General features: G+C 48.8%; 2 protein-coding genes across 19 annotated transcripts in view; both read left to right on the top strand.

Moving 5' to 3' along the window:
* The window catches only part of Tfrc (transferrin receptor), a 22039-nt gene extending 8193 nt beyond the window's left edge, over window positions 1-13846 (top strand). For both annotated transcript variants that reach the window (XM_057764802.1, XM_057764801.1), the window contains exons 7-19: window positions 535-648; window positions 1004-1102; window positions 1561-1700; window positions 2605-2762; window positions 3751-3870; window positions 5058-5143; window positions 5252-5315; window positions 6423-6490; window positions 7275-7333; window positions 7466-7547; window positions 8121-8342; window positions 9983-10123; window positions 11180-13846. In XM_057764802.1, the coding sequence (XP_057620785.1) occupies window positions 535-648; window positions 1004-1102; window positions 1561-1700; window positions 2605-2762; window positions 3751-3870; window positions 5058-5143; window positions 5252-5315; window positions 6423-6490; window positions 7275-7333; window positions 7466-7547; window positions 8121-8342; window positions 9983-10123; window positions 11180-11422 (1596 nt within the window). In that variant the 3' untranslated portion in view covers window positions 11423-13846. The remainder of the gene's footprint in view (window positions 1-534; window positions 649-1003; window positions 1103-1560; window positions 1701-2604; window positions 2763-3750; window positions 3871-5057; window positions 5144-5251; window positions 5316-6422; window positions 6491-7274; window positions 7334-7465; window positions 7548-8120; window positions 8343-9982; window positions 10124-11179) is intronic.
* Window positions 13847-26593: 12747 nt separating this feature from the next.
* Window positions 26594-64398, top strand: Tnk2 (tyrosine kinase non receptor 2). Of its 17 annotated transcripts, none has more exons than XM_057763795.1 (16): window positions 26594-27404; window positions 47536-47716; window positions 49386-49456; window positions 51224-51445; window positions 52004-52156; window positions 52588-52865; window positions 53397-53523; window positions 53893-54039; window positions 54132-54226; window positions 57842-58036; window positions 60214-60305; window positions 60887-61006; window positions 61592-62940; window positions 63033-63128; window positions 63287-63414; window positions 63636-64398. In XM_057763795.1, exons 2-16 carry the CDS (start codon window positions 47554-47556, stop codon window positions 63640-63642), a joined length of 3243 nt encoding a protein of 1080 aa, XP_057619778.1. In that variant the 5' UTR covers window positions 26594-27404; window positions 47536-47553; the 3' UTR covers window positions 63643-64398. The 17 variants fall into 17 exon arrangements, with proteins under 17 accessions (XP_057619778.1, XP_057619777.1, XP_057619767.1 ...); XM_057763794.1 differs by having other exon boundaries at window positions 26595-27395; XM_057763783.1 differs by lacking the exon at window positions 26594-27404 and adding an exon at window positions 41745-41878 and having other exon boundaries at window positions 47538-47716.
* Window positions 64399-69362: the final 4964 nt, after the last annotated feature.

Here is a 69362-nt window from a genome sequence, read left to right as displayed (position 1 = left end):
AAAGTCTAAAGCATAAGGCTAGAAATGTTGAGTTTTTACTTCTAATAATGCTATTTAGGTTTTGCTTTAAGCCGTCAGTTTGGGCTGGGCGGTGGTGGCATATGCCTTTAATTCCAGCACTTGGGAGGCAGAGACAAGAGAGTCTCTGTGAGTTCAAGCACAGCCTGGTCTGTACACTGAGTTCCAGGACAGGCTCCAAAGCTGCAAACAAACCATGTCTCAGGGGGGAAAAAAGAAAGAAAAGAAAAACCTGTCAGTTGGGAATTTGATTTCTGTCCCCTTTTTGTTTTTAATTTCTTTCTCTTTTTGTTTTTTTGTTTGTTTGGTGTTTTTGAAGCAGGGCTCCTCTGTAGCCCTGACTGCCCTGGAACTCTGTACACAGCTGGCCTCAAGTTTAGACCTCCGCTTGCATTTGCCTCCTGAGTGCTGAAATTAATGCACACCCTCGCTTGATTTCTTATCTTAGGATTTGTCTGTCAGATTATACTGATATTGATACATTGATCCTCACTATACCTAATGTCTTTATTTTAGGGTAAACTGGTCCATGCTAATTTTGGCACTAAAAAGGACTTTGAAGGTTTAAATTATGCTGTGAATGGATCTTTAGTGATTGTTAGAGCAGGGGGAATCACTTTTGCAGAAAAGGTAAGTATGGGTTTTAAATATACTGATCTTGCTATTCTTGTGGATTATTTCCCCCTTCCATTTCATCCCTTCAAACCTACCTATATGCCTTTCCATGTTCTTTATTCATGGCCTTTTATATAAATGTGTGTGTGTGTGTGTGTGTGTGTGTGTACCTAAATAGAGAAATACAGCTTACTCAGTCAGTATAATTGCTGTATGTACGTTTGCAGCTGACTGTTTAACATTGTATTACTGTGCTCTTCCCTGGTGAAGATTCCTCTCTAATAGCTTGCCTTTTAGCATAAATTCTAGTATGTGTGATTTTCATTTTGTATGAGCAGACTTTCATGTCCCACTTTTCTCTGTTTCTTAGGTTGCGAATGCCCAGAGCTTTAATGCGATTGGTGTCCTGATCTACATGGACCAGACTAAGTTCCCCGTTGTGGAGGCAGACCTCCCACTGTTTGGACATGTGAGTTGTCCCTGCATTGCATTTGCTGTGCTTTCTTAGATCCTCTCTGGAGACTTAGCAGGAAGAAGATAATTACTGAATATGTTATTAATAGTTCCTCAAATTGTAAATTTTTTTTAAAATATTTATTTATTATGTATATAATATTCTGTCTGTGTGTATGCCTTCAGGCCAGAAGAGGGCGCCAGACCTCTTTACAGATGGTTGTGAGCCACCATGTGGTTGCTGGGAATTGAACTCAGGACCTTTGGAAGAGCAGGCAATGCTCTTAACCACTGATCCATCTCTCCAGCCCCCTGTAAAATTTTTTTGATGCAGTATTTTTATACATTCTATAAAAATTCTTAGACTTTGAGGCTTTTGGTCAATAAATAGTTTGGGCTCTAACCTCAGACCATATCTGAGCCTTACAGGCAACTTGAGTAAGTGGATAGAACTAATTATTCTCTGTTCACTAGGCTCATCTAGGAACTGGTGACCCATATACACCTGGCTTTCCATCTTTCAACCATACTCAGTTTCCACCATCTCAATCATCAGGATTGCCTGGTATCCCTGTTCAGACGATCTCAAGAGAGGCTGCAGAAAAGCTGTTTCAGTAAGTGCATCTGAAAACTCAGTATGGTGAGGTTATAATTATGCAAGAATGCTAATAGCCCAAGTTGGTTAAATAAACCTAAAAAGAGTTGGCTATAAAAAGTTTACATTTGGAAGTTTGGGGATAGTTAACTATTATTGTGTATAGATGAAAAACAATTTCTTTAGTAAAGTGATCTTGATAAGGAACTCAGTTACTGTAGAAAATATGTTGGATCCTGTTGGACCTGACATCTAAATCCATGTGTAGCCATTCTGAATGTTCATTTGCTGCATACAATTATTCTAGTGAGTTTCCAGCTGCTTTATGGTAATACTTCTGGTTGTCCTCTCTAAAAATAGGTGTGCCTGGTGGTACACACTTTTAATCACACCACTCAAGGTGCAGAAGCAAGGGATTGCTGAGGTCAAGGCCAGCCAAATTTATATAGCAAGTTCCAGGCCAACCAGGACTCGACAAAATCCTTTCTCCAAGAATCATTACACTTTATCTTGACTTGGTAGACTTGTTACTTAAACCCATTTTCAAACTCTTGCTTATTGTATAACACGTTATGATAACCCCTCTATTCTTGTATCTTCAATTTAGTTGGAAAACTAAAATACATTTTAGTGAATAGAGTGGTCACAGATAAGCATTTTATTTATGTAAGTCAGACATGTACAGAACCTGTAATAAATGACATTGGCTAGGTACAGAGCCTTAAAATCAGCATCTGAGTATTTTGTAAGAATACAAAATACCTTTGTTAGTGGAAGGGTTGGATCCACCTTGGCATTTATTTTTAATGCAAAGTAACCATAGCTGTGTCCTTTAATGTAGAACCTTTCTGGACAAATTGCAGATTTCTAAATCAGAGAAAGAATCACTGACTCAAAATGCTAGTCCTTTTTTCTGTTTCTAGAAACATGGAAGGAAACTGTCCTACTAGTTGGAACATAGATTCTTCGTGTAAGCTGAAATTGTCACAGGATAAAAATGTGAAACTCAGTGTAAACAACGTACTGAAAGAAGCAAGAATACTTAACATCTTTGGAGTTATTAAAGGTTTTGAGGAACCAGGTACAGACCCTGCCTTGATCTTGGTGTTTTGCTTACTCTAGGTGCCTAGTGAAGGAAGGGGGCAAAAGAAAAAAAAAGAAAAAAGCTTGACTTGCTTTTATGAAGTACTAACTCTTGTTTGCCCTAAAGGGAATTTTGCATATATGTGTTTGTGTACTTATACCTATATGACCATGTATGCATACGCAGAGGGCCAGAGTTCAGCATCAGGTAACTTCCTCTGTGGATGTATGAGTGCCACACGGACGTCAGTGGACAGATTGCAGGAGTCGTATCTTTGTCGGTTCTGGGGATTGAGCTCACAGGGACTGAACTCAGGCTTGGCAGCAAACAGTTTTCTACTGTGCTGTCTTCCCCACTAGAGCTAATTATTTAGAATTAAAAGCATTGGAAGATAACAAAGCCTTGTGATATCATATTATTAAAACTAACCATTAATGGATAGGAGCTCTGCTTTATAAGTAAGCAATGTTTTCCTTTTTTCAGAAGAGTAATTTTTTTAAGGAATTGTGTACATGATCTATATCATGTATTTTGAACTCTGATCTGAAACTATCCAGTTCTGCCCATGTAGCATAAAAGCAGCGTAACTAGATTAGTGAACACGGTATAGTCTCTGGGGTAGACTGCATAAACAGTCACTTATTGAATAAGGGAAGTTCTTGGATTTTGGTTGTTAAGTGGCTGATGTGACTAAAGAGTAGTAGTAATTGTCCTGTAAGTTTTAATCCCCGGAATCCTAAGTCATGTGACATTAGGCTTTTATCCTTCGTACTTAGCATACTTATTTTAGATTTCATTAATAGAACCAGTTTGAAATTAAACAAAAACCACACACACAAAGCTGAACATGGTAGCACACCTATAATCCCAGTGCTAGAATGCGGGGGTGGGAGAATCATCAAAATTGGATGCCAGTCTGTGCTACTTGGTGAGGCCTTGTCTCAGAATAAAACAGTATAATTGTTTCCTTTTTCTGTCTTTTTAGACCGTTACATTGTAGTAGGCGCCCAGAGAGATGCCTGGGGTCCTGGTGCTGCAAAGTCCAGTGTGGGAACAGGCCTTCTGTTGAAACTTGCTCAAGTATTCTCAGATATGGTTTCAAGAGGTACAGTAGAAAAGTTTTGACCTTAAAATATTATGAGCTTCCCTGGGCAGTGGTGGTGCACACCTTTAATGCCAAAACTTGGGAGGCAGAGGCAGGAGGATCTGAGTTCAAGGCCAGCCTAGTCTAGTACAAGAGCTAGTTCCAGGATAGGCTCCAAAGACAGAGAAACCTTGCCCAAAAACTAACTAAATAAATGTGAGTTCCATGTCATTCTGCATTTAATCGCTGACTTTAGCCTGTGATCCAGACATGTTCAGGGTTGCATTATGTTTAGGGTGGTGCATACGACCGTAGACATCTTACGTTCTCCTACGGCAGTTTTCACTGACTCTTTATTTTAAATATTTCTCCAGGAAGTATCTTCCTTCATTGAACTAGCAATCATCTAGTTCTTTGAAATTGAAAAGTATTTAGTATAAGCCTTGATACTTAGTATTTAGTATAAGCTGTATTTAGTACTTATATTAGTATTTAGTATAAGCCATAATTCTTAGTCCAACATATACAGAAAAATAAACTAAATCTAACATGACTCATAAGGCGTTTACTTGAAAATAACCCATACCTTTATATAATGTGCTAAGGTTAACATCTTCATAATTCTACTTGTGATAGACATTCTCTTGTGTTGTGATACCTTTCTACACAGGCTTACAAGCAAGTATCTTACATTCTTAATTGAGGTCTAAAGTGGCGCTTTTATAGAGACTATATTAATAGGGTAGTTGGCAGACTGTGGAACATGGACTGCCTAAGGAGTTGTCACTTTTTGAAACTTACAGGTATAGTCTGGTGTGATGCCATCATAGTTCCAGTTAATTGGGAGCCTAAAGCAGGGGGTCACTTGTGAATTTAAAGTGAACAAGGTAGATAATCTGAGAATAAGGTAAATAATTCATATTTTAAGTGATTTGCTTCTAAGCAGATTGTCCTCAAAGAGGATACACACACATAACTCAACCCTGCAACTCAGAAACTTCAGAGGTTAAGGGACTAAAGACAAAGGGAGTAACCACTAATAATTTGCCATGCCATGTACTCAAAATGGTATAAAGTTGTTATCCTACAAAGATTATTTTTTTAAGATTTTTGTCCTTAATTGTGTTTTTAAATCTTGAATTTATCTTTAGTTACCCACCTGCCTGTAACCGCTCAAAAGGTGAACCTAAGTTTTTGTCCATTTCCAGGTGGGTTTAAACCCAGCAGAAGCATTATCTTCGCCAGCTGGAGTGCAGGAGACTTCGGAGCTGTTGGTGCCACCGAGTGGCTAGAGGTATTCCATAAGTAGTGGATCCTTACAGTAGCTATCTGTGATAGGTTAATGCTTATTAATGTGTACATAATGGGTATGAGTATATTAACATTGTCACTTCTCTTCTAGGGATACCTTTCATCTCTGCATTTAAAAGCTTTCACTTATATTAATCTGGATAAAGTTGTCCTCGGTAAGCATCTGTTCCTAGTTTTTTGGGTTTTTTTTTTATTGTGTATATTGTATTCTGCCTACATGTGTGCCTGCAGTCCAGAAGAGGGCACCAGATCTCATTATAGATAGTTGTAAGCCTTTAGACGAGCAGGCGGTGCTCTTAACCACTGAGCCATCTCCCCCACCCCCTTTTTCTAGTTTTTAGTTGGGTAAACTGCTTAGGGAACAGCAGACATGAGACAGTTTTTATGTGGAGTTCTGTTGGTCTTGGAACTCACTCTGTAGACCAGGCTGGGCTCGAACTCAGAGCTCCTCCTGCCTCTACCTGCTGAGTGCTGGGATTAAAGGCTTATACCACCACACCTGGGTTTTTGTTTTTAATTTAATTTTGGAGAGAGTGTGGATTTATTTTGTATTTGCGTGTGTGTGGACATCTAAGATAATTGACAGTTTGTTCTCTCCACCATGTGGGTCTCTGAAAACTCAGGTTTTCAGGCTTGGCCACAAATATCTTTATCCATTGAGCTATCTGTTAGGCCATACTGTCTCAGAAAATGGATGGGGATTCAATAAAAGTGTTAAGGTTAAGGCTATTTAAAATGCAGGTGTAAGTCAGGCATGGTGGTGCACGCCTTTAATTCCAGCACTCAGGAGGCAGAGGCAGGTGGATCTTCGAGTTTGAGGCCAACTGGGTCTATAAGGCGAGTTCCAGCAATTCAAACTACAGAGAAACCCTGTCTCAAAAACAAAAAAAAACTACTTATTGAGACTATCCTGAGATACGACTTCATAGTAGAGCATAAGGTACTGGGGTCAGACCCCGGTGCTGCCAAACAGAAAAAGAATCTCTTAACTTTACTTGACTCGTAAGTTTGTTTTGTTTTTGAGACAGAATTTCTTTGTGTAGCCCTGGCTGTCCTGGAACTCACTCTGTAGACCAGGCTGGCCTCAAAGATCTTCCTGCCTCTGCATCGTGAGTGTGCTGGGATTGGTATATGCTGCTACACTGACTCCTAACCTAAATTTCTACTATACTAATAGTTATTGTATAGGTCTTGTCCTTTAGAATTCTATCTGAAAATTGCTTGTGTAGACAGAGGAAAATATTAAAGTAATTTTTTTATAGGCACTAGCAACTTCAAGGTTTCTGCCAGCCCTCTATTATATACACTTATTGGGAAGACAATGCAGGACGTGAGTATACCTAGTTACAAAATTTTGTGACTTTTTATTAATTAAAAAAAAAGAAACCAAAAACATGATCAATAGCCAGTGATGGGAATTGCAAGTAAATTCTAAAGCAGTATTAATTAGTCATATTCTTGGCTTATTGATCCTCAGTCTACTGAATTGAGAGATGGAGTATATGAAAGATTCTCTGAATACATCTTTAGGATTATTGCCTTCAGGCCTGAACTGTTGTAGGCACTCATAAGAGATTCTAAGTCAGAATTCTAAGGAAGATTCAGAAGTACTTGAGAAATACCAGAGATAGTACCTACTGGGGAAGGGCAATTTGTCAGTTTTGAGTGAGGAAAGAATACATTGAAGAGAATATTTGCAGAGTAGTGGATCTCTGGTGCAATTGAAGAGAATGTTGGAGTGATTAAGGATGGAGTTAAGCAACTAATAGAGATTGGCTTTCCCCTATTGGATGTGTGGGTCGATTTAGGCTCCCAGACAAGATAGTATGCAAGCTGGTTAGCCTGGTATCCTAACATGTGCTACAGAGAAGTGAGCAGGAAGAAGGCATGTTTATGTAGGTTAGAGAGGGTTTAAAAAGTAGTTTATGCAGCCTAGAAGATGTAGTTAAGGACCATCACAAGAAAGAAAGCAGAAATTCGGGTGTTCAGGAGAGAATCTACCCTTCCTAAGGGACTGGTAGTGTAGCCTGGCAGGAGAACAGATTTTAAGTATTTGTAGAGGAAAGAAGTGTACAGAAAAATTAGGTTTTAATGGACTATTTCTCCTTTTACAGGTAAAGCATCCACTTGATGGGAGATCTCTATATCGAGACACCAATTGGATCAGCAAAGTGTAAGTTGAGAGAAGTAGATGGAGCTCTAAGCCACCCTACCCTGTAGGTGGAGCTTGGGTATCAGGGAAGTGGGTGTTGCCTGGTAGGTGTCCATTTCGGTATACTAAAGATGGCCCTTATTCTCCTCGCAGTGAGAAATTTTCCCTTGACAACGCTGCTCTCCCTTTCCTTGCGTATTCTGGGATCCCAGCAGTTTCTTTCTGGTTTTGTGAGGTAAGACTGAAGAACTTAACAGCATTTTCAGTAGATCCTGTAATAACTGAAACCAAATTTCTCATTATTTAAAATATTAATGTTATTCAACCTTGTAATTATTTTAGATACCTATTGAAAGTATTCTAGGTGTTGAGAAATGTTCTCTTAGCAACAACCAAACAAGTATAAGGTAAATATAAGACAGTGTTGAACTGATCACATTGTCTTCGTAAGAGCCAGTGAGAAGGCACTGAAGACCAACCAAGCAGAAAAACAAAATTATTAGCTACCAGTGGAGGCCAGAACCCAAGTGAACTTGAATCATTTTGGAAAGTCTAGGGATTAATGAAACACCTGATCTGGAGATTGACATGACTGGGATTTCTTTTACTCTTTTAAGAAACACAATTATTTTGTTTGTCGCATGTTTGGCCTGGTGTATATGGGGTCAGGACAACTGAGTTCTTGTTACCATTGGGTTCTGGGAATAGAACCTGAGAATGAGTCCATGCTCTGACTGATGGTAAACCTAGAGGGTAAGGCCTCCACTCTTAGCCCTCACCAGTACAAAGACCTTTCTTCCTCTTCTAGAATGAGGACTATCCTTACTTGGGCACTCCTTTGGATACTTATGAAAAATTGATTACGAAAATTCCTCAACTGAACAAAATGGTTCGTGCAGCAGCAGAAGTGGCCGGTCAGTTCATTATTAAACTCACCCATGAAATTGAACTGAACCTGGATTATGATATGTATAACAACAAAATACTGTCATTTGTGAAGGATCTGAACCAGTTCAGAGCAGATATCAAGGTAAGCTACTGTTATTTTTTAACTGGCTTATATTTTACTCTAATTTAGACCTTTACCCCTCTTGCTACTTCTACAGCTTCTGGTAACTCATTTGAGTGTGCGTGCCGTGCATGCAATTTTCTTATAGCTCATGCTGGCCTTGAACTTGGGATAATCCTCTGCCTCAACCTTCAGGTCTTGGAAAAACAGTCCAGCAACTTTTTGCTTTTCCTCTAGCATAGATTATAGTAACGCTTCCTCAGGACCGCCAGCCCACAAAAATGACATGGAGACCTTTTTTCTTTTTCTTTTTTTGGTGTGTGTGTGGGGGGTGTTTGGTTTTTTGAGACGGGGTTTCTCTGGCTTAGGAGCCTGTCCCGGAACTCCCTCTGTAGACCAGGCTGGCCTCAGTCCACTTGCTTCTGCCCCCTGAGTGCTGGGACTAAAGGCATAGGCCACTACTGCCTGGTTTACCTTGTATCCAGTTTAGTACACCCCTCATGGTACGCCTAGCTTCATCTTCTCTAACTTCTCTCTCTGCTCAGAAGTTCTGCTTAGCTATTGGCCAATCAGCTTTATTAGTATGGGTGTTTTGGCCCCATGTATGTGCAGAACTTTCATGTGGGGTGGAACTGGCTTTTCAGATTATGCTGAGCCACCCTATGGGTGCTGGGAATGGAACCCAGGTCTGCTGGAACAGCAGTCAGTGCTCTTAAACTGCGTCATCTCCCCCATTCAGCTTTTTATTCAACAGATCACAAAAGCACATCTTCACGGTGTACAGAAGATTACTCCACAACAGTAGATTCCATTATAGTACTTGACTAGATAAACTTTTTGGTTTTATGGACAGTGTCTCTTTGTACAGCTTGGCTGGCCTGGTTCTCACTGCTGACTAGACTGGCCTCGGGGATGCCTGCTTCTGCCTCTCCCAGGACTAGGGGTCAAACCCCTTCAAAACAATGACTGAATCTTAATTATGATGGCTTTCTTGAAATAAGCTGTTCAGAAAATGGAATTTACCAAATCAAAGTGTTAGAAGTTCCCCTTGTAGGGAAATGAAACTGGAAACTTTTTCTTAATTATTTTGAATTTCTTATTAGTTTCTTTATGAGGCTAGGAATATATAATTGAAACCAGGTGTTGGTGGCGCGCACCTTTAATCCCAGCACTTGGGAGGCAGAGATAGGCAGATTTCTGAGTTTGAGGCCAGTCTGGTCTACAGAGCAAGTTCCAGGACAGGCTCCAAAGCTACACAGAAAAACCCTGTCTCAAAACCCACCCTCCCAAAAAATAGATAATTGAATTAGCTTGTCTGGCTTAGAGATTAATTTATTGCTGTAGTTTATAGGGCCTCAGATTTCAAGGTGCTGAAGTATAGTGTTTGGGATCTTAAATTTACATGAATCGCTTCTTTTATAATTAATAATTGTCAAGCCTAATTGGGAAGATACATACAGTAACATCTTTAGAAATACAATTTCTGCAGTGGGTGAGATGGCTCATGTCTAATTCCAGTACTCGTGAAGCTGAGGTAGGAAGATTGCCTGGGGCTGTAGGGTCCGCCAGAGCAACCGTAGTGAGAGCTGGCTATTGAATATATGACCCCTGCCTTTAAAGAAGTATAACATCTAATGAACAATTTGACTTGTCTTTGACAGGCGATGGGTTTGAGTCTACAGTGGCTGTATTCTGCTCGTGGAGACTTCTTCCGTGCTACATCTAGACTAACGACTGATTTCCATAATGCTGAGAAAACAAACAGATTTTTCATGAGGGAGATCAATGACCGTATTATGAAAGTAAGTGTGCTCTTAGGAAAGAAGGAACTAAATTAAGTAGTTTTAGTTAGCAATGCTCTAAAAGTGGGGAGCACTGGGGGCCTAGCATCCTTAGTTGCTTTAGAATTGAACACAAATTTTAAATTATAAGATGATCAAAATCAAACCTAGAAATATAAGAGACATTTATCTTGTTTTATGCTTCAGAAACATCTAGGAACAGCAGAGCTCAGTGGTAATGAGTTTTATGTGCATGTTTTGCTTACTTGTGCATATATGTACAGCTGCATGGGCCTGGTATTGGAGAAGGCTAGAAGATGTTGCTAATAACCATGGAACTGGAGTTAGAGAGTTTGAAGCTACCATGTGGACTGAGGTCCTATAAGAGCAGCAAGTGCTCTTAACCCTCTAACCACTGAGCCATCTCTGCAGTCCAACCCTAGCAATTTTTCAGGTGAAATCTTTAATGAGTGTTGACCATGAGTAGAGCCTTACTAAGTATCCTAGTCAGTTTCAGAGAATGGATGTGTTACAAGACTTATGTGAATTAGGAATTAGGCTGGGCATAGTGGTGTATTGTTACAGTCTTAGCACTGAGGCATACATAATAAATTCCAGGTCAAGTATAACTATAATGTGAGACATTGTCTCAAACAACCTCCCCAAAAACAAAGGGACACCTCAGCAGGTAAAAGCAATTACTTTGCAAGCTTAGTTACCTAAGGTAGATCCTGAGAACTGTAAAGATCTCAGCAACTGTGACAGAGCTGACCCCACTGTGTGGCATGCATACGCAGGCATACAACACACACAGGGTCCCACTGTCGTTCTAGCTGTCGTGAAACTCACTCTAGACCACACAGTCCTGAGGTCCATCCTTTGCCTCCCAAGGCAGGTGGTTAGTGTGCCCTGCCTGGCTACATTAAATTTTTTAATTAAAAAAAAACCTCCATTCAAAATTGTCGTCAGACTTAGAAGGCAGTGATGTAGCTGAGATCCCAATAGTCTCATCCAGAGGGAGTTAGCGTTTGAAAGGAGAATGAGTCACAAGTCACAGCTGTTTTGTCTCTTTTCTAGGTGGAATATCACTTCCTGTCACCCTACGTGTCTCCCAGAGAGTCTCCTTTCCGACACATCTTCTGGGGCTCTGGCTCTCACACTCTCTCAGCTTTAGTGGAGAACTTGAAGCTTCGTCAGAGAAATATTAGTGCTTTTAATGAAACACTCTTCAGAAACCAGTTGGCCCTAGCTACATGGACTATTCAGGGAGCTGCAAATGCCCTCTCTGGTGACATTTGGGATATTGACAATGAATTTTAAGTGTAACATAAATAAGAACAGGGTAGTCTGTTTCTAGACATGTACTGGTTGTGCTAAATTTTCATTAGAGCTCAAATCTAATGTTACAATTCTACCCAATCATCTTGATACTAAATATCTTTAGGCAGCAGCTTTTAGTGCAGGGTTTGACCTACACTTGAAGTTACTACAGTGGATAACCCTTGATGTTCATGATATCGCCTCAGATTATCTTTAGAATTTTGAGTCCTTTGTAATAACTTCCAGTTTGTGTCATGGCCATGAAAATGGGAACCAGTTGTGAGAACATTGCCTTCTTCAGTCCTGAGGGTATTGGCTAGTATCTCTGGAGCTGGGAGGACAATGGATGTTGAGGGTCATTGTGGTAGCTGGGAGTGTTTGCTCCCCGCCTTCATCTGATCCTTATTGGGATTCTCCAGATAAGCTATGTGCTCTTGGGATTAGCTGGTTTCTGTTCCCTAAACTAGACAGTTACTTTCAAAAGAGGTAGGACTGCTTCTGCCAGCGGGGTTGACATAGGTCCTGCTGATAAAAGGAAGTTTGTCCGCTTACTGCAGGCATAGGCCTTACTGGTTAACCAGGAGCCAAAGATGTCATGTTCTCTCCACTGACATCTGCCCAGTAGTCTTTAGTTCTTTGTTTTTCTCAACATTTTCTAAAAAGGAACAAGTTTTAGACTCAGTTTGTCACACTTTAAAGAACACACTGCCAAATTTTGGCCAAAGTGTTAGTCTTTGGGGGAAACTCTATCATTTTGGCACTGAGATATTTATTTATTTATCAGTGACAGAGTTCACTATAAATAGTGTTTTTTTTTTTTTATAGAAGATAATTATCGGAAGCAGTGCCTTCCATAATTATGACAGTTATACTGTCGTTTTCTGTTAATAAAGCAGCATCTGCTAATAGGACCCAACAGATACTGGAAGTTTTGCACTAACATTAGGTCAGCACTTGCAGGTTTAGGAGAAAGTCACAAGCAACAGGTTAAGACCTAGAAGAGAATTGAAAGTAACAAGGGATTCATCATAATCCAGTTAGACTTTTACTATCCAGAAAAAGATAGTTCTCCTAGGTGCAGTGAGTTGTGGTCAAATTAAAAGATAAATGCCATTTAAAGGACTTACATCTGCAAAATTTTACAGCTCAGTTTATTCAAGATGTAACTCAAATTCAATTTTGCAAAATTTCCAGTACCTTTGTCACAAACTTATCTCACATTATCGGGAGCAGTGTCTTCCATAATGTATAAAGAACAAGGTAGTTTTTGCCTACCACAGTGTCTATATCGGAGACAGTGATCTCCATATGTTACACTAAGGGTGTACGTAATTATCGGGAACAGTGTTTCCCATAATTTTCTTCATGCAATGACATCTTCAAAGCTTGAAGATCGTTAGTATCTAACATGAATTCTCAACTTGTAACTCCTTAGTTTTAGTTGCAGAAACATTTGTGGTCATTGAACATTTGGTGGGAAATTCAACTGCTATACAATAAAATCACTACTTCAAGATTTTTTTTTTTTTTTTTTTTTCAATTTAATGTGGGTGTTTTGTTATCTCTGGTTTCTCAAGGTTTTCTGTCTTAGGGAGTAGAAGCATACATTTGTAATGTTTGCTGGTGATATATGGATGTAACTATCTCCCTTTATTTGCATGTTAATTCCTAAACATCGTTGAAGCAAATTTGAGTCCACTTTTGGTTTAAAGTAAGGGAATTTCGGAAGGTAGGGAGTAGGAATTAAAGGGTGTTGGGAAACAAAGCTTGCAAAAGGATCTTAATGTACCTGTCTGTCACTATGACGACTAAATTATGTAGATGAGAACAAGATTTAAGGTCACATTGACAAGGACTAGTTAGCCATCTGCATCTGATCAGATCAACTTTGCAAAGCTGCCCCTTGAGTCACTAGGGTCTCAAGGTTCTTGGCACCACTCACCCAAGTTACATTGCAGGTTTTTTACAGCCTCGCCAATCTCCTTTAATCTTCACAGTGTTTTTCTTGTAGTGATATTTGAGAATCATACGTAATCGTAATGGGATTTCAAGGCACATGAAGGGCATGGGTTTTGCCATGGTCTCTTTAATAAAAATAGCATTTACCATGATAAGGGTTGTTTCTAACCAAAGCAGTACATTGGTGAGGTGTAATCTTGAGTAAATGTTATCTGATGAGTAATGGCCTGTTACTCATCAGGTTATTTCTGGTTAAAACAGTAGATTTTGGTAAGAATAGAGTGAGCTTTGTCATGATTCACTGCTTTAGGATTTGCATGACCTTTACTGTGTTAGCTTTTGAATGTCCTTTGAAGTATGGGCTTGCCAACCTACGCTCAGCCATTTTTGTAGACACCGTTATAAATGTATGCAGCCGGTGTGTAACAATGTGAAGATTCTTTACCTGACTTAATAAAGTGCTTGGACATACCGAGTTGTCAGACTCTTTCATGACTGCCATATCCCTCCCCACTGTCAGCCTCACACCAGGGTTACACAGCATGATCACCCAAAGACCAGTTACATTATTGCTCTTTTGGTAGACACTCTGATTTAGTTCCTTGTCTTTAGTGTATTTAGGAAGATTCCAGAGCAACAAAGATTAGTTACAAGTACCTACGACTCCAGCCCTAGAGATCTGTTGCTCTGATGGCCTCCACAGGTACTGAGTACCTATGCATAGGCATATATGCAGGTAATATACATAAGATAGAAAAGTGTTCTAAGTCTATTCCATTAAAAACTTCAGCTCCATTCCTAAAGTGCTAAATTTTCACCACATTCTTAACTGCCATTGAGGCAATCTCATAAGGAAGAGAGGTGTGGTAGGAGCATAAGGTGATAATACTTCCTGTTAAGTGGAGGCCATTTAGGAGATGGTGGTGCATGCCTTTAATCCCAGTACTTGGGAGGCAGAGGCAGATGGATTTCCAAGTTTGTAGCCAGCCTGGTCTACAGAGTGAGTTCTAGGACAGCCGTGGCTACTCAGAGAAACCCTGTCTCAAAAAATGAGGGCTGGAGAGATGGCTCAGTGGTTAAGAGCACTGCCTGCTTATCCAAAGGTGCGGAGTTCAATTCCCAGCAACCACGTGGTGGCTCACAACCATCTGTTGAGTCTGGAGAGATGGCTCAGTGGTTAAGGGCACTTGTTGCTCTTGCAGAGGACCTGGGCTTGATTCCCAGCTCACAACCATCCATAACTTCAATTCCAGGGGATCAAATGCCTTCTAATCTTCGTAGGCAGCCAGACACATATGTGGTACTCAGATACGTGAAGGCAAAACACTCAGTTTACCACTGTATTTGTGGCATGAACCTGGGAGAAGGGTGCCTAACTAAAAGTGAGGTGGACTAAAGTCTCATGCAATTGTCAGTTGAACATCAGGCAGTGTATACTCTGAGGGTAGGAAGAACCCCCGGAGTGAGGTGTGCAATCACAAGGTCAAGCCACAAGTGGAAAAACATGTTTTTCGATAGAGACACATGACTAACAACCGACATAGACTCACCCCTTTCTGCTATACCTAGGAGGAGCACGAAAAAACACATTCCAAGACCAATTCTGTGTTCTGAAGACACCGAGGTCACAAGACCTGATGATTCCTTAGAGTTTCCTCACAAGTGCTCAGAATTCTCACAGGAGTCCATTCCTGGACTGTGTTCTGACAACTCATTAGCATAGAATAAACCTTTAAAAATTCTAAAAGAATATTTCTTGCTTTAAGCCTAGATTCAGTTTGTCTTTTTAAGGTGCCTTTATGGGGCAGGACTGAGGGTGTCCCTTAGTCGTTAGAGTGCTCACCTGACCTGTATAAAGTCCTGGGATCCAGCCCCAGTGATTCATGGCGTGTGAGGGCACGCCCAGCACTCCGGAGTTGGAGGTCAGAGGTTCAGAAGTTCAAGGTCATCCTCCACCACCAAGAGTTTAGCTGGCCTCGAAAAGACGACCTAGAAGGAAAGCCAAACCTGGCTCAGCGCAGCCTCTGAGGTGCCTCATGAGTGTTGCTTCTTCTTGACCATAAGTTGGGGTTCTCTAGAATCACAGAATTTAAGGGATGAATCTTACTATGTATATTTTTAAAGGGGATTCGTTGGAATGCTGTATGGGTTACAACTCAGCTAATCCAACAGTGGCTAGTTGTGAACAGAAAGTCCAGGAATCTAGCAGCTGCTCAGTCCCACGAGACTGGATGTCTCAGCTGGTCTTCTGCACATGCTGGAACCCTGAAGAAGTGGCTCCAGTGCCAGGAAAGGAACGGATGTGCCGGCAAGGGTGAGCATGCAAAGGGCGAAGGTTCCCTCCTTCTGTGTCCTTGTATAGACTTCCAACAGAAGGTGTGGCCCGTATTCCAGCTGTGTCTTCCTGCCTCAAGACCCAGATCAAAGTGTGTGTCTTTCTAGCTCCAAGGTCCAGACTAGAAGTGGATTCACTCACTTCAAACCAAGCAGAAAATCTCTCTCACGTGTTCCTGAGATTTCTGGATTGTAGTTCATTTCAGATGTAGTCAAGTTGAAACTAAGAATAACCATTATGACAAGCATAGGGAATATCTTTGCAAACTCCTTCAAGGGCCATTTGGCTACTGCAGAAATATAACAGCCTGTACAGACGGAAGCTGGCTAAAACAGTGACCACCATTCCGTCCCTGGAGGCCACTAACACAAATGTCATCTTCACTGTGTGGGATGCAGGTGACCACAGGACACGGGCCAGCCAATGTGGCACCACTACTTCCAGAACACTCCAGGTTGACAGTAATGGCAGAGGGTGTGTGAAAGAGATCCACGAGAAACTCATGAGAATGCTGGTCAAGGGGCTGAGAGCTGGCTCAGAGGCTACGAGCACTGGCCGCTCCTGGGTTCGGTTCCCAGCAACAATATGGTGGCTCACAGCCATCTAGGATGATCTGGTGTCCTCTCCTGGCGTGCAGGCATACATGCAGACATAACACTGTATACATAGTAAATCTTTTAAACAACAACAACAAAAAAAAAACCCAACAACAACAAAAAGAAAAAACAAAACAAAACAAAAAGAAAAGAGAATGCTGGGAAGGATGGGCTCTACGATGCTGTTCCCCTGGTGTTTGCCAACACGCAGGACCACAATGCCAAGAATGTAGCCAAAATCTCGAGCTGGGGTTGCACTCTTTGCACCACAGGGACAGGCACATTCAGGCCACCTGTGCCACCAGTATGACTGGGCTTTATAAAGGACTAGACCAGCTGTCTAATCAGCTCAAGATTGATCCAGTCCGCCACTCCCTCCTCATGCCCTCCTCTCTGTCTTCCACTTTCCTCTCAAGACTCTGTAGTCCATTGAGGCAGTTTCTGGTACCCTGTGCAATATTACTCAGCTTTTATTTCTTCAATCAGCTCATTCTTAGTCCAAGAAGGGATTTTGATGTCTGAGTGCCTGGACTCTGGGAGCTAATGAATTGAAGATTGGTATGAGAATCTGTTTGCTGGTTGTTTGTTGAACCAAACTCTGTGCATTTTAAAACATAATTAAAAATATAAGACAACCAGGGGCTGGAGAGATGGCTCAGTGGTCAAGAATGCTCATTGCTCCTAGCAGCCACGTCAGGCAGCTCACAACTTCCTGTTAACTCCAGCTCCAAAGGGGGGCCCAATTCTTCTTCTTCTTTTCCTTCTCCTTCTTCTTCTCCTCCTCATCCTTTTTCTCCTCCTCCTCCTCTTCATCCTCCTTCTTCTTCTCTTTCTTCTTCTTCTGTTTTTGAGACAGGGTTTCTCTGTGTAACAGCCCTAGTTGTCCTGGAGCTAGCTCTGTAGACCAGGCTGGCCTCGAACTCACAGAGATCCTCCTGCCTCTGCTTCCCAAGTGCTGGGATTAAAGCGTGTGCCACCACCACCTGGCAACAGTGCCCATTTCTGAGCTCTGTAGGCAAATACACACACACACACACACACACACACAAATGAGTGAAACAAACAAATCTGTAAAACGATGCTAAAAAAGCTCAGTGTGATGCAACATGTTTTTAATTCAACACTTGGGGGGCACAGGCAGGAAGGTCTCTGTGAGCTCATGGCCAGCCTGATCTACACACTGAGTTCCAGGAGAGCCAGGACTACAAAGAGAGAGATCCTGTCTCAAACAAATAAATGAGAATAAATAGATAAGTAAATAAAGCGATGCTAGATGTTGTGGGGTATTCGCCAGAGCAGACGGCTCCGGCACGGCCGGCTGGAGATTACAGTGGGCATTCTGGATCCTAGCGCAGCACTGAGCCTTTCTCAAGGTGAGCTTTTAAAACATAAGCACAAAAGGCATGTTCTGGGTTGATATACTCCAGTTAACAAGAGCAGTTGGCCAGAAGCAGAACTGTGGGAGCTAAAAAGCAAGGGTAGTACATTCGAGACTTTCCCAGAACCACATGCTTTGATGGATTAGGCCTTTGTTTTAGCTTTGGTGGGAGGTGCTGTCTCCATGCTGAGTGTTACAGTCGGAATGTTACCTCCATCATGGAGTCAGTTGTGCTAAACCTGTTACACCAGACAAGAAAACTTGAATATACAGAAGGGGAACTGTGCCAAAAATAGCTTTTGCCATATAGCCTGCAGCTAGTCCCTGGGATTGGCTGTCTCCCTGTGGGAATGGACACCATCCACAGCATGGTCACAACGGAGCCCTCAGGAGTTGTCTCTACCTTTGGGTCACCAGCACACTCTCTAGCATTGTGCTTCTAGTCATGCTCACCTGGCCAGCTAGGGGTGACCTGGAGAACTCTGTGGGGTGCAGGGCCCAGCCTTGTCTTTGATTAATGAATGATTGGGCAGAATTCCCAGCTGCTCTTAGACCCAGTTGGATGTGCTGCCAGGAGGCATGAGTCTCACCAACAAGGACACATGCAAGCTGGGAGGGTTGGTCCGCTCAGGATCAAATCTCTTAGCATGCTACCTCTACCTGTGAAGTAGATTCTTCCCTCAACCTGAAAGACTCCAATTTACTGGCTGTCTTAAAGTTCCTATTTCTGTGTAGAGACCATGACCTGGGTAACTCTTATAAAGGAAAACATTTCTTTGGAGTGACTTGCTTACAATTTCAGAGGTTTAGTCCTTTACCATCTTGGCGGGACAAGGCTGTGTGGAGGCCAATCTGGTGCTGGAGAAGGACCTGAGAGTTCTACATCTTGGTCCTCAGACAGCAGGAAAGAAACTCTATCACTGGAAGTGGCTTGAGCACATATGAGACCTCAAAGCCCACCCCCACAGTGACACACTTCCTCCAACAGGGCCATATCTACTCCAACAAAGTCATATGTCCTAATAGTGCCATTCCCTATGTGGGCCATTTTCTTCCAAAGCACCACGCAAACCAAAGATGACCTCTACTTTCTTCGTTTGTGACTGCTAAGCACTGAAGAAGCTGGAGCTATAATATTTATCATCCGGGAAACTGTAGGCAGGGTTTTCTGTTATACCAGCCTATTCCCAAATAACCACACAGAGACTTATTGTTAATTATAAATGCATGGCTGATAGCTTAGGCTTATTACTAACTAGCTCTTAAAACTTGACCCATATATCTTATCTATGCTCTACCACATGGTTGATACCTTTTGTCAGCACAGCATGTCCACCTCCTGCTTCCGCTGCATCTCCTGGCAGCATTGGTGTTGCCAGGAGTCTTTCTGCCCTCTTTTCATCCCAGAAGACCTGCCTAACCTCTACTTGCCTAGCTATTGGCCATTTAGTCCTTTATTAAACCAATCTGAGTGACAAATCTTCACTGTGTACAAAGTGATTATCCCACAGCAGGAAAACTCAGGTCTGCTTTACTTGGGCATCCTGGACCCTCCCACTGCTTTGAATAAACAGTGATCAACCAGTAAGCAGACAAAACACAGCACACCTTTGTAATCTTCTCCTCACTGTTCAGTAACCTAGAGGTGCCTCTGGGAACCTGTATTCATCTGTTTACCTTGAGGAGAGCCGTCTAAACCTGAGCATCTGTCCTGACTGCCCCAGCTAGCGCTCCTGTTGGTCTTTTTACCATGCGATCTTTTGAAGCCAATGATACTAAGTCACCTTAGATGGCTAAAGTGACATTTCCAGGAATTGGCTGTCTTGTTAGGGACATGCCTGATAGGTCAGCACCCTCACTTTTGCTGTTCACTGCCCTGATTTCTGACACACTGATCTTGTCTTCTGGAAGCACGATTTTCTAGAATGGTAACTCGCAGACCTGAGTTGGCTTCCGTTTTCACACTGCTGAGTCCTGGGTACCTAACTTCCCACTGTGTTGCTGTGATGAATCAATCCCCGTAGGTCTTAACCTGCTGTGATTTACCAGACACAGAGGGATTACCAGGGAGCAGCCATAAAGTTGTTAAGAGGGGGGAGTGATGAAATCAGGTTTTAGGAAGATTAACCTGCAGTTAACGAGGAGGCTCAGAGTCTGAAGTCAGCAAGGTCACCTAGAGGACACTCGTGGTAGTAATGATGCCGTTCAGGGGTGTAGATGTTGCCGTATTATCTCTTGTAATCCTGAAATCCCTCTGAGAGAGGATCTGAGAAGCACACCGTGAAAGCAAGCGTCTTCTCCACATCACGTCTGGCATGTCAAAGGTATGCGGCTACCACTTGAATGAAAACCGCCCAGGAGAAAGCCAGGGCTTGGGACCCAGGTTCTCTCTAGGTGTCCTGAAGTGAAGTAAGGCTGGAAGCCTGAGGAACTGAGGCGCTGCTATGGTGCTGAAGGAAGAAATGGCTAAAAGAAGCTGCTGAGAACCGGAGTCTGAACCAGGCAGTGGTGTCGCGCACCTTTGATCCCAGCACTGGGAATGCGGAGGCAGGCGGATCTCTGTGAGTTGGAAACTAGTCTGGACTACAGAGTATGACCGTGTCTCACAAACACACAGACAGAAACGAAGTCTGTTTTCTGGGTCATTGAGAGAGCCTGGGGTGGGGTGGAATACTGGACTTGTATTCGGGATGTTGCCGATTCCTCAGATCCACGTGACCAGCTAGAAATGCTTGTCAATCAGCTGAACATTGGTACCAGGAGGGAGCCAAGGATGCCGGGAGAGCTACATGTGTGAGCCCAATTACCTCAGATGTAGCAGGGTGGTGGGGTGGAAACGAGAAGAAACACGGCAAAGGACTGTGTAGTTTTTAATCGAGGAAAGCTGAGCAAAGAGGGGAGATGCAGAAGGGCACCCGATGAAAATCCCTCACCACTGCCACGCAGAGCAGTTGGGTCTGACTAGTCTGACTTTCCAGAAGTATTTTTGTTGTCGGTTCTGTTCTCGATCGTGTAGTTTGGTTTGAAATAGTGTTTCATGTAGTCCAGGTTGACCTCAGACTCTCTGTGTAGCAGAGGATGACCTTAAACTTATCCTCCTGCCTCTACCTCCCAAGTGCTAGGATTACAGCCAAGACTCACCACTCCGCGGGGGGCTATATGGGGAGGGGGCAAGCAACTAAAGCTACATCCCCAACCTCTTGATCACGACAATGCCTGACACTGCTGGACCACAACAGGACAGTTGGTGCAGCCCCATCATCCTAACTCTAGACGTCCACCAGGGGGCGTCGGAACCCAGGACTCCATGCTATTTCCTTTAGGAATACAGCCCATGTTGACCTCAGGGTTTAAGATCTTTTGACTTTTCAACCCCAGCTGGGCAGAGGAGGCAGGCATGTGGGAGAAGCTGGCGGCAAACCACTCCTCTCTATGCCCTAGTAAGGTTTTGAAAACTGAATTCCCCGGGGGCGTGTAAACAGGGCCTGTCGAACAGCTCCCAGGAGCTCTGACCTACTGATAGGTGAGGGCACGGTGTGTTCTTGGTTCTCAGAGGATACGGCCTGGGTTTGCAGATACTCCCGCGCCCATGGAATCGTCAGAATTCCTCCCTTCCCCTTCTTCTCATGGCCCCTTCCTGACTTCAAAATCCCCCCTCCTTTTTTTTTTTTTTTTTTTTTTTTTTTTGTCGAAATTGACTCTGATACCAGCATCTCACAGCCCAGGGACCTCCGTTCAGACTTGTTTCAGGCACAGGGTTCAAAGGCCAAAATATCTGGTCTCTCTACCTCCTTACCCAGTTCCAGCAAGCACTGTCCCTTTCTGGTCACATTCTGGAATCACCAGGGGAGCTCTAAAAAGCTATAGAAACAGGTAGTGAGATGGCTCTGGGAATAGAGGTATAGGTTATAAAGTTTGAGGAACCCATACACCCCTGAATCCACATGGAAAAGGGAGAGAACCAACTCCACATGTTGTCTTTTGACCCCCATGGATGTAAATTTGTGTACACACACACACACATGTGTAAAAAAAAGGAGCCAGAGACGCTGAATTCTATGCCAGAGATCACATAATTATGCTAAGGTATACAATATTGTTTACATGTTTTCATAGGCTGCAGAGAAGGCTCAGCAGTTAGGGGTATTTGTTGTTCCCAGCACCAAAATGGCAGTCACAAACATCTATAACTTCAGTTTCGGGGGATCCAATGCCCATTTTTTGATCTCCTCAGACATCAGGCACACAGGTGGTGCATATTCATACACAGAGACAAAACACTGCTGCCCCTAAAATAAATAAATCTAAAACAATTAAAAATAAAAACACATTTTGCCTCATGAACCAGTACCTGAAAGTTTGATGGTAGAAATATCAGGCCTCAGATTCTCTTTCCAACCTGCTGAATTCAAATCTGCATCTCTCAACAAGACGCCTAGGTGACTGAGAATCGCTGTTCTAGTTCATATACCACGTCCTCCATTCATAGCTACCAGATTATTCATGCCATAGCAGCAGCCGTCCAAAGTTCTTCACTGTGACCTACAGAAAGACACAGATTTTTACATCAAGATGCAGAATACACACACGTATGTATAATGAATCAAAAATGTCGTAAAAACAACATGCCCACTACCTATGATATATGCTCATCCATTCCACAAACATTCTTGGCATCCGTGTTGTGTTAGGCCTTATTCCAACAGTGTGTACACAGAACAAAAATTCATGTTGTGGTAGGGTTTATAGTCTGCTCGGGCAGGAAAGAGAGACAGTCAGGAAGTCACAAATAGCCCACGAGTATGAAAGGCACGCTGGCAGTGTAGTAAATCTCTTTATTAAGAAACATCTTGGGTAAGGCTGCCCTCAGGAGCTGGCTACATTCCAGGACCCTGATGTGAATGCCCTTTAGAAAGACACGAGCTTTTGAATTTCTCTGGATTCATTTTTGTACACTTTATATTTAAAATAAAAAGTCTAAACAGCTCTGTTTTGGTATTTTCTATTTTTAAAAATGATTTTTTTTTTTTTTTTTTTGGTTTTTCGAGACAGGGTTTCTCTGTGGTTTTGGAGCCTGTCCTGGAACTAGCTCTTGTAGACCAGGCTAGTCTCGAACTCACAGAGATCCACCTGCCTCTGCCTCCCAAGTGCTGGGATTAAAGGCGTGCGCCACCACCGCCCGGCTAAAAATGATTTTTGTGTGTGTATTGATGTTTGTTACAGACTTGTGCATGCTGGGAATCAAACCCTGGACCCCTGGAAGAGCAGTCAGCACTCTTGCCCACTGAGCCATCTCTTCAACCCTGGTATCTTCTATCTTATTGTCCTTTGATTAGAAAAGAAAAGCCAACCCAATATTCACTGGATTTAATTCACCTCCTGCTGGTAGTTTTACAACCTTGCTTTAGTCAGAAAAGTAGGGGGGTGGGGTGGGGTGGCAAAAAACAAAGTCTTGGTGCAATGATTCTGCAGCATCTTCCAAGTCTTGGCTGAGTGTCTGCAGGTGTGAGCCAGGGTGCCTGTCACCCCTGCTTTGCCTTCTTGTTCACCCCGCAGGGCAACTGTCTCACAGTGGAGATTCTTCAGGGAACCACCAACACGGCCCTGGTGCAGGCTGGCACACTGTGTTAGGAACTAGACCCGACAAGTCCTCCCCGCAGAGTCACTATGCCTTCGGCAGCTCTCTCAAAGTTCCAGGTCTGGGAAGAGTCTGGGTCAGGCACCTCCCAGGTCTCCTGAGCCTTTGGCTTCGAATCTGAAGCTCATTCCTCCATTAAGCCATCAGCTACCCTGGTGACACAGCAGTCTCCAGTTACTTGTACAGCCAGGCTAGGGTGATAGGGAGGCAGCCACGGCCTCAGAGCAACCTCCCAGTGCAGCTTCAGGGCGGGATGGAGGAAGCAGGAGACTTCCAGTACCCTCGGGTCTGAAGCTTCAGGTAGCCATGTGAGGGGCACAGATCTTGCGGGTGATTGGAGGAGAGACGGGAGAAGGGAATTTGAGCAGCCTTAAGAGAGTTAGTTACCTGTCAGGACCTTCTGATGGCGCTGCATTGACCCCTTGCTCTGTTTGATTTGGAGCCGGAGCATTTTGGCCAAATCAGTTGTTTGCATCTATAGACCATGAAAATCTAGTTATAGCCTGGATGTTTTTCTGCAGCACAGCTCCTGGGCTGACATTGTTTTATTGTGCTCCAGTAGTTCAGAGAACAGGCTATGAAGTCAAAGGCTGGATCAGATTTCTGGCTTTACTACCGTGGACCAGGCGAGTCTGAAAGTCACACAAGGCTTTGGTTCTATCACTATAAACCAAGAGTGGTAATATGTTCTCATTGCTGGGGGATGAGGGGGGAATGACGCAGAGGGCAAGACTATGCTCATGGGCTCTGTAAATCTTAGCCGCTGTCGTGACTGAGGCAGACAGTGTGAGAGAGGTTGGGGGACAGAATCCCTTGGCTTTCTTCCACCAAAGACATTGAATTCTTTTTCTCCCTGAGGCCAGGCATCTAGAGGGGAGACCCTAGCTGAGATACAGAATAGTCACCCCTCGGCTCCTGGGTAAGAGTCTCTACCAAATGAGCTGCGATTAAATGATTCAGCATGTTTCTCTGTCCACCTCATGGAGTGAGCCACTGTGACCCAAATCCACGCAGATTAGTTCTTGTCTAGCTTACTGGAACTCATCTCTTTTCTGGATGTCCTAACTATCCATCTCCTTGGCCACAGCCTTTGATCTCAATGCCAGACAAATAAGTACGGGAGCAGGACCAAGCCCACCTGCCCACTTCCTGAAAGCACAACCCTTAGGAGTCAAGGGCTGATGGGAAGGAAAACCCATCTTATTAAATTGCTTGCACTCTGATCAGATGAGTGGAACTATCGTACTGCTCAAATAATTAAGTGCACAAAAGAGCTATTATTATTATTATTATTATTATTATTATTATTATTATTATATTTTTTTGGTTTTTGGAGATAGGGTTTATCTGTATATCCCTGGCTGTCCTGGAACTCTCTCTGTAGACGAGGCTGGCCTCAAACTCAAAGATCCACCTGCCTCTGCCTCCCGAGTGCTGGGATTAAAGGCGTGTGCCACAGGACATAAAAGCTTTTATAAGGAAAGAAAAAAGGGGCAGGTCCTGGTCTGGTAAGGAGCAAGAAGAACTTGTCTTCATTCAGGGTCTGCTCTCTCCTCTCTCTCTCTCTCTCTCTCTCTCTGACCCTGACTGTTGACTGCCTGGGGTTAGTTCCTGTAATTCTTTAGACTTATTACTTTTCTGTAAGTTAAAACTCACAGCATTTTGCACGCCTTTTGTTAGGTGAAATACAGGATTTAGAATAAGGAGTGGCCTTACGCCGGGCGGTGGTGGCGCACGCCTTTAATCCCAGCACTCGGGAGGCAGAAGCAGGTGGATCTCTGGGAGTTCGAGGCCAGCCAGGTCTACAAGAGCTAGTTCCGGGACAGGCACCAAAGCTACAGAGAAACCCTGTCTCGAAACACCCAAAAAAAAAAAAAAAAAAAAAAAAAAGGAGTAGCCTTACACACTTAACTTTATCAGAGGTCACCAAATGTGGAATTTGTAAATCTAAAGTATGGTTATCTGTCAACATCTTAATCATTTAGGGTCAGCTTTCCTTGAGAATTTAGAATGCTGTAAAAGGAAGGAAAAGTCAAAGATGGACCCACACAAAGTGACAGCTGCCTACTCCTACTGAAATGGCTAACCCTTCATCCTTATTTTCTTATTACGCCTGCTTTATAGATGAGGTGGAGACAATCTTGGGGCTCAATGGTACTGCACCTGTAGGTTCTAGGTCTTACTGTATAGCCTGTGGGTTCTAGGTCTTACTGTATAGACCGGGTTCCATTTGGGTTAGGATTACATTGCACTGGCACTGGGAATCCCAGTCTGTTTTTTCTTTCTGGGGAGAGAAGTACGTGTACACAAGGAAAGAGAGGACCTAAGAGGAGTGGGGATGGAGGCAGTTTCTACCCAAGGCTCCAATAGGAAGACAAACTCTCTGGTTCTGGAATCCCTCCTTTGATTCCAGGGAAAGAACACAGGTAATGGTCCAGTTTGTTTCTGCTTGGCTGCTAGATTAAAGCAGGAGCAATTGAGAACAGGTAGAAGTGAGTTTTCACTCCTACAAGGTAAACTCGCAGGAGCTGAACCGCCACTTAGAATTTCAAACACTCAGGAGGCAGCGGCAAGGAGTTCGAAACCGGCTTGGGTAGCAGCATAAGACTGTCTTTTCACCTTCCCACCCACTCTTATTTTAGGACATCCCTCGCACTTGACTTTGTTAATCGATGGAACGTCCTCATTTTGAACTTCACCTTTCAGTTGTGTGTGTGTGTGTGTGTGTCTGTGCACGCCCGCAATACAGGGCCCGGACCCTTTAAGAGGGCGGAGCGACTCTAGTGGGCCCCACCCCCCGGGGCGGCGCAGGCGCGCGCGGGCTCTGGGAACCCGGCTGGAGGGCCTCCGGCTCGCGGGGCCGCAGCACCTGCGGCGCGGCGCCCGGGTGGCCGAGGTTGACTGCCGGAGGCGGGGGCGGGACGCCGGGCCCCCACTGCCCTCTCGGGGCCGAGGCGGAAGCCGCGGTGCGGGGACGCGCAGGGCAGCACCATCTGGAGGGGCGGGAGCGCGCGGCCTCTGGGGGGCAGGCGCGTGCGCGGCGCGGCGGGTTCAGGGGGTCGCCGGCGCGGGGCGCAGGAGGAGCGCGGCGGAGTGAGCCCCGCGTTGCCGGAGCAGCAGCCGGCGCGCGTCGGGCGGCTCAGCTGGGGCCCGCAGCTTCTCCGCGGGCTGAAGCTCGGCGTGGAGGAGCAGGGCGGGGTGGGTCCGGCCGTGCAGGAGGAGGGCGGCGTGGGGCTGGGGGTGCAGGAGCGGGGCGGCCGCGCTCAGGAGCCCAGCCTGGGGGTGGTGTGGGAGCCGCCCGCCGCCACGGACTGGAGGCGCCCGGCCCTCTGGACGGCCTTGGCCGGCGGGCCCGTAGCTCAGGAGGAGGGCCTGGGGCCCCGCAGGCAACAGCAGGAGAAGGGGGGAGGTGGACCCGCAGTGCAGGAGCGCGGCGAGGCCCGTGCCGGGGTGCAGGAGCGCGGGGAGGGCAGCCCACGCAGGCTTCTGCGGCATCCCGAGGAGCTGCCCGAGTTGACGGACGGTTCCTTCCTGCACACGGAGGAGCTCGAAAGTTCGGACGAGCGCAGCTGGGAGATCTGCGGGCACCTGGGCAGGGAGGCGGTGGTCCTGGGAGCATCCCCCGCGAGTGGGGACAGACTCGAGCTACTGGGGAGGGCCAGGCCTGTGGGACCCCGGGGGCCTGAAGGAGAGGGGCGTCTGGGGGTGCAGGAGGCAAATTGGCTGCCCGGGGTACAGGAGGGTCAGGTCGCGTGGGCCGTTCAGGAAACATATCTGAACGGTAAAGGGTCCCCAGGAGGTGAGGAATTCCAAGGGGGACACAGGACCCGCAGGCGCAGGCGGCGGAGGAGGTGGTAATCTGCAAGCCACTTCGCTGCCATCAGGAGTCCTCCAGTGCCAAGAGTAATGCTGGAGGGTGTAGGGGATTGGGGAGCAGAAGAGCGCTGCGAACCTGACCTTTGGAAGCCATTGCCGGAGGGCAGGCACTGGCCTGCAGGACCTTCTCTGCTACCTCGAGTTTGAGCATCCTCAAAGCAGTGTCTGCCTCCGGGCAGCTGAAAACTCAGGTAAGAAAGGTCAGTTTTGTTCCCAGCTGGAGTTGATGTGTTTAGAAGAATGGGCTCCAAACAGCCCTCAGGTTGACTAACCCCGGAGCATCCTCCGCCCCGATTGTATCTAGCAGCTTCTACAGCGGAGTAGTCACTTCTTTCAAGTCTAGACTGGATGTAAAGTCCTTTTAGTGGCAGAGGGAAGGGAGGGGAAGGTAGCCCCAGGGCTAAAGTTGCGGGGAAGAAGTCAACCCCTCCTCCGGTCTGCTGGTGTGACAGCGGCACCTCTGTAGCCTCCAGAAAAGGGAAGTGGGTAGTGTTGCTTTTGTCTTGTGGGTCACGTGAGGGTGCCAGTCAGTAGTGACTGGGGAACGAGCCTTACCTGCGCCTGCCACACGGTTTTGCCACGGCTGATTATCCTGTGGGCCCAAAGCCAAGGATGGGTAGAGGAGCAGAGAGCAACTGGTCTTCATCTCTGAATGGAGTGCCAAAGGAGAGAGGAGGGTGTCACAGCGGCTGCTGCCTCCTCTTTGGCCTAGGCCTTGACCTCACACTGTGGAAGGTGGCAGATAGGACACTGTGGTATCTTATTGAGGTCTCTTCACACCCCCACCCAACCCTGGGGCTTGTTCTTGGCACAGCCTAGAGATGGAGCATACAGGGGCCAGGGGCTACATTTGGTTTCTTGTTGACACAAGGACCCACCAGCTCCTTCCTGGTCCAGGTGGGCTTAGTAGGCAGCTTACAACCTTTCTTTCCCTAGCCCTGTCAAGAGTTCTTGTATCTCTGCCCCACCAGTGGGGATGGATCCAGAGTCGGTCTCAGGGCCTTAGCAGGGAATATCTCTGCCCCAGCCCACTATGTGTCTATAGTTCAAATGCCCCCATACCCCAGTTCTCCTGGGTGGAGGTAGGGTTCTCCTGTGGGGGCAGAAGAAGGGGTGGTGGTGGCTAGGATTGGCGGAGGAGCCGGTTTGCCAGCTCTGGCAAGCCCAACCTGTCTGTCCGCTTCAACCCGTGCCTGTCATGCTGTCTCAAACATTCTTACATGGGAAGTTTAGCTGCTGTGTCCATGGTGCCACGCTTTCCTGGAATGAGCAGAGTGGTTCTGGCTCACTGACTTCAGTGGGGAGAGTTCCTCTCTCAGCGTATGTATAAGCATACACTTACTTTAGGGTGACTTTCCTGACTTTTCAGTGAACAGGAGGAGAGCAGCTGGACTGTTTTTGGCACCACCTGAGCTCACAGTGCCTAGCATTTTGTGTAAGTGGAAATCAAATAGTGACCTTTTAGAGTCTAGCTTCTTTGGTTCAGCATCTTTATTTCAGAACTGGCTCATGTTGTTACATGTATCATTAGTTCATTCCCTGGCATTGCTCAATAGTCTCGAATGGGTATGTCATCGTCTTTATAGCCATGTTCGTGGTGATGGGTACGTTTCAGACTGAGTATTACAGAGTTAGCCTCTTCGGGTGCTTGTGTTAGCCTTTGTGTGGCTGTATGCTTTCATCTCCCAGGGAAATTCTTAGGACTGGAATGCTTGCTTGCATCATATTGTAGGTGAACATTTAACCTTTAACGAACTTCTAGACTTATCATATAACCCCAATTAATAGCTACCACATTTGCATTTTCATAAACGAGTTAAAAATAAATTTAAATTTTTTTTTAAAACAACCAAGGAAATAATATTAAAAATAAGTAGCTGGCCATGGCTGCATGTACCTGTAGCCCCAGCTACTTGGGATGTTGAGGCAGGAGAGACTGACTTGAACCCAGGAGCTAAACGCCAGCCTGAGCAACTTAGCAGGACTCCAGCTCAGCAGACAAGCAGCATCCCCCCCAAAAGACCCCAGGGCCCCAATCCTACCAGACAGGCTGTTTTTCAAATGGTTGAACAATTTTATAACCCTGCCGAAGATTGTATGGCGGTGTGTTTAGACACCTAGGAGGTGTACAGTCTATCTGATAGGCTTTAATTAGCGTTCCCTTAGTGACTAATGTTGGCGTCCCTTCCTGCACTCGTTCGATGGGGAATCTATTCATGCTGTTTACCCATTGTGCGGATGTTGTTTTTTCTCATTGTTTTAAAGAATTTAAAAATATATTCAGAATATAAGTTTTATCAGGTGCGTAATTTGCAGATTTTTCTTGTAGTTTGCGGCCTGAATTTTAATCATTCTTTCTCCCCCTTTCTCATCCTTTCTCTTTGCTGTTGTTTTAACTTAATCATATTTACAATTATTTACTTAATGTGTGTATGTTCATATGTGTGAAAGCAAGGGAAAATAACCTTTGGGAGTCAGTATTTTCTTTCTACCATATGGGTCCAGGAATTCAGCTCAAGTGGTAAGTTTAGCAGCAAGTCCCTTTTCCTGTTGAGCCATCTTGCTAGCCTTTTTTTTTTTTTTTTAATCTTTAGACAGGATCTTATGTATAAGTGGCTGACTTCAGCCTCCCTCTGTAGCTGAGGATGACCTTGAACCAGCCTGGTGCACTAGGTTACCTCTTGCCACCGGTGGGATCCAGAAATGGAATTCAGATTGGCTTTCAGTTCTCGGGCTTGCCTCAGTGCTGAAACTGCAGGCAGGTACCGCACATGGCGACGGCTGATGTGGATGCTGATGATGTGGGGCCTGAATCCTCCCGAAGCTTACTTGGTCTAGCAGCTTTTAGCTTTCTTGGAGGGCCACTGCGTGTTCTTGATAGTGCCCATGTCATTGGCTAGCAAAGATGGTTTTATTTTTCTTTTCTGTGCCTGTAATCTATTTCCTTTTTTTTTTTTTTTTTTTTTTTGCCTTGTCATAACGGCTGTATCGTGGTATGGAAGAATAGATATCTCAGTGCCCATCCCTGAGGAAAACATATCTTTCACTGTTGAGCGTGCTATTAATTGTAGGGTTCCTTCATGTACAAAATGCCTCAGTTTGAAAACTTTCCTTCTGGTCCTGGTGGTGAGAGTCTTTTGTTTTGTTTTGTTTTTGAGACAGGGTTTCTCTGTAGCTTTGGAGTCTATCCTGGAACTTTCTCTGTAGACCAGGCTGACCTTAACTCACAGGGATCTGATTGCCTCTTGTCTCCCTAGTACTGGAATTAAAGGTGTGTGCCACCACTGCCCAGTGAGTGTTTTAATCAGAATGGTTGTTGGGCATTGTCTGCTCTGTGTCAGTCAATGATTATTCAATTTTCTGTTTTGATTTATTAATGTAACATAAAATTTTATATATATGATATTTATACCAGCACTATTTTATATATATATGTGTGTGTGTCTATGTACACATATATACACTACTTATAAGTAATTTGTTAAGGTTTATTGTTTTACTTTTTTTATTTTTAAGATGTGTTGACTGAGTTTTCTGTCCTGCCCAGTTCTCTCAGTTAAGTCCCAAAGAAATCACACAGAGGTCAACATTAACTATAAACGGATTGGCCCATTAGCTCAGGCTTCTTATTAACTCTTATAACTTACATTATCACATTATCCCATTATTCTTTTTTTTTTTTTTTTTTTTTTTTTTTTTTTTTGGTTTTTCGAGACAGGGTTTCTCTGTGGCTTTGGAGCCTGTCCTGGAACTAGCTCTGTAGACCAGGCTGGTCTCGAACTCACAGAGATCCACCTGCCTCTGCCTCCCGAGTGCTGGGATTAAAGGCGTGCGCCACCATCGCCCGGCTTATCCCATTATTCTTATCTGTGTTAGCCACATGGCTCAGTATCTTTTTCAGTGAGGCAGTCACATCCTGCTTCTTCTGTGGCTGGGCAAGGACTTCAGAGGAATGGGCTCCCTCCTTCTCAGAATTCTTCCACCTCTATTTCCTGTCTGGTTGTCCCGCCTATACTTCCTGCCTGGCTACTGGCCAATCAGCGCTTATTTAAAATGTAATTGACAAAATACAGACAGTTGTCCCACACCAAGATTGGACATCTATATTCCAGAATGGCCTTGAACTTGCTATGTGACTTAGGCTGGTCTTGAACTCTGTGCAGTCCTCTGGCCTCAGCCTCAGCTTCCCTAGTGCTGGGATGACAGGTGTGTACCACCACATCTGGATTGTGATCTTCTGTGGATTCAGGCATAGTGTTTGTGGCATGTTGGTAACCCCAGCACTCAGGAGACAGAAGCAAGAGGACCAGGCCAGCCTGGGCTGTGTATGGAGCAATACTCTATGTCCACAAAGAACTTGTGTGTCTGTTTTCAGGTGCTTTTTTTGTATGACTGTAGAATTCATAGTATACATCTTTTACTTATTATAGTTTCTTTCAAGTGAAACTAGTGTAAGAACCTTAAAGGATGCTTTCACTTCTCCCTCTTAGGAAACAATTGTTACAAACTACATGCTGCATTGATACACTCACCTTACCTTTTAAACCATTTTGAATAATAAGCAAGTGCTTTCCTGGTAAGTGCCCAGCACTGTTCCCTTCATTCTTTGGGTGGTCCTTTCCCCTGGTCTCCGTCAGTGCCTGCCTTTACATACATGAGAGCAGTGCTCAGTAGATCCTTGCGGGAACCTTTGGCATAGATCTCTGGGACGGTCTCCTTTCTGGCTCCGAATTGTAAGCACATGAATCTTCCCTGGGGCCTAAGCTCCAGCTTCTCGACTTAGTTTTATCTCTCATATTGATCAGGTTAGGTGTCCATTATTTTCTTTCTTTTTATATCTTTATTTCTATGTGCATTTCATGAGTGTTTTGGCTACATGTATGTATGTGTACCACATGTGTGTCTGGTGGCCATCAGAGGTCGGTAGGAAGCATCTGATCCCCTGAAACTGGAATTACAGACAGTTGTGAGCTGCCATGTAGATGCTGGGAACCTGATCCAGGTCCTCTGTAAGCACACTAAGTGCTCTTTACGGCTAAGCCGTCTCTCTAGCCCCAACCCCTTCCCCTTTACAAAAGGATTTTATTGTCATGTCTTTCCCCCCCCCCCCCGACCTTGAGACAGGACCTAGCTATATATTCCTGGTTGGTCTGATGTTCACTCTGTAGACCAGGCTGATCTTGATCTTGAACTCACAGAGATCGGTGAGATCCATTTGCTCCTGCCTGCCAAGTGTTGGGATTAAAGATGGGCACCACCATGCCCGACTCTTGTCTGTCTGTCTGTCTATCTATCTATCTGCTCATTTGACACGTTCAGTTATGCAACGAAAAATGTATACACTGCACAAAAAGAATCATGTTCTCACATTACTAAATACACAATAGTAGATAAAGTAGAGAACTGTAGACTAGACAAAGTTTCTCTGTGTAGCCCTGGCTGACCTGGAACTCACTCTGTAGACCAGACTGGCTTCGAACCGAGAGGTCCACCTGCTTCTGCCTCCTGAGTGCTGGGATTAAAGGCATGCGCCACCATCGCCTGACTGCCTGCGGTCTCACTATGCTGCAGTTGTTCAGGAGATCCAGCTCATCGTGGGGGTGGGGAAGGCATGGTGGCAGGTAGCTCCTTCCATGGCAGCAGGAACTTAAGATCTGACTTACTCTAGGAAGTCGAGAACACTTGGACTAGAGCTGGAACTGTGAGCGTCCCATCTCCTCTAGCTGGGCCCTGTCTCCTAAGGGTCCCACAGCTCACCAGAACAGCCTCACTATCTGGGGACTGTGTGCTGGAACTCTTGCTATTTCCTGTTCGGTTCATACTCCCTCCCCTTGATGGTGTTGGTAGCACATCCTCTGTAGTGTCCTGAAGAGGAATGCATACGAGCCATCCATTGGGACCACACCGGCCTGTACTTGCTTAGTTGGTGGTTACATGACCATAGAGATCTAGGTCGGAGATGTTTCCCTTCCCTGTCTTGAGGGTGTGAAGCTATTGTATTTTAGGCTTCATAGTTTGTACTTAGGTTAGTCACTATCATTGTGATAAATACCTAAGGAAATCAGCTGAAGGGAGAAACACTTTTAGTGATGGTTTCAGTGTGCACTTGGCTGGCTCCATGGCTTCTTGGCATGGCAGAGCAATGCTTCTGACTTCATGGAGGTGGGAAGATAGGCAGGAAGGGTCCAATGTCAAAAGCACACCCTCAGTGACCTAATTCCTCCAGCCAGGCCCATCTCTAACTAATGTCCTCAAATTATGGCCCATCAAATGATTAATTCATTGACTAGGTCAGACACCTCATGGTCCAATGACTTCTCCATAGCTCCACAAGCTGGTGACCAAGCCTAGAACACGGGAGCCTTTCTGGGAACCCTTCACATCCAAACCATAAGAGTGTTTGAAGTTTAAGGTCATTCTGGTCCTTTGTGCAACTTGAAGAGTGGTTGAAATGATACTGCCCCACTAGCTGATCCGTGGCTCCCTGAAGGATGTCTTCTTCCCAGAATACTGCCCCACTAGCTGATCCGTGGCTCCCTGAAGGATGTTTTCTTCCCAGAAAGCTGTGACTTGCTGAGACTTGGAGGTCTGCGTTTTTAAAAAAAGTGTGTTTGTTTTTTAAATTCAGCATAAATGTGAGACTCTAATAATCAGAATAAATTTCTCTTGAGTGCTATGAGTTCTCCACTGATGTTACTACTGAAGCTTAACCTTTAGAATTATCCATATAATGAGTAGGTCTGTACGTTTCTGCTTATTTTCATGATGTGAAGAGTAGTTTTAAAAAGTGTGCCATGTTGGGACTGGAGAGATGGCTCAGCAGTTAAGAGCACTGGCTGCTCTTCTAGAGGACCCAGGTTCAATTCCAGCACCTGCATGGTAGCTCACAACTGTTTGAAATTCCAGTTCTAGGGGATTTGGAATCTTCATAGAGATAAACGTGCAGGCAGAACACTAATGCACATTTTTTTTTATAAAGTGTGCCATTTCAGCAGTAGTTGCAGTATTTGAAAATGGGTTGGTTTGGCCAGGACAGATGATTTGGCACAATTATAGGTTTTGTCTAGAGTGGTGGGTCTCAACCCAAATACAGATCCTTTTGAAGAGTCTTCAAGACTACTTGGACCAATTTGATGAGAATCATGGGGGATGGAGCTCAGTGTTGACATTTTCATAGCACCCAGGTGATTTTAGTGCATAGACAAAGAACTCCCCCTACTCCAGAGCTTAGAGATCCTTGCTTTCACATGGTAGTTAATGAACCAGTGGCAACAGCATCTTTCAAGAGCTTGTTAGAATTCAGACACAGCCGAATGGTGGTGGTGGTGGTGGCACACGCCTTTAATGCCAGCACTCAGGAGGCAGAGGCAGGCAGGTCTCTGAGTTGGAGGCCACCCTGGTTTCGGGACAGCCAGGGCTACACAGAGAAACAGTCTTGAAAAAAAATTCAATGCAGAAAACTTTTTGATGTCAACCTTGTATCTCTGAAGTTGGGACCTACATTTGTGACTTACGTGTACTGTAGATTTAAAAACAGTGACCTGCACTTAGGAATGCCTGCTGTGAGCCTGCCTGCTAGTTGGGAGTGGATCTGTTTACTCTTGTCTGCTTTATTTTTCTTCTGTGTGTGTGTGGGAAAGAGGAGGGGGATTAAAAACAACCTAGTCTTCTACCTCATTTTGAGACTGTTGTCTTGGTCTGATGCCCTGTGTGCTAGTCTCACCGCCCGCAGTAACCAGGGATTCTCCTGCCTCCTCCCACCGTGCCATGGGAACACTGGGATTTGCTACCTTGATTGGTTTTAAGTGGGGTTTTCGGAGATTCAGACTCTTTATACAGGTCCTTGCACTTTTGCCCACCTCCCCAGCCCACAGTCTGCTTTCTTATCTGTGGACGGGCTCACGAGGCCGTGGCCCATGTGCGGAAGTCAGTATATAGCTTGTTTTCACGAGATCATGGCCCACGTGTGGAGGTCAGTGCTTGGCTTGTTTTCATGAGGGCCCATGTGTGAAGGTCAATGCGTAACTTGTTTTCATGAGACCGTGTGTGAAGGTCAGTGGGTAGCTTAAGTACTTCTGCCATGTGTTGGCTGGGGTCAAGCTGAGGGTTGACCTTAAGGAGGCAGGCATTCACCTTAAAGCTGAGCCATCTCCACAGCCCAATTGTTTTTGATACTTTGTTCCCCTGGTTTAAAAACGAAAAGATCTTGTTCTTATTTTGTGGATACACTTTATCAGTTTGAGCATATTACTGAGAATTATCTGTCTGAAATTTTCTTCTGGAGAGTCTTATTTTTTTTCTTTTTTCTTTTTTTCTTCTCATTTGCTTTTTTGTGTACATTTTGTTTTCTCCCAAGCCAGAGGCTTTCCTTTATTATTTGGTATATTTTTGTTGTCTGTTTCTAATCTAGGAAGAAGCTTGTGGGGACTGTGGTGCTGGGCAGCTTGTTGAGGGTGGCTCGTTGACAGTCTCATGGGGACTTGGGCAGGCTGTTTGTTGGAAGCCCCTAGGTTGCGTGACTTTACATCTTGGCCTGATTGAAGCCCAGAACTTGTGTTTTGCCAGCCCCCGGCCCCAGGTTTCTGGAGCAGGTAGAGAAGGGAGCTGGGCTGGAGAGATGGCTCAGAGGCTAAGAGCATTGCCTGCTCTTCCACAGGTCCTGAGTTCAATTCCCAGCAACCACATGGTGGCTCACAACCATCTGTAATGGGGTCTGGTGCCCTCTTCTGGCCTGCAGGCATACACACAGACAGAATGTTGTATACATAATAAACAAACAAACAAATAAATAAATAAATATTTAAAAAAAAAGAGAGAAGGGAGCTGTCATCTTGACATTAGTTACCGTGTGCTCTCCTCCTTGAGATGTGTCTCTCCCTGTTGTTAGTGCTGCCTCTGGGATACTGTGCAAACCTAGTGTGTTCTCTGTGGAGAGAGACGAGCCTCTGCAGGGTGTGGAGGGTGCTGGGAAGGCAGACGAGGTACCGTTAGCTCTTACACGGAGGTAAGCAGTACAACCTTGTCCTTGGACAGCCTTAGCTTTTCCTTCCAACACATCACATCTATGTTCTCGCTCATCACTTTGTGTCCACTCCTGATGACTCCTTTCATGCTTTGGACCAGGTGCATCCCTTACTCATGCAGAATCTCAGTTTGCTCGTGATCAAACAGGCCGGATGCCATGGGATTTGAGGTACTCCGACGTTTCTCCTACTCCCAGACTCTCAGGCCTCAAGCCTGCAGTGGCTCCCTCTTCGAGTGGCTGGGACTTTGATCTGAAGGGTGTTGGCGGCGCATGGTGCACAGTGAACGTCATGCAGTGTACTGCTCTGGTGTGTCTGAGCTGTTGTTCCTCTCCTCACACCACTACAGCCCAACAATAGGCCTCTTCAGCCCGGGGCTGCTGCCCAAGGAATGGGGGTGGGCACAGCGAGAGCCAGAAGTAGACCGGGTGGCCAGCCCTGGAGGAGCCCTGGCAGTGGCTGGCTGCAGTGGCTGACTGCATTGTCCTCTGGCCGCTCTCTTTTCCCTGGAGTTGGTGATGAGGCTTGGTGCCATGATGGTGCCTGGACAGGACAGAGGGCAAGAGGTCTGGTGTTCAAGTCCTGGTGCAGCAGTGTGTCATACATGGACAGGAAACCTGGACAGTTAGAGGAATTTGTCCCGGGTCACACACTTTTAGTGTATTGACAGGAAAATAGCAGAGATCCAGGAGCATGGTAGGACTCTAGGTGACCTGTGAGTAGCAGGGTTGACATGCTTCTCTTTAGCTGGTGGAGCACAAACCCCATTACTTCATAATCAAGACCCACAGGTGGGGTGTTCAGTGCAGGCTGAGGATGCAGATTGCTCTCTTCCTCTGAAGTTAGAGGGGTTCACTATGGGAGGGTGGCCTTGTCTGAAGCTTCTGTTCCTGCTCTGTACCTTACTGCCCTCTCCCCCTGCACTCTATTCTTCCCCTCCCAGTTCACCAATGAGGCTAGGATGTCTCATAGATACAGGCTTCCGTCTGGTCGACCCATGTGGCATTCTGAACCCAAATCTGTTGTTGGGGTTTTCTGTCCTGCCTGGTTACCACAATCGTTAAGTTCCAAAGAAATCACACAGAGGTCTACATTAATTATAAACTGATTGGCCCATTAGCTCAGGCTTCTTATTAACTCTTATAACTTACATTAGCCCATTATTCTTGTCTATGTTAGCCACATGGCTTGGTACCTTTTTCAGCAGGGTAGTCACGTCTTGCTTCTTCTGTGGCTAGGCAAGGACTGCGTCCTCTTCCCAGAATTCTCCTGTTCACTGTGACCTACCTCTACTTACTGTCTGATTGTCCCGCCTAGACTTCCTGCCTGGCTACTGGCCAATCAGCGTTTATTTAAAATATAATTGACAGAATACAGACCATGGTCCCACACCACAATCTGTTTCCCTCAGTCCAGTGGGAAAACTCTTTTGTGAGGGCTGGTTCAGACTCTCCGCTGGCTGAGTTGTCCTTGGGTCTGAAATGACTATATAGCAACAGAGTAGTTTAGTGGGGCTGGAGCAAAAGTATTGACATGATTGACAGCCCCTCTTTCTGCAAAGGAGTTATCTTCTCTGGGTTGAGAACAGAGAGGAGGAATAGGGCCTGGTGGTATACATGTTTAATCCCAGCACTTAGAAGGTCGAGACAGGCAGAGTCCCAGGCTAGCCAGGGCTAGAGTGTGCAGACAAGAGGGCAGGGAAAGCCAGGGCAGAGAGAGAACAGACTTTTCCCTGGTGTCCACTGGGAAGCCAGATGACGGCTGCTCCTGGGGAAAGAGGCCACCTTTCTCCATTGTCTGTCACAAAGGCCGAAGTCCTTTTTAGCTCTCTATTTTGCCAGGTACTAACCACATTAGAAGCCAGTGCAAATGCCTATCCCAGTAGAATTATATGCTAACCCAAAGAATTACATAAATAATAACTCTTTACAGATTCGAATGTGATGGATAATATTATTTTTTTATGTGCGTGGTGTTTTGCCTGCACATGTGTTTATGCAGTGCATTACAGGAGTGCAGTGCCCACAGTGACCAGAAGAGGGCGTCAGATCCCCTAGAACTGGAGTTACAGGCAGCTATGAGCACTATGTAGATGCTGGGAATTGAACAGTGGTCCTTTGGAAGAGCAGCTAGTATATTTAAGCATCAAGCCATCCATCTATCCAGCCTCATGGTGGATAATTTTTAAAAATATTTTTGGCTCTTCTACATGTTTTTTGTTCTCTTACTTATATGCATTCCTTCAACAAAACAACAGGGGGGCTTGGTAGAAGCAGCCGTTTGGGGATAGAAAATGGGGACTTAGAGAAATGATGGCATTTGATTAGGGTCTTAAAAATATATAGGAGTTCATCTTGAAGTTGAAGAGAGTGAGGACCACAGAGGAGAGTTTTTGATCTCTTTGATATAGGTGGGAGGAGGGCCGAGAAGGTTGAAGTACTGTGTGATTGGGTGGTGGCCTGGGGGAAGGAGGAACCATGGCTGCTGCTGGGGGTGTGGTTTCTGGCCTGGGATGGTTGGTGCTGTTTGCCATTAGGATGCTGGGCAGATGCTGGAATAGCTGCCATCAGGAGTAGTAGTAGGCATGCGCAGCAGGAGTTAGGGGAGGAGCGCTCTGTTGGGACGTGCAGATTATGACCCCAGCGCAGCATCCTGCTGGAGCTCCTGTGTCCATTCTGACATAGGAGTTGAGAGCTGCAGGGGCTTCCAAGTGAAGAAAGTGCCGGTGGCTGTAGGACCTAGGAATGAGGAAGTGAGGAAGCGGCCTCCAGAGAATCAACTGTTTTTAGAAAAGAAGGAAGGGTGAGGTCTGAAGTCTTTAGAAATAACAGCTAAGGAGAATAATAGTAACTGGTAGGGAGGGGAGCCGTGTTCCTCTGGGGCGTGACCACTCCTCTGGGGCGTGACCGCTCCTCTGCGGCGTGACCGCTGGTAGGTTGTCCACGCTCCTGTGGGCGGCCTCAGTCCCGTGAGCATATGGACAGCACTAATTGGATTCAGTGGGTTATAAAAAACATGAAACAACAGAAATAAAAGATATAACAACCGGCTCAGAGAATGAATGGTGCTCAGAGAGGACGTAGTAGTTATAAAGACAGTTTGTCTTAAGAGGCAGAGCCGCTGTTTGCACTCTAATACGGTGCGTGCTTTGAAATACTCCCTAATTCTCCTCTAGATGTTATTTCACTAGTTAGATTTTAAGTAAAATATTTTTTGAAAATGTAAGGAAGACAAGCTGGGCAGTGGTGGCTCACGCCTTTAATCCCAGTCCTCAGGAGAGAGAGACAGGTGGAGCTCTAAGGAAGACAAGCTGGGCAGTGGGGGCGCACGCCTTTAATCCTTGTCCCTGGGAGATAGAGACAGGCGGAGCTCTAAGGTCCAGGACAGCCAGGGCTACCCAGAGAAACCCTGTCTTGGGGGTTGCGGGGTGGGGGGAGATGAGGTTTTAGGCTAGCCTTGGTCTGTGGGCCCAATATCCATAGATAGCTCAACCTGGCCCAAGCACAGGACCTCAGTTAGTCAGCTCCTTAGGAGTGAGTGGGCCCCTTGTCCTGGAGATGGAGAGGGTGTGGACAGCCATGGTGTGTGTCTGAATCACTCCCTTCTCTTCCTTGGCCTCTGGCCAGCTGCCTTCTCAGACCAGTGATGTCATGCCACGCTGACCTGAAGGTGTGGGATTGCCTGGTACAGTCCCCTCTGGGATGAGGTCTTGAGGGGAACCAGCCTGGCCTTGGTCTAGAAGCCTGGGCCCAGTATACATAGAGGTGAGTTGAGCAGATCTGACTTGGCGGAGTTCGTATGGGCGACAAGAGAATTCTGTGGCTGTGGCTAGGGGAGGAGCTGTGGGCTCCTGTGTTTACCAGAGAGGAAGAGGGGGCGAGGGACAGCTTGTTTGTTGGGTTGGCATATAGTCCCAAGAATATGGCAGGCTATTTTTTAGAAAAAAACAAAATCCTCTTGGCAGGCAGTTGCTTGTCACGTCCACTTCGCAGTGTGAATTTGTGGTTTCCCTGGAGCTGTTGGAGAGTCCAGGAAGGTGGGCTGGCTCTGTTTGGTTATATGGTGTGGAGAACTAAAGGAGAGTGAGGCCCAGTGAGGGTGTCTGTGTGGACTGGATTCCTGGATGTCACGGTAGTGTGGCTTCTGTGGATTTCATGACAGTGCAGGGTTGGGAGATGAGATGGAGAACGCAGGAATGAGGGATGGTTTTGAATCAGACTTCATTCAGCCCACCCAGGCAATAGGGGATGGGCAAGGTGTATTCAGCCTTGTTTTCTCTTCATGGTGCTCACTCTGGGCTCTTGTAACTGTACCCAAGACTAGTTTCTGCCATCGCTGTGGTAAGATACCAAGGCGCGTCCACGTAGGCTAGAAACTGGGGCCTGGCAGAGTCGTCTCCCTGCCATAGCTGCTTCAAGATGGGCTGTGTGGGGAGGAAGTAAAGCCTGCTGGGAATTCACAAAGTGCCCTCCTAGGCTCTCTTCTTTTGCCTTGGGGCTGATTGCAGGAGTATCTAAACATTTTTCTCTGCCTTGCGTCCCAGGAAGGAGGAGAGTGCCCTGAGCTCAGCTGAGCTCTAAATACCTGCTTGGAAGGAGTCAGGATGCCTCAGATGCCATAGGAATGAGGTGTGTGTGTGTATCTGTGCTCACGCTTTTCCCAGCATGTGTTGGAGCCACTTCTCCAGCAGTCTGGGCTCCTCAACTCTGAAGTCACAAGCGTCTGGCCCCAGTGCACTGATCTGCTGAGCATGCCCAGACCCAGTGCTGTCTAAGAGGAAGGAGAGGTTGAGGACTGGAGAGCTAAAGGCAATAGGATGCCCTGGGTCTGGGTCTGTCAGTCTGCCCATGCGGAGTGGGGGATGGACGGAGGGACAGCAATGTGACTTCCATGACTGGGTGAGGAGTGGGTTAGGGAGCTTAGAACTTGTATGTGTTCTCAGCAGGTGGATGCCAAGCATTCTTGGAGAGGAGTAAACTTGGGTGTTGACGGAGTTGGAAGAAGATATTTCAATCCCCAAGATTGCTGGGAGGGGCTCGGTGAAGTAGGACACAGGCTTCTGTGGCTTCTTAGGTGACCCCGGTATTATTGAGTATCAGGGTGTTTGGATCCCTGAGGTACTAATTGGTGACTCTGGAGCTTGAATTCTTGGAGGCTCCTGAAGTTCGGGGGAGCAGTGGCTCTGAAGTCAGAGAGGGTGGAGCCTCTGCTCTGGTTTCCTAAGGGTCGCGGCTGCCACTGCTTGCTGGTTAGCTGCACAGGGGCAATGCTACACAGAGACACAGAGACGAATAGAAACTGGGAAGGAGGCTGTGGGGACGGGGTTCCCACAGGCCGGGCCCGACCGGAGCAGAGGCTGTGGTAACTTGGTTGTGGACCTGAGCCCTTGGAATTCATGCAGGTTCGGGAATTGGAGCCTTTCCAGCCCAGGCGCTTTAGCAGCCCCTCCCCTCCTGAAGGATGCTCGAGGCCCGCCCCCGCCCCCCTGGACGCAGGGGAGTGACGCTGCGGGTGCTGCTGCTGCCGGTGCCGCTGGAGGGGCGGGGGCTGCGGGTAGCTCCGCTTCCCTCTGCCCCCACGGTGGGACTTTGGGTACAATGGGGGAGAGATCTGCTTACCAGCGCCTGGCTGGGGGCGAGGAGGGACAGCAGGTAATGGGGATAGCGAGAAACCTGGAAGTCAGGCCACATCTGCTGGTGCTCTGTGGGCCCAGCTCTGCTCTCTGCAGCGGAGCTTCTTCGTAAGAGTCCAGGGTGCTTGTGTTCCCCCGCGCCCCCCATCCCAGAACCGTAGGGCTAGGAGGCTGGGTGCAGAGCGGTGTGTGTGTGTGTGTGTATTTGTGTGTGTGTGGCTGATAAGTCTGAGGTGATGGTAGTGGTGAATTATTGATGCTGGTATCTGACTCAGTGTGGATCCCTAGGGGCGCAAATAAGCTACCTTTTGGGCTTTCTGCGTTGCGGGTTAGAAGCCTAGGAAACACATCTAGTATTCAGATACACTCTTATAGGAGGAAGCTGTGTTTTGGGCGTTCCCATTTATTGAGTATGTGTATCAATCCAAATATCCCTGTGTGCTTTGGAAAATGGTACGGGTCCTCTTCCCCTTGGAGATCAAGCACTTTCTTTCCTAGCCAGGAGAGGGCAGTAGCTGGCAGGAAAAGGGAAATGTGTCTGGGAGTTGAGAGGCAGAAAGGTCAGGTCTGTTTTCCCAGGCAAGGAAGAAGAGGTCCAGGAACTGATCTGGCTTCTGACCCCACCATATACGTCTGTTGCCCTTTTCAAGTCTCTCATAGCTGGATTCTGGGTAAGCTGCCAGGCGTTCTTACACAGACACCCGGGGGAACGATCAGGCATGGTTTTCTGGTGAATTTGGGGCATTCCTTTCTGGGGTGGCTGGAGTTTTTACGCTGACCACTCTAATCAGCCTCAGCTTAGCAGTAGAGGAAAAAACCCTGTTTAATTTACTGACAGACGCAAGTCAGCTTCAGGTGGTTTCTTATGGAGGATAGTCTATAGCCTGCTGCAGTCTGAGGGTGTGGTCGGCCAACCTGTGCTGAAAGGCCGTGTTCACGTAGCCTCGGCCTGACCTTGCCTTGCACATTTGACCTCAGTGGTCACACTGATTGTTTGCTAAGCCTGAAGAGAGGCTGTACTTGGCAGTCCACAGTCTTTGTATGACTGATGGCAGTGGGGAAGGGCTGTTGCTGGGGGCACCCCTCATCAGAATAGAAAATGGCTGTCCAAACACTGGAAAAGATCCTGGAAAGAGTCTGCTGGGATGCTGACTCCCCAAAACTCCCCCATGAGCCAGCTGTGGCTCCCTGAGCTGGCAGCCAGCTGGGTATGGACAAGAGAGCAGTGTACAAGAAACAGGGGCTCCTTACACTGGGGGGTGGTGCTGGGATCTGGGGAGCAGAAGAGGACTTCCTGCAGCTGTCAGGTGTATCTGGGAGCTGCAGTGAGGGGGTGTAGAGCAGCTGGCCTCCTTGAGGGGCAGAGGGACCATTTGTCAGCTGTGGGAATATGGGGGGCCCCTGGGGGCTTGGTGGGGCACCTCCTTAAGCTGAGGCTGTTATGTGTGTGAGGTGCTGTACGAGATGCTCCACTGCAGCCTGAGCTGCAGCTTTGAGGTGGGAGCATCTCGGCAGAGGGCTTGGACATGTTTGTTTATTTGGAGGGAGTCTTGGGTCTTTGCCAGATAATCTGGGGAGTAGGCACCCTGGTTGTTGTGGGCAGTACACAAGGCAATCCCAGGGGAGAGGTGGAGATTCTCACCGCCCCCCTTGGCTGAACTGTCCCACTCTGGCAGGCTGCCAGCCTCCTATTTCCGTCGGGCACCAGGGTAACAGGGCCACATTAGGGTCTGAGCCAGGAGACACCCAGCCAAGGTTGGGACGTGTGTGGGGGAGGGTCTTTGAAGGATCTGTCTGCAGGATCCAGGAAAGACTCAGAATCCAAGCCCCCATAGGCCCAGAAAAGCCCCATGGGGGCTTGTAACCCCTTTTTATATGTGCCGTTTGGTTCACGGCCCCTACACTGAAATCCCCGGGGTTGTCTGCAACCATGAGGGCTGCAGTGGAGGCTAGAGACAGGGAGCCTTGTGTATGGGGAATCACTGGGGCCGGTGCTAGGAGGAAGAGTGCCCCCCCATTCCTGCTGTCCTCTTGGCAGTGATTCAGAAAGGTCTTTTTTCAGCCAGTGTCAGAGCCGCTCAGCTGGGGAGGGAGGGAGGGAAGGAGGACAGGCGGGCAAGCAGGCTGTGTTGGGAAGCCCGGGGGTAGGACTAGAGCTGTGAGCACTGCCCCGGAGAGGGAGAGGAGACAGGAGAGGACCCAGCCTGCGGCCAGCTGTGGAGGAAAGCCGGCACTCCGTTCTTCCCTGTTCCCTACTTCTGGTGGGACTTGGGGGATTTCTAGGACAGGTTTCCCACGCCCTGGCTGGTTTCCTTGCTGGGCAGAGCATAAAACTCAGAAGCTGCGGCCCTTGCCTGCCCTCTTTAGATCCAGGCCATAGCTCCTTTGACTTCTTAGGGGCTTCAGTTTGTGGAGATGCCAGCAGCCCGTCGGTTCCCTGGCCTCGAGCTCTCCTTTCCTCTCCTGGCCAGACTGCGGCGACGTCTGTACACAGTGAGTGGTGATGTGGGGGGGCTGGGGGTGGGAATCGCACTGGCTGTGGACATGGTTAGCCCCACGGTAGCTGCACTTTACAGAGGGGCAGAGTAGGCATGACTGAGGGGCACCTTCCTGAGGCTCATGGAGTGTAAGCTGGAGTGTCTTCCTTCCTAGCTACCGCCTGTGTGCACGCCTACATGTATGAGTGTGTGGTCAGTCTGGTGTGTGCTGACATGCAGGCCATGCGTCTGCATGTGCCGTACACAGGTAGTGTAGATTTCCTACCATGTTGTGAGCCAGACCATCTGAGCTGGGAGTCGCTGCTCTAGTGCCCTGTGCATCACAGACAAAGGAACGTGGCTGGAGGGAGTCTTAGGGGCTGTCACTCTAGGCTTAGCAGTAGCAACGGGACTAGACCCCCACCTGACTCCTCTCTTTGCCAGGATGTCTTCTAGGCCTCATATTTCTCCCTCATGGGTGCCTTGTCCCTGGGTTGAGGACTGGAGAGGGGAGTGTCCAGCTGATCAGGGAGGTGTGTTGGCTAGTCTGTGAAGGAAGGGGGACAGGCTGGGCTGGGCTTTCTAGGTAGCTTCAGCAGGGCCTCTGGGTTTCACTGAGCCCTCCCTGACTGTTCAGGGTGTGACTTTGAGCTATGACCTGGAGTTTAGAGATGGAAATGGGGAGTTTGGAGTCCTATGGCTTGAGGGTGTGGGAGGAGGGGAAGACCCGTGGCTGCTTCTCCTGATGGGACCAGTCACCCTCATCTTGAAGCCCTGCCACATAGCTAATGGGGCCACTTCGCTCCAGGCCCAAGGCCAGTGGTGGAGCCCGGTGCAGTGGTTTTTCACCCTGCACCTCGGGCTTTACTCTGGAAAGCAGGGACACATCTGCTTAACCCCCACACGCTGTTTACAAATAGTTCATTTTGTTGAGGACGAATGCGTCAGTACAACTAAGCGTTTAGAACTGACGTAGAAACTGTAGCTTTCTCAAGTTTTTTCTCTTATTATTTTATGTATATGGGTATTTTGCCTGCATGTATGTCTATGCATCATGTGCGTACAGTGCCTGAGGGAGCCAGAAAAGGGAGTCAGATAACCTGGAACAGGAGTTACAGATGATTTTGAGCTGCCATGTGGATGCTGGAATTGAACCCTGGTCCTCTGGAAAAACAGTGTGTGCTCTTAACCTCTGAACCATCTTTCCAGCCCCATAACTATGGTTTTGAAGTATTAATATATTATTTTTTGCTTCCCTTCACAAATACAGTTAACAGGAATGTTACATATTAAGTATATGTAGAGTCAATAAACATGGTGCCAACTATAATATGTGGAGAAAAAGAGGAAAATAGTTTGTAACCCTTGATGTATTCTATCATGCACTAGCTGTATTGTGAGGGACCAAAGAGGCTCAAGCCTCAAGAGAGTCACTGGGAGGAGTTTTGTGATAATGGGGTATATTCCCTGAATTTTTCATCTGATCGTGGACTTTTGCTATATTCCAAATAGTAGCGTTTTCCTCAGTTGCACAGTAAACGGTTCACACGGTTCAGGAAAAGCAGGCTACAGTAAAACTACAAAAGCCTTTTCTTGTTTAATGTACAATAGAATCTAAGTCTAGGTTTGGGTCGTTCTAATGGTTTTCACCTGCATGAATTAAGTTGCATGGAATCCGTGTGTTCAAATCTGTTCTGTGCATTGCAGAATAACTCATGTTCTTACCCCTTACTACCCGCTAAATGTCACCCCCCCACTATGACAGACAAAAATATCTTCTTTCTGGAGGGTTGTACAACCCTTAGAGAACCATCCAAATAAAGGGTTACAGCTTAAAGTTTGGAAGCAACCCACCAACCCAGTCTCCTTGGTGGAAGAGCTAGGGTTTGAACCAAGGGCTTGTCCTTCCTATCCATTACTCTTTGTGGAGCCCTGAGGTGTAGGGAAAATCTGAGCTGCAGCTCCTAGCACGGTGTTGGCAGGACCACCGGGAACTGTGGGGGTAGGAGGCTCAGGCTGGGCGGCCCATTCCTCTTACTGCATCTGTCTTGAGAGTGTGCTATGTTCAGGAACGGGTCACCTGGCCCATAATAGACAGCTGGCCTTTTCACCTCACCTGTCTTCTTCCTCAGGAACTAAGGTGAGATCAGAGTCTGGTCTGCGAAAGTGCTTATTGTCAGGTGTTCTACTCAAACAGGGGTGAGTTTGACTTTAGCTTTGAAGGTGGTCTTGGCCTTTTCCTCTGGACCTTGGACCTTGGACAGGCACTCTCAGCCTTGGCTGGTTGTAGCCTGCAGGTACATTTTGTTTTGCCAGTACGTATAGACTGTGTGTGCATGCACACATATTTCAAAGTTGCACTGTTTGGCGTCTTTTAAAAGTTGAGACAGATAAAATGTTAAGTGAAAAAGGAGAAACAGCAGTATGGGTAATGTGTGACTTAAAAGGACACTTAGAAGACATTGGCAGCTGGCTTTGGGGACTAGGAGCTAGGTGGCTGCACAGGAGGAGAGAGAATGAGGTTCCCTGTGCCTTCTGAGTATTTACCATGTGCATGTGTTGCCATTCCAAATATATTTTTGAAGGTAAGATTTCATACAGATTGAGACATCTGGTACTGCAAAACTGACAGGCTTTGGTTAAAGTACTGGGCCTTAGTCTCTTGTGGCAGCTGTTTAGGGAAGCGAGCGCCCGTTTACTGGGATGTCTGACCCTCCCTGGTCCACACCTCCCACTCGCATCTTCATCTTATGGCACTTTAAGCACCTGGGTGTTGCCCGTGGGTCAGTGGGAAAGGCCTGGTGGTGTCAGGCAGTAAGAACTGGACAGAGATCTTCTGTGGGGTCTGTCTGATGAGGGGTCCAGTGGATGGATCTCAGGGCCACTGTACCCCACCCTGACTTCTAAATGAGACTGTAGGAGTAAGATGACTGATACTGTTAGTCTGTGCTTCAGGGGCCTGTGATTCCCTGAGGTCCCTGAGCGCAGTTGATCTCAGTTCACTCAGACAGAGAGCACAGATTTGGGAGTAAGACTTGATTCCTGACTGCTCTGGTTTGGGACTCATCTCCGCTGTTTGGGGGAACGAGAAAGTGCTTTGGGTTCTATAGAATGTGGGTGAGCCAAGGGCATTGATGGCCAGGTCTCCTGCCACTTGCTTACATGCCCTGGCCCCTCAGCTATGCTTCCTTTTCCGCAGAGGCTGGGGAGCAGCAGCATGCAGCCGGAGGAGGGGACAGGCTGGCTGTTGGAGCTGCTGTCCGAGGTGCAGCTGCAGCAGTATTTCCTGAGGCTTCGCGATGATCTCAACGTTACCCGCCTGTCCCACTTTGAGTATGTCAAGAATGAGGACCTGGAAAAGATTGGCATGGGCCGGCCTGGTAGGTAGCCCGTGGGCCTTGCCTGATCCTCTTGACCATTGACTTGGTACTTTTAGTATGGCCTAGGACACAGAAGAATCTCTTTGTCATGGCAGCTGAGAACTTTGTCAGCCTGAGATCCAGAGCCCCTGAGATGAGTGGAGGCACCAGTAGAGGTGCAGGTCACAAGGTTCCCTGGGAATGGTTTCTGGTTGTAAATGTGAGTTGGAAAGTCCTTTCTGTACTTTGTGTTTTTGAGACAGATTCTCAGTAAGTTACCCTCTTGAACCTGTCCATAGCCAAAGTGGACCATGGACTTAAGTTCTTCCTGTCTTGGCTCACTGGTAGCCGGGATTATGCCTTGGCTCCCAGGCCTGCTTCCCAGCCCGTCCCATTTGTGTTTGAGCAGATATTTGTGGGATGTATTTCCGGTGTCCCTTTTGTCTCTTCTGTTTGATTTTGAACACCAGAGCTCTACAGTGAGAAGGGAAGACAAAAACTCTTAGTCTCTCTAGGCTCTATGGTTAAAGGCAGTCAGGTCGCACCTCCCAACATGCGTGTGTACACTGACACACACAATCCTTAAATAAAAATGTAAAGTCTTTTAAAGTACATCTCTCAGATGGTTTGCTAACACACAGAAACCTTGTCTTTAGTTTCTTTCTAAACTGAATCTACCAGTTGACGGCTAGAAGTCATGGCGTTCTCTGGATCATCAGGAATCATTGGGTCGCAGTAGAATGCGCTTGTTAAAAAGCAGAGTGCTGGGTTTAATTCCTGGCACCACAAACGGGTGTAGTGGCCAACACCAGTAAATCTAGCAGAGAAGCAGTAGATCTGTCTTCAGCTACCTGGGCTGAAGCAGACTCAGCCATCCTGGGCTACTGTAGACTGTCTCAAAAAACACAATCAGAAACCTTAATGTGTTCAACTCAGAAGAGCCAAGTGTTTTGTAAGATTAAAAATGACACTAACTTCTGCTGCTTTAGGCCTGGGTAGTTGATCTGTCTTAGTGTTACCGCTGAGTGCTGAAACATCATGATCAAGGCAGCCTGTGGAGGGAGGGGTTCATTTGGTTCACACTTCCATGTCACTGTTCACCCTCGAAGGAAGTCAGGACAGGAGCTGTCGAGAGGACACGATCTTGGAGGAACTGATGCAGAAGCCATGAAGGGGTGTCACTTACTGCCTTGTTCCCCATGACTTGCTCAGCCTGCCCAGGGGTGCCCCTCCCCTGTCAGTCACTAATTAAGAGGATACCTTACAGCCTGGTCTTCTGGAGGCACTTTCTAAACTGAGGGTCCATCTCCTCTGATGGCTCCAGCTTGTGTCGTGTTGGTGTGAAGCCAGCCAGCATGGTGCCTGGTGTCAGCAGTGTAAGGACATTTTATGGGAAATAAACCTTAGAATGGAGGGAATTCTGTATATATCTTTTCCTAATTTGTCTGGAGAGTTGGAAAGTCAGTTGCCCGCCATGACTGTTCAGTTTTGATGAAAAGACACCTCCACCCAGCTTGAGAATCATGCAGAGATTGGGTGAATGAAATTCCTAGTTGGCTGAGTAACTAATTCAACTGGTGTCCATGTCCTGAGAGGTAGCTACTGGTGGGCCTACCGGAGGAACCGAGGAAGCCTGCCAGGTGGACAGCAGTCTCCTCGACAGCCCTGGGCTCCTTTTCCCTCCTTGCAGGTCAGAGGCGTCTGTGGGAGGCTGTGAAGAGGAGGAAGGTCATGTGCAAACGCAAGTCGTGGATGAGCAAGGTGCGTGAGTAGACTGTGTGTGGGCGGAGGGGCACCCCAAGGGTCTCACACCGCTGGCGGGCCTAGGACCCGCATCCTGTCCTCAGCAGGTGTAATCTCACCAGCTCCTGCACACTTTGTACAGACCCCCTCCTTCAGGCTTTTATCTGGCAGGGCACTTGTGGAGCTGCCTGGCTAAGTGTCTGTCTCCGTCACAGACGGACACGTGAACAGTCTCTCTGTGTGCAGGGGCAGAGACTTGTTGACAACTGTCCCTTTGAGTCAGGCCAGTGTCCATCGTAGGGTAGCGAGGACTGTCTGGACATGTTGGCTTTGACATGCCGCCCCGCGTCCCCCATGTTCTCTGGTCATCTGGCTCTGCTGACGACTTCCTTCCCCACAGCTCCCCGCACCCGTCCTAATTTGGGTCTGTGGTGTTGTGAGTCCCTGATGTGACTCAGTGGAACTTTGCCCATTGTCTAGAAGACAATGAGAGAGGAAGTGGGCCAGCCAGGGCCTCCCTCCCCACTCCTGGCCTCAACTGGAGTAGGGGGGTGAGCAGGACAGAACAGCCGGTCAGGGATTGGGCAGTAGAGATTTCCTGGCTGCAATTTGGCAAAGGGGCTGTCTCTTGAGAGCCTGTGGCCTTTTCTGGGGACACAGTCCTGGTCCTTTGCCCAGGTTTTAGTGAAAGATGAGTGTGTCGGGCTGATTGACGGTGAGAGAGAGAAGCAATGTAGCAGCTTTGGATCTGTGCCTGACTCATAGTAGGTCTCTGGGTGATCAGTGTCCTTCTCCAAACGGTCATGTCTCCAGGAAACCAGTGTTAGCTTCGTTACCCAGCTTACCTTGTACGACTGTGGGAAGGGTCCCTCCTGGCTGCAGTGGCTGAGGGAGACCTAGTATATTAGTAATTCTAGTTACTGGGAGGAAGGAACGGGGTCCACACTGGACCTCAGATTTGATTGCCCTTAGCACATGCAGGAAGGCTGGCCAACATTGGGGAGCCGAGGCCAGTCTGCAGCCTGGATCTAGAGCTCTGAAGGTCCTCGCAGACTGCCATGCCCAGGCCTGCTCACGGCTCTTTTCCCGTCTCTTGACCTTTGGCACTTCCTTCTCAAAAACAGGCCTCAGAGACCCCCTCTAGTCTTCCTTCCTTCTCAGCCTCTGACTCTAGGCTCCTCTCCAGAACCCCAGCTGTCTTCCCAGGCCCTTCTCCAGAAAAGACTCACTTCATCTGCACCACACACACACACACACACACACACAACACACACACTCATGGTTCAACCTCAGACTAAAATTATCTTCTCCCCTGGGCAGGATGAAGGGCAGGCGACTCCCCAGGGAGGGTAGAGACAGACAGCGCCAAATGGTTAACCCAGAGAAGGGGCCAGGGCTAAAAATGGACAGGGAGGTGTTTGGAGGGCCCCTCAGGCTCCTACCCTCTCTTTGTGTGCTAGGGGCAAAAGTGTGTGATGGATAAGAGGTTCAGGAAGGGAAGGGTAGGATGGGGAGGGGCTGAAGACCAGGGGTGGGGGTACCCAGAGGGCTTTGTGCTGTCCATTCACAGACCAGTTAGGGTCACTCTAGCCATAAACTGTACTTTTACCTGTTGTTGACACCTACCCCGAGGCTTTAACTGTGGATCATCATTTAGGGTATACCCGGGAGGAGGGCTACCCCTGGGCAGCTTGGCAAAGCCAGTTGTGTGAGGCTTACCAGTGGGGTGGAACTGAGTGATTCTTGGGCTCTGGTTCCATCTGACTCCTGGATGTCTTCAAACAGGTGTTCAGTGGAAAGCGGCTGGAGGCTGAGTTCCCTCCCCATCACTCTCAGAGCACCTTCCGGAAGCCCTCACCCACCCCAGGGGGCCTGGCAGGGGAGGGGACCCTGCAGAGCCTCACCTGCCTCATCGGGGAGAAGGACCTGCGCCTCCTGGAGAAGCTGGGAGACGGCTCCTTTGGCGTGGTGCGCAGGGGTGAATGGGACGCCCCTGCGGGAAAGACGGTGAGCTCTGTGTGGGTTGTAAAAGGACTCGCCTTCAGGCTTAACTAAGCACAGCGGCTTCTTTTTTCAACTCTAAAAATATTTTAGTTTGCTTACTGTGAAAGATTGAACTCTGAAAAGCGAAAGACCAGTGGTCTGCAATTCCGTTGCTTGACTGAAGCAGAGCCACAGTTGTCTTCTCTCCAGCCCCCAGCCCACAGGTGTTTTGTTCATTTCAGATACATCCCCTTTTCCAGGGGAGGCTGCTGCTGCAATCTGCAGTTCTGTAGCTTGCAGAAATAGCTAAACAAATTTCTGTCTTCATACTGCTCATCTCTTCATGGACTGTCACTGCTAACTTGAGAATTTTCCTAGAAAGAGCAGGCCCACATTTAATGACCTTCAGAGGTCAGTCAGCCCTGTCCCCACGCCCGGGACGTAGTATGTAAACTGGTGACATGTTCACCCACTCAGGTGAACAGGTCTGAGACAAGGATCTTTGCCCCGAGTTGGAAGGAGCAGTTAGCTCAGTGTTGGCAACCAACCATGAATGGTCTAACTCCCTGCTAATCCTGACAGGTGAGTGTGGCCGTGAAGTGCCTGAAGCCAGATGTGCTGAGCCAGCCAGAGGCCATGGACGACTTCATCCGGGAGGTCAATGCCATGCATTCGCTTGACCACCGAAACCTCATTCGCTTGTATGGTGTGGTGCTCACGCCACCCATGAAGATGGTGAGAGCTTGGGTAGGAGGGAGGGTCAGAGAGCAGCTTGCAGGTTCGGGGGCCCCCGATGCACTCTTCTTGTCTGCTTTAGTCTCCCACCACACATGGCCAAGGGGTTACCAGGGTCCTGCCCAGCACTGCCATTTTTAGATTTTCTAGTCTCATTGACAAGGAGCTGTGCCCGTAGGAAGGGCTGGCCCTTAACTGGAATTGGTCTTTGGAATTTCTAGTCTGACCCTCATTGGGGTGCTGCTGTCTGGGTCTCAGGTCCCTGGGGTGGCTGGAGAGACAGGGCTGGGAAGCTGTGGAACTTGGGGTAACTGAGCAGACAGGTCAGGAAGGAGCATTACGTATGGTTATGGCAGATGTCCAGAACGGGACCGGAAACCTTGCCTCAGAGAGGAGTACAGATCCGCTTACCCTCTCATGTCTGACCTCAGGTGACAGAACTGGCACCTCTGGGATCTCTGTTGGACCGACTGCGTAAACACCAAGGTCATTTCCTCTTGGGGACTCTGAGCCGCTACGCTGTGCAGGTGGCTGAGGGCATGGGATACCTGGAGTCCAAGCGCTTCATCCACCGTGACCTGGCTGCTAGGAACCTGCTGTTGGCTACCCGCGACCTGGTCAAGATTGGGGACTTTGGACTGATGCGAGCTCTACCCCAGAATGATGACCACTATGTCATGCAAGAACATCGCAAGGTGCCCTTTGCCTGGTGAGGGGCAGGTGCCGCCCGCCTGTAGGGCCTGAGTTCCACCCCAGGCTCAGAAGACCCACAAGCTTCTGGGCACTCTTGTTACCCACCACAGGACCGTCTCTGCCCTGGCCTGTCCTTATCTGTTCTGGGCCTGGGGTACCTTTCTTATCTACGTACATGTTTGCACGTCCATCCAAGGAATTCTCCAGGGGGATACTGGAAGGCACAAGGGTAACTGCTCTTGAGATATCAAGGGTATGGTACTTAGTAGGATGCTAAAAGGCTCTGTGGAGGGCTTGCTGTTAAATTTAAAATGTATGGAGAATAGCCAGGAAAGAATGGTCAGTGGGCGTGTTTAGGTCAAGCTGGCGCAGGCAGGAATAGATTGTGCCGCATCTTGAAGGCTGAGACCGGTGCTGTTCACCTGTGTGTTGTGGTACCTACCCGCCGTGGGCCCTGGCTGGACTGATGTTTTGCTTAGATGATAAGATCTTCTGGTTCCAGAGGTAGGGTCCACAAGAAGCCTTCCCTTTGACCCTTTTCTATTAGGTGTGCCCCTGAGAGCCTGAAGACACGGACCTTCTCTCATGCCAGTGACACCTGGATGTTTGGGGTCACATTGTGGGAGATGTTCACATATGGCCAGGAGCCCTGGATTGGCCTCAACGGCAGCCAGGTGAGGGGACTAGGGGTGGGCTCCATAGGGTGGATGGGTGTCATCCTCCCCGGGTTTCCAGCCTGACCTTGTTGGAACTGATTCTTTTCTGATCGACTCTCAGTATGTTCTGTGTTGACATGGCCTCTCTGAGCTTAGCCAAGAGAGTGGCTACCGAGAATGTCACAGGACAGGGATGGGGTGGGAGGACATGGATGAGAGATGAGTTCTGGACAGGGCTAAGGCTGGAAATAAAGATCTTGGGCTCTGGGGACATGTGTGCCGTGGTGGCCAGGTGTGTCATCTTCAGCTGTGGGTCCGGTCAGGGAAAAGCCGGTGAGGAGACGAGAGCCCTGCTGCCCCTCACCTGTGCACCCTCCTGCCTGGCAGATCCTGCATAAGATTGACAAGGAAGGGGAGCGCCTGCCCCGGCCTGAGGACTGCCCCCAAGATATCTACAATGTCATGGTCCAGTGCTGGGCCCACAAACCAGAGGACAGACCCACATTTGTGGCCCTTCGGGACTTCCTGCTGGAGGTGAGGGCGGATCTGCCCATGGTGGCTGGGGAGTGCAAGAGGGGGCATCGGACACATAGCCTGGACCGGACATGATCTGTTTGTGCCCTCAGGCTCAGCCTACTGACATGCGGGCCCTTCAGGACTTCGAGGAGCCAGACAAGCTGCATATCCAGATGAATGACGTCATCACTGTCATCGAGGGAAGGTAGGGTCGTCCCTTCCAGGGCACAGGCTTGAGAGGTGCATAACAGCCCCTCTGCCTCTGAGAGTCCGTGGGCGCACAGAGGCCAGGGCGGCGGCGGCGGTGACAGGCCTCACACTACTTGTTTCTTGTTCTTCACTTCTGGTGTCTCCAGCCAAGGGTTCTGTTCTTGAGAGGTCTCATGTAGCTCAGGCTGGCCTCAGGCATTATCCTCCTGCCCCTACCTCCCAAGGACTGGGTTGTGAGTGTGAACAGCCATGCCTGATGCTCACCTCGAGCCTTTCAGGCCCCAAGCAGCCTCTCCCTGCTCTGCCTCGCCCTTTTGGCAACTTTCCATCCTTCCTGTCAAGCCCCCCACACACACCACCACGACCGGGGTTTCCCAGTCACCGTCTCCCTCCATCCACTGCCTGAACCTCTTCCCATTCCATTCCCAGGCCTTCCCCATGAGGACTGCTGTGTGTCTGACCTACTTGAAACTCAGGTCACATCCTACCTGCAGTATCCCTTAATCAGCCTACCTGCATCCCCCACATTTCTAGTTCCAGCCCCTGCCCTGACCCTACCCTCTGCTGGTCCTGCCTCCAGTCATCTGATCCCCAGAGTGTCTGAGGAACTGGTTGTGGGTAGGGTGTCTTTGTATTAGCACTGTGGGTGAGTGTTGAGGACCAGGAAGAAAAGTGAGGCAAAGGGAGATTCCCTGTACCCCCTCCGCTGACTCAGAACTGGGTAAGGATGCCTGCAAGGGACCTTCAGGTATAACTTGTGCCTTACTGGGGTTGGTGAGTGAGGTGAGTCCCAGCCTGAGTCAGTGGAATGGGCCCTGGAGCTGGGTGTGTTAGATTTACCTGTATCCACTGTGACCCCTGTCCCACTGCCTCAGGCCAGGGCTCTCATGATGTTCTGTTCTTGGAACAAGAATGACGTCCCAGCTGGTTACAGAGAATGGGAGAGGGTGGTGATAGAAGTGAAAAAAAACTGCTCAGGGAGACGTGGAGGCTGGAAGGAGCTGTGTGCGGCTTTGGACCTCAAGGGCAAGTCAGAGGCCTAGGAGTCAGTAGTCTGGAAATAGGCTGAAGATAGGAAGATTTGAGGGTGGGTAGGGAACCTCCTTGGAGGTAACCGTTTCCACTTCCAGGAGCCATCTCGTCTTGTGCTCCTCTGGCCTCAAGTCTTTCCTAGTCTGTCTCTTGCTCCACTTGGAGCCTGTGTTCCCTGGGGGTGATGCTGGAGTTTCCCGGGTGTTTCTGGAAGTGGTGCCCTTGGTCATGGAGAGCAAAGCAGGCTGCAGGAGGGGCCAGGGGAGTGTCTCTTCCTGGGAGGTTGTCCCTGGTGCACCCTGTACTTCCCTTCTGCCCCAGGCTCCCATTGCCTTCAGCTGCTGGTACTGTCACCGCCTGTGGTGGTTCAACTCCTAGAACAGGTCCCTCTGAGTTGCCAGCTCTTACTTGGTCCCTGGAACTGCTCAGGAGGTGGGAGGTGAGGGACACGAGACTCCAGCAGCCGGCAAGCCTTGGGAGTGGGCCTGTGTATCTGTGGTTACCGGGGCTTTCCTCCTTCTTTTCACCCCCAGATCGCTCTGTTTGTTTGCCTGAGTTGTCTCCATGTCTCCGGTGCATGAGCTTTGAGAGTCTCTGGGTTGGGTTTGTCTCTGTGGCTCTTCCTCTGGCTCTTGCCTGTCTTCCTTGTATTTCTCTTTTCTGGCGCTGTCTTCAGTCCACTTCCTGGTTCCAGCTCTAGGATGCAACTTGTCCCAGTGCTCAGCTCTTCTCAGGGTACGGGGCAGGTAGCGGATACCTAGACATTCTGTGAGCTGAGCTCAGGGAACTCTGTCTAGGTTTGGAGGTATGCAGAGCATGGTGGCTCATTCCTTAATACCAGAACTTGAGAGACAGAGACCGGAGGATCTCTGTGAGCTCAAGGCCAGCCTGGTCTACATAGTGAGTTCTAGGACAGTTGGGGTTACATAGAGAGACCCTGTCCAAAAACAAACAAACAAAAAGCCCTAAAACTAAAAACAGACGTGGGACACAAGTGATGATGGGCCTTTCTCAGGGGTCTTACTTGGAGGGTGGCATGGCTGGCGGCCCTGTTTTTTTCAGAAGTGGTATTGAGTGGAGACAGAAGTTTTGAAATCCATTTGCAGGTTCTTGGCCTGGCCTGGCCTGCAGCCTCCACTTCCTGTAGTAGGAGGGGTGGAAGGCCCTCGTCTTTGCTCTCAGAAGGGACAAGGTAGGGTTGTGTGTGTTGTGAGCAGAATGTTTGGGTAATATTTCTACCTCTGCTGTGGCTCTCTGAGTTAGAGAACACCGTAGGAGGTGGGCAGACTAGAGTTTAGGGCTAGCGGCCAGGGAAGGGACGGGCTACTTCATGGAGGAGCCGCTGATGTTGGGAGGTGCTGGGCAGTTAAGGATCCTTTCTCTCCTTGGAATGGCTCTGCTATTTTCAGATGAGATTGTTCCTTCTCAGGGTGTTGTCCTTTCTTCTTCCTTCCTTCCCTGCCCTTCCTACCCTGAAGGCAGGGAGTAATCACAGGGTTGCTGTGGCTGGTGGTGGGCCAGCAGGCAGCCTTAGTGACCAGAAGGCAGCTGTGGCAGTGCACAGCAGCTCCCCAGCCTTGTGCTGTGGCTGTGTTCATGGGAGGCCGCTGTGATGGGACAGATGCTGTGAAGGTGAGGGGACAGGGCAGGCAGGCAGTGGTGGTGCGGGTAGGCCCCTGCAGCATGATTGTCACCACTGCTACCTTAACCCAGACTCTGTCCACATCTTCAGGTATGTGCAGCAGACACAGGGCCTCCGCAGCCAGCTCTGGGGCGTTTGGAGTGTCCAGAGAGAGCTCTGTTCTCTTCCACTTGTTCACTTGCTGTGTGGGCTCAGCCTGGGTCAGACACGGGTTTGCTTTGTCTGCAGAGTGAGGGACTGAGGTCTTCATGATTTGCCGTACTGGGAAATCTAGACCACTCGTATTGTAAGGCAAGAGAGTTGGCCTCCTCCCGAGAAGAAGGGAGGATGGCAAGGCTGAATCCCCACAGCCCTGCCCACAGGTGATGCCAGGCTCCAGGGAAGAGGAGCCCTGGGTCTCCATGTGCTCCTTCATCTTGAAGGTCTGCGTGGAAGGGCTGAATAGTAACTGGAAGGCATGGTCCTAAACTCATGGGGCTCCTTGTGGCTGATATATGAACTAAGATTCCTAGGACCCTGCTGAAGAGTGAATCTAGGGACCCCCAAGACCAAGGTAGGCCCCTGTTGTTGGCGGGGAAACGGGCGTGTTGTGAGAGTGAGTTGGTTTTGCAGACTCAGTTGATTCGGATCCTGGGTAAGTAGGCTAGTCATGTAGGACAGTTGTTGGAGCTGGTCTCCTTGTTTGTGGACTGCAGACGAAGCTACCTGACCTCGCCAGAGGAGCTTAGGGTAAGGCTGAGCAAATAGCCAGGCCCTCTTCAAGGAGTGGCAGGTTATGAGGCTGCTGTTGGACACAGTGGACTGTTGAGTGGACGAGGTCTTCAGTGCACACCCTTTACCAGGGGTTCATGAGTAGGGACCTTAGTATAAGAAGGTCCCTTGCCTGGGGTCACTTCACCCCCACTTAGTACTCACTGTGTTATCTTTGTCACACAGGGCTGAGAACTACTGGTGGCGTGGTCAGAACACCCGGACGCTGTGCGTAGGACCCTTCCCTCGGAATGTGGTGACCTCCGTGGCTGGCCTGTCAGCCCAGGACATCAGCCAGCCTCTACAGAATAGCTTCATTCACACGGGGCATGGAGACAGTGACCCCCGACACTGCTGGGGGTTCCCTGACAGGATTGATGAGTAAGTACCTGGACAGAGACTGACCGGATACGGTCCTGGGAGCCTCACCACACCACACACAAGCCCTCAGAGGTTCCAAAGATGGTGCTGTCTGTTACTGATGAGATAAAGGCTGTGAATAGGCTCTGAACTTAGTGCTGCTCAAAGCAAGCAGTACCAGGAGCCGGCAAAGAGCATCCCCAAAGTCATTTTCCAAGGCCAGAAATGGTTAAGGTCTTAACCTTGTTGGCCTTTCCAGCCAAGTGGGGTCCATTGCGAAAGTTCCGGTCCCTGTATTTCCTGTAGTGGATGGCTGCTCTGGGTCGCCTGTGCAGATGCTGGCCCTCGAGTCGTGTGTGTGCACATGACTTTCTGTAGTCGCTTTTCTCTCTCATGACAGGCTGCCAGCTGCAGGGACACAGATGAAAACTTCCCATCCCTGCGGCTAGTTTATCACTTGTCCTGGGGATCCTTTGGTGTGGCACTTGGACCACATCCCTTTCTATTGTGCGTCATTTCTTCTCTGCTACTGTGTATGACATTTGCTCTCTCCCTTGCGATGACCCCCTTCTGTGCTCTGGGTCAGAGGACAGTAGGTTAAGCCCAGCACTGCATGCTGACTCTGCAGAGGGGAGCGGCAGGCAGTAGGCCTCACAGCCCTGCACAGTGCGTGGCAGCGTTTACCTCAGAATAGGTGTGTAGGTGTCTGAGGCATGAGTAAGTAGAGCTCCTTTCTGAATTCTCTCAGCCCTCACTCCCCACTGCAGGTCCTTAGCCGTACATCCTCCTGTGCTCTTCCTCACTTCTATTCTCTTTTAGCTTCTTCTGTACCGGAAGCCCTTCTACCAGAAGAGAGTAGGCTGTGGAGGTGGGGTGGGACGAGGTGTAGGTGACCGAGTGCTGAGGGTGCTCGGGGGTGGTGGGCCAGGGAGCTCTTTGCTGGGCCCCCAGCATTCTCTTTTCCCCAACACCACCCTGTGGGGCAGAGCTGCTCTGTCTATGCACAGTTTTCCACTGTAAGTAAAATCAAGGCCAGAAAATCCCAGGGATGGACTTGTTTTTACTTGCTAAAAAGTCCCCTGTCACCCAGTAGACGAGGCACCACTTTCTGACACACAGGGAAGACACTTGGGAAGCAGTTCTCTAAGACATCTGCCTCTGAGCAACACTTTTTTTCCTTCAGGGGTTTCCAGAGTTGTGGAGCCCTGAACCTATGAGGTCAGGTGTCATGTCTATGCAGGTCCAGGCAGGAGGGAGTTTGTTTCCCAGAAGTGGGCATAGTCCTAGGGGGATCTTAGGGAGCAGAGTTCCTCTAGTCTGCCCCAGCCCGCTCTGTTTTGGGGAGGAGGGACGGGATGGAGATTCACAGTCTTTAGGTAAAGAGTGAGATCCCTGAATCTGAGAAAGATACAGAATTAGGTACTTTATGGCACTCTGTCAGCTCTCCTGCTGGGTCTCTGTGACCCCTTCTCCGGCCGCCTCCTCCTGAGAGTATGGTAAAATAGGCCTTTGTTTTTCCATACCCCATACTCCAGAACGATGGGCCCCTAGAGAGGCTCCGCCTCACAGGAACCAGGTAAGGGCCTCTCAAGAAAGGAGCCCTGCGCCCTGTGTCCCGCTCCTGTTGTGCCATAGCCAGCCTATCTCATTCTTTAGGTTTTAATCAGCTTTGCTGACTAAGTCCCAGGTCTCAGGTATTGACAGTTAGTGTAGGGCTGGGGTGAGTGAGTGGGGAGCCTACCCGGCAGCTCAACCTCCTCCCCATTTCCTGTGGTTCAGCAGGAAGCCGCTTCCTGCCCACCCTTCTAGGGGCTAGCAGCAGGTGCTTCTCTTCAGTCTCCCAGGAAGGTCTGAAGAACAAGAGTGTGCCATGTGCCAGCAGGTAGAAGCCTGGCATGGGTTTGGGTGCTGTCAGAGTTATCAAGGGCAGCTCTGCCCTTGTAAGGTATTGGAGTCCATGAAGGCACAGGCTTCTCAGCCTGAGTCAGGTGTGCTAACCCCGTGGGAGCCACCTCCCAAGGGATTGATCAGTACAGAGTCTGGGAGCCTTGTGACTCAGCTTCCTCTGCAATGTGTCTTAGTCTTTGCCTTGCTCACTAAACACTCAGGAAGATTTTGTTTTGTTGTGGTTTTGGCCTTCATCTGCCGGAGGTGTCTCTCCCACTGCTCTGCCTTCTGACCTGGTTCTCTCCCAACAGATTGTATCTGGGCAACCCCATGGACCCCCCTGACCTGCTGAGTGTGGAGCTGAGCACCTCCCGACCCACCCAGCATCTAGGAAGGGTGAAAAGTAAGAGCCCTCCCATTCCTTGGTGTTCCCAATTCACTGGCCACCCCAAGCCTGCTCTTCTACTCTGAGGACAGTTGGGCCAGAGCAGCAGGTGGGACAGCTGGATTCCTGGCCCTGGCTAGGCGTGGGGTGGGGAGGAGAGGAGAGGCAGCTGTATCCGCCGAGGTGGGTATCCTTGGGTTGGTCTACATCGGCCCTGCAGCCTCAGCTTCCTCCTCCCCAGGCTGTTCAGATCCTGGCTCCCGTACTTGCCTTAATCATGCTCTTCTCTCCCAAGCCAAAACCCCACTCTGGGCTCCGTCTCAGCCAGGAGCCCCGTCCTCCTCCCAGATCCTGTGCCTTTCATTCTGGAACACAACTGTTCCATCCTGCCTCCCCATTCCCTCCCACCTCCCATCTTCAGTTGGGTTTGTGCGTTTGCTCACTCCTGTTCACCTCTCTCTCTATTTCTCTTTCCTTCCCTCCCTCTCCCTTTCTCACCTGAACTCTTCCCTCTGTCTGGCTCCACCTCCCCCCTCATCCCTGCCCTGCTTGGTCACTCTTCTTTTCTGCCTCCCCTGTCCGCATGGCCTTTCCTACAGGGGAGCCTCCACCTCGCCCACCTCAGCCTGCCATCTTCACACAGAGTAAGTGGGGCTGCTCAGGATGCCTTGGCCCCTGCCCCCGCCCTCTCTCTCCTCTCACCTCTCCTCTCCTGGAAGGTACAGAGCCCCAGCGGCTGGCTGTGTGGAAGGGGAAGCGGGTGTGTGCTGTGAGCTTTTGCTGCTGAACTGGCCCGGCATGCCTGCCTCCCCATCTGCCCTCAGAGATGATGCGGTCCTGCCATGACTCGGACAGCTCATGCTTTTTCAGACATGCAGAGGTCGTGTCTTGATGTCAGGATGGCATCAGGAGTCTGTCTTCTGAGGGAGGCTCCTGTTGGCCCGTGCCTGCTCTAACCGTGTGCCCCAGTAGAGGTGGAGCGAGGGGTTACTAACCAGACCGAGAGCAAGGAGTTCAGGGCTTTTGTGTTATGGCAGGAACATCAGAGTCAGGTGTGAGTGGGATGTTGGCCCGCTCTCGCTTGGGTAGAGTTGGGGTGCCTACATTGAGGCCTGAAGGCAGACAGCTGGCTCTGCCCTGTTTGAGCAGGGTCAGGCATGGTCTTGGTGCAGAGGCTAACCTCTGGGGAGTCGGTAGTGATGGGTCAGTGGGGCTACTTGGTTGCTTTTACACATCCTACCTTCCCTTGTTCCCCATTCACACCTGACACCATCTCCCTGTTGGGGTCTCCCGTTTTGTCACAGAGCCAACGTATGACCCTGTGAGTGAGGACCAAGACCCCTTGTCCAGCGACTTCAAGAAGCTGGGCCTGAGGAAGCCATCCCTGCCCCGAGGGCTGTGGCTCGCAAAGCCCTCGGCCCGAGTGCCAGGCACCAAGGCAGGCCGCAGCAGTGGGGGCGAGGTCACGCTCATCGACTTTGGCGAGGAGCCTGTGGTTCCAACCTCACGGCCCTGTGCACCCTCCTTGGCACAGTTGGCCATGGATGCCTGCTCCTTGCTGGACAAGACACCACCACAGAGCCCCACACGGGCACTGCCACGACCTTTACATCCCACACCTGTAGTGGACTGGGATGCTCGCCCATTGCCCCCGCCCCCTGCCTATGACGATGTGGCCCAGGATGAGGACGACTTTGAGGTCTGCTCTATCAACAGCACGCTAGTGGGTGCAGACCTCCCTGCTGGGCCGAGCCAGGGCGAGACCAATTATGCCTTTGTGCCTGAGCAGGCGCAGCCACCCCCTGCCCTGGAGGACAACCTGTTTCTTCCACCCCAGGGTGGCGGCAAGCCACCCAGCTCGGCCCAGACTGCAGAGATTTTCCAGGCACTGCAGCAGGAGTGTATGCGACAGCTACAGGTCCCCACTGGCCAGCTGACCCCCTCCCCCACCCCAGGAGGTGATGACAAGCCCCAGGTGCCACCCCGGGTACCCATCCCCCCTCGGCCCACACGTCCACGTGTGGAGCTATCTCCGGCTCCCTCAGGTGAGGAAGAGACAAGCCGGTGGCCTGGACCTGCCTCCCCTCCCCGAGTGCCTCCCCGGGAACCCCTGTCCCCTCAAGGCTCAAGAACCCCAAGCCCCCTGGTGCCACCTGGCAGCTCTCCGTTACCACACCGGCTCTCTAGCTCACCCGGAAAGACCATGCCCACCACCCAAAGCTTTGCCTCAGACCCTAAATATGCCACGCCACAAGTGATCCAGGCTCCTGGCCCACGGGCTGGCCCCTGTATCCTGCCCATTGTCCGCGATGGCAGGAAGGTCAGCAGTACTCACTACTACCTGCTACCTGAGCGCCCTCCTTACCTGGAGCGCTATCAGCGCTTCCTCCGGGAGGCCCAGAGCCCTGAAGAGCCAGCCTCCATGCCTGCCCCCCTGCTGCTGCCCCCACCCAGTACCCCAGCCCCTGCTGCCCCCACTGCTACTGTTCGACCTATGCCTCAGGCTGCCCCAGACCCAAAGGCCAACTTCTCCACCAATAACAGCAACCCAGGGGCTCGGCCACCAGCCCTGAGGGCCACTGCTCGGCTGCCACAGAGGGGCTGCCCAGGGGATGGGCAAGAGGCTGCACGGCCAGCAGACAAGATCCAGATGGTGAGTGCCAGGCCCACTTCAAGGTGAAGGGCAGGGGTCTCAGGGACCCAGAGGAATGGGCCCAAGTGGTGCTGATGGGTGGGTGTGCCCAGCTGCAGGCCATGGTGCATGGGGTGACCACAGAGGAGTGCCAGGCGGCCCTGCAGAGCCACAGCTGGAGTGTGCAGAGGGCTGCCCAGTATCTGAAGGTACCATCACTTCTTGCCTGCCCTGGCGTTCAGGGGCCTTGAAAGCTGGTTCTGCTGTACCTGACCCTCCCCGCTGGCTCTGAGTCATGTGCCCTGTCTCTGGTCTGGTACCCCTTGCCCCAGGGTGTCCCACGGCACCACTACCCTTTGCCCCTCAGGTGGAGCAGCTCTTTGGACTGGGTCTTCGGCCACGGGTGGAGTGCCACAAAGTGCTAGAGATGTTTGACTGGAACCTGGAGCAAGCTGGCTGCCACCTTCTGGGTTCCTGTGGCCCTGCCCACCACAAGTGAGTGAGTCACACACTGCCGTAGCTCCCTCTCCCAGGAAGACTGTCCTTGGGGAAAGCCTACCTACCCGCTGAAGGGCCACACATAGGTAGGAAGTCCCCAGCTGGTGGGGAGAGGGCAGGTGCAGGGCCCCAGAGGCAGGTGCTTTGTCTAGAAAAGAACTCAGACACTTGGTTCTTATCATGAGTGATAAACTCTTTTGCTGTTTCCCACCTTTCAGACGCTGATAGTTGTCTGCAGAACAACAGTCTGCCCGAAAGGAACCACTTGAACCTGTCTGTAGGACCGGGGTGGGGAGACGCCCATCTCAGGCCTGGAAAACCCACAGCTCGGACCTACTGCTGCCTTTGCTCCACGCGGACAGAGCAGGAGGCTGGGACTCCACCTTGCCCACCTCACTCACCCACCCAGCGCTGTTCTGCACAGCTTGGTTCAGCCCTCAGTGCCCCGGCCAAGAGGTGGGAAGGAGCCTTGTGAAGGCAAGACAGGAAGCTGCCTGGCAGGCCCTGTGTGTGACCTGCCCCTGGCTCAAGATCAGGGCTGGGCTACTGGCTAGTGTGTGCCCCAGCCTTTGCCCTGGAGGACTAGACTAAGGAAGCCAGACTTGACTTGGGCAAGAAGGATGTGTTGGCCGCACAGAAGGGTAGGCCAGCATCCAGCAGGCCCTTCTTAGAGCTGGGCCCTTTTCCAGGGAGCCCCTGTAGGCATTTGGAGTGTTGGACAGAATGTGACTTGTGGCTTCACTGTGAACTTGTACCTGGAGACAGTCTGAAGTGGCTCAGAAACAGAGAAATGGTGGCAGGTTCTCTGGCAGGGCCCAATTGGAAGGAGACCCCAGGGGCACCAGTACTTTGTTGTTTGACCCCTGCCCTTCCCCATTGCTGTTCGATGTGTTCCCATCAGCCTCTGTTGCCAAAGTTGCTGTCCCAGCTCTGGATATCCGCTTCTTCCAGTGAAATAAATTCCGTTTCTATTTTATGTTACCCACTCTTGCCTGTCTGTTTCTTGTGTCCCTCGTCTCCACAGGCCATGGCTGTCCAGAGCAAGCAGCCTTTTATTACCCCCTATAGGCGGAGAGAGGAACTGCAGCCTGGCAGAGCCTTTTCCTGGGCCCTCTCAGAGCTGGCTCTCCTTTCCTCTGATCTGGGTACGTCAGTCTTCTGGGGATCTTGTTCCACTGCTTCTGAAGGGCAGGACACACTTCAGGAGACAGTCCGGTAGCTGAGCTAACTGGCGCTGGGTCAGAAATGGATAGCATGCAGGGCTCCTCTAGGACCAAGTAATGTATCTACATGGTTTTGAGTTTAGAAGGTACCAGAGAGCTCAACAGAGCACCACCCCAACAGCCCACTTTCCCCATCCCGCTTGTTCTTCCTGCCTTTATCATGTTTCTTGTGCATTCCCCTCTCTTAAACGAGTGAATTTTTGAAAAATTTTATAGGAATTTGGCTTGGCTCTTTTCAGTCCTTAGCAGTTACTGCCACTGTGGCAGTCTGCTGGGTATACGGCTGCCTTCCGCTGGGTATACGGCTGCCTTCCACTGGGTATACGGGCTGCCTTCCGCTGGGTATACGGCTGCCCTCCGCTGGGTATACGGCTGCCTTCCGCTGGGTATACGGCTGCCCTCCGCTGGGTATACGGCTGCCCTCCGCTGGGTATACGGCTGCCCTCCGCTGGGTATACGGCTGCCTTCTGCTTAGTATATGGGTGCCTTCTGCTGGGTATGGGCTGCCTTCCACTGGCAAGACTGAGTGACTGGGTGAGATGCATTGTGAGCAGCGGGTGATGGTGGGGGCTGCGGAACTGTTCAGTGGTCACACCAGCAGTGAGAACTGGCCATGTGGTATAACTCCCTGCCTTCCCAGGCTGCCTGGTGGCAAATGGGGTGACAGTTCTCGTTTACATGTCTCTCACTCATGAGTAAGGAGAGTTAAGTCAGTTGGATGACTGACTGGAGAGATGGCTCAGTGGTTAAAACTACTGCTCTAGCTGTGGTTCAGTTCCCAGCGCTTACAGGACATCTGACACCTGATCTCTATGTCAGCACACATACATGCACATACATACATACATGCAGTGCACATACATCCGTTCAGGCAAAATACTCATAAACATAAGAAAATACGTATTTTTAAGAAATTTGAGCTCAGCCCTAGCACACACCTTTAGTCCAAGAGCTTCCTGCTTATTTTAAACAGGATTAAATAAAGTCATCTACAGGCCAAGCTGCTGAGCAAGCAACCAGTTGGCAGGAGGTGAACAAGAAAAAAGCCATAGAGAACAAGAGGGAGTTAGGAGGATGGCGAGAGATGCACAGGTGGTAGAAGGGAGGGGCATTCAGTTCGACGTTTTTTGCTTGAGACATTTGAGGAGAAGAGGTAGTTTGCCCCCCCCCCCCCCAGGAGAAGGAAAGTCAGCTGGGTGGTTTGTGTCATGGACCAACCTGGTTTACAGTTTTGATGCCCTGCCTCCACCCCACCCCCCTGATTCTGGCATGGTATGCCTGTGCCACCACGGAAGGCTGAGAAAGTGCTCGTGTTTTGGCTATAATGTGTAGCTAAGAAAGTGAGAGAGTCAGTCGTGAGCAGTGGTGCATCTTATCGCAATTGCCGGTGCCTTTTGAGTATCAGTCAGGTGGTTTAAATTTGACCTGGATGAACTGGGTGCCCTTTCCACCGTTAGGTGGGCAGGTCACTCCATATGTGCGGTAGTGGTCTGGGTATGCTAGAGGAAGGCCAAGGGTCTGCTGAGCTCAGGAAAACTGCGGGACTGACCTCGGGATGCCAGTCACTGCAGGTCTGGGAGAGCTCTGTGCCTGGCAGGAAGTGCTGGGAGCCTTCACAGCACCCTTGTCTCTCAGAAGCTGCTCCTAACACTCAGGTCTCACTAGCCAAGCAGGGCCCTCAAGCAGACCTGCTGTCAGAATGTTGGAGGGCAATTTTGGTCTGCTATATTCTAGTCTGGGCTCTTGGGCTGAAGGGCTCTGGTGGTCCCTAGTGCACTTGGAGAGGTGTAAATACAGTGCCAGGTAGCCCAGAAGCCAACCAATTGATGGTGAGGAAAGCTCCAGAGTTCCCGCACAGGAAGGAGCGTCTAGAGACAGGGAAGTGTACACACGAGCTGTATAGTAAGCTCCAGAGTTCCTGCACAGGAAGGAGCGGCTAGAGACAGGGAAGTGTACACACGAGCTGTATAGGAAGCAGCAGGCAGAGTCAACATCACTGGATTAGCGTGGGTTCCAGTGAGGACCCGTGAGGTTCAGTGAGAGTTAGTTACCATGGTGATCCAGGAGGGCCTGTGAGGGTCTGTGATGACCAGTGAGGTGCTGTGGGTTCCCTCAAGGTACCATGAAGTCCTTTGAGGTGGGTTTCATGTCCTCATTTGATAACATTGCCTATATTTTAATTGTGTTTTTATTTCTAAGTTTTCTCTGGTGTTCTGTTGACCTCTTTATTCTTTCTCAAACAGTACAGTTTTTATTGTAGGTGTATGGGAAGTTTTGAAGTCAGTTGACGTCGCCTTGTGTGCTGTTCATTCATTCCTTTGTGGATCGTTGATTTCTCATGGTGACCCTTTGTCATTGTTTTTCTCTTGTTGATAGCATTAATAGTTAGACTTTTTTGTTGGGCTTCTGGTGAATCTACAGCTTAAACCTGTACTGATAGAGTATTAAGGCTTCCTGTCTGAAATCATGGAATTCTATCCTTTTATCTAGTACCTTGATTCTTTTAATTAAAAATTTATAGCTTTACTTAAAAAAACAAAAAATTTGAACTTGGGAGGCAGAGGTAGGTGGATCTCTGTGAGTTCGAGACCAGCCTGGTCTACAGAGCTAGTTCCAGGACAGGCTCCAAAGCCACAGAGAAACCCTGTCTCGAAAAACCAAAAAAAAAAAAAAAAAAAAAAAAAAAATTTGAGATGGGAGAGTGGTGTTGCAGAGATGAGTGTCCCTGCAGAAGCGTGTGAACCTGGATTCAAATTCTCAGCACCACTATAAAGTAGGTAAAAAGTTAGCTGAAGTCAGGGATGGTGTCATTTCGGCCTGCAGGAGGCCCCAGTCTGCCGAGGCTGGGCGGCACTGTGAGATGCTGTCTCAAAACAGACAGAAAAGAGGGCCCAGGTAGAGGATTCAGAGGTTATAAGCATTTGCCATGCAAACCGGAGCTTGATTCCTGGAACGCGCAGTGGAAGGAGAGAATGAGTCCTGAAAACTGTCCTCTGACCCTCACGTGTGCACACACAAAAAAGCAGGAAAGCCATTACTGTCCCCTATCTATGAAGTACCTCTTAATATCCTTGGCTCTTCTGTCTCTGTCTGTCTGTCTGTCTGTCTGTCTGTCTGTCTGTCTATTGGGACAGGATCTCTTTGTATAGCATTTGGCTGTCCTGTCCTGGAATTCACTCTGTAGACCAAGCTGGTCTTTAACTCACAGAGATTAAAGGTGTGTGCCACCAACGCCCTGCCTTGGCTCTTTTTAAAAATAAGGTTATCACTCAGTTTCTTGCTGATTTTTAGGAAACCTTTTTGAATTCCACAGTTTATATGAACTTTGGAAATAAAGAGAAATCATGGACAGTAAACTGGCAGCTGGGATTCGTTAAAGACAGCAGGGGCAAGGCATGGTGCCTCCGCTCATGGGGTTGGTCAGGAGTTGGAGGCAGAGCCAAGCTGAAGGTTGGCTCGTGTTACACGACAGGACCCTGTTTAAAAACAACCACACAGCAACATTCCAGGTGCTGGGTCAGCGGGGCTCTAACTGCAATGGTGGAGACACCGAAGCTCTGGAGGATGGCACCTCCAGACCCAACCACGCTGTAGTTAAAGGGACTGGTGGCCTGTGCCCAGCAGGCACATCCTGCAGGGTTCTGAAGGAACCAGCTGCACACTTCAGGCAGGTGTCTTCCCAGGCTGACTGTGCTCTTCACCCACTGAAGAGAGGAAATGCTGGCACATGGACAGGGTGTGTGTGTGTGATTGTGTGTAGTATGTGTATGTGTGGTGTGGTGTTTGTGTGATTGTGTGGTCTATGTGTGTGTGTGGTATGTGTATGTGTGGTGTGTTTCTGTGATTGTGTGTATTATGTGTATGTGTGGTATGTGGTGTGTGTGTGTGATTGTGTGTATTATGTGTATGTGTGGTATGTTTCTGTGATTGTATGGTATGTGTGTGTGTTGGGGGAGGTAGTTTAAGTGCCTTCACCTAAACGAGAAAGCTGTCTCCATCAGCCCTCAGATTCCAGGCAGTCCCATGCCGCATTAAGTAATGTGCATGGTCCTTTTGTCATGCAAATCCTGATTATATTATTTTAGCTAAAATGATGAATAAGGAATTATGGAGAAGATGGATTCTGGGTAAAAATGCCTAGAATCTAAAGGTAACTCTTTTTCTATAGCCCTTGCCTGAATTGGGGTGGAGGGTTGTTGTTGCTTATAAAAGAGAATAAAAATTTCAAACTCTAAAAATATTTGTCAGCCATATCATAAATGGAGAAAAGTAAGCAGTGTTAAGTTCAGAGTTTTCTTTTTGAGATTTCTTTTATTCATACGGGTGCCTTGTCTGCACACATGCATGTCTGTACCACATGCACGCCTGGTGCGTATGGAAGTGACGAGCCCCCGTGTGTTTGCTGTGACTTGACCAGGTCCTTCACAAGAACAAATGCTCCTAACCCTCTAAGCCAGCTCTCTAGACCAGGCCCAGTGTCTTTTTTTCAGTTCTCCTTCATCTCAAAAAAGTCATTTAACCACTGGGCAGTGGTGGTGCACACCTTTAATCCCAGCACTCAGGAGGCAGAGGCAGGTGGGTCTCTTGAATTTGAAGCCAGCTGGGCCTGGTGATAGCATACCTTTAGTCTCAGCACTCAGGAGGTAGAGGCAGATGAGTTTTGAGGCCATGCTGGTCTTCGGATTAAGGTCCAGGCCAGTCAAGACTACCTAGTGAGGCTCT

Source organism: Chionomys nivalis, chromosome 3 (assembly GCF_950005125.1).
Source record: "Chionomys nivalis chromosome 3, mChiNiv1.1, whole genome shotgun sequence".
In the NCBI taxonomy this organism is placed as follows: domain Eukaryota; kingdom Metazoa; phylum Chordata; class Mammalia; order Rodentia; family Cricetidae; genus Chionomys; species Chionomys nivalis.
Note: the sequence above shows the minus strand (reverse complement) of the source record. Positions and strands in the feature narration are given on the sequence as shown.

Excerpts from the sequence above, each read along its gene's own strand:
- Tnk2 (XM_057763788.1), top strand. The coding sequence starts at position 44,275 with ATGCCAGCAGCCCGTCGGTTCCCTGGCCTCGAGCTCTCCTTTCCTCTC. Across the intron at positions 49,457-51,223 it reads GCAAGTCGTGGATGAGCAAG|GTGTTCAGTGGAAAGCGGCT; the intron begins GTGCGTGAGTAG and ends GTCTTCAAACAG. Across the intron at positions 51,446-52,003 it reads ACGCCCCTGCGGGAAAGACG|GTGAGTGTGGCCGTGAAGTG; the intron begins GTGAGCTCTGTG and ends TAATCCTGACAG.